Consider the following 60,948-nt stretch of genomic DNA (forward strand, 5'->3'; position numbering starts at 1 on the left):
TTACCTTTGTACGGGTAGGATTATTTATTTTTAGATAAGCAGGACAGAGGTTTCTGAATCGCTTATTGTATCTACAACGTCTTCCCCCAGGGTAGCGAGGATGGCCATTCAGCCTAAGGTCAAGGTCACACTGAAGAAAAATGAATTTTCGCCGAACAGAACAGGCATAATGGTGTGATGTTTAACAAACTAAACGGTCACCTAGAAAAAAAGTGTATCCCATACTGCATATTTTGTTTTATGCTGGCGTGCAGTGACATCATGTTCGTTCTTTCTTAATACATTTTGATTAGATACTTCTAAATGAATGATATGTTACATGTACATCTAAAAGTATTTGCGGTAACTCAAATTTGTTTCGAGAAATGAATTGTGATACTTATGTTTCAAACGTTGTTGACAATTAAACAGAATTTAACATGTCATAAACCAAACGAATTCAAGGATAAATGTATGTTGTATGTGGAAACTTTATGTAATATATACATACGACTGCATGTTGTATATAGAAACTTAATGTAATATATACATACGACTGTATGTTGTATATAGAAACGTAATGTAATACATACATACGACTGTATGTAACCACAGTGAATACCAATCAGATCACGTTTATCTTAACAAATGATTGTTTTTAACTTAATTTGCAATAATACAAATCTGCAACAATACAAAGTGTATTATCCAAAATGGCTAAAAATTTGTAAATCAAATAAAAAGTAATACAATAGAATATACCATACATTTTATGAAAATAAACATGATAGTTTCAATACAATGTTGCATTCAATGTTATTTAACATTTTTAGTAAATTTGTTTATGAGCCATCAGTTCGTATATGTGTATGGCACATATTATTTTCTGCATATCTAGAAAAATTACATTTATGACATGTGAGCCGGGTCAGATGCTAATGGATATTATGCCATATGCGGCCTGCGTAGCTCCAGACCAGCTTGCGCCTCCGCGGCAACAGGTTTCGAGCTCTCCTGACCATACTGTGCGATGGAGCGTATTGGTCTATATATATAAAATGACATTATTTTGAAAATAAATCGGTATTGTATGTGTGAATGAAACTCTACGTGATTATGTTAATTTACTTTTTATTTTCTGTTGTGTTTTTGTTTGCAGCATACTAATTTATTTTCTCGTTCGTAAAATGCATGTGTTAAATCGTTATATTTAAAAATTGGGTATTAATCCGGCATAGTTGTATAATACTTATTGCTTAAATGGTATTTTTTTATAGTTTTTTATTTGCTAAGAAAAATACATATGTATAATATGTATATTTAATCGCTTTAATCGTACAATAATTGTCAGGATTTTCGCATTTTATTATTTCCTTATTGGAAATAATCATTTTTGGTTTAAAAGGTTACACAAAGGTTTTTGCAATTAGCAACAGAACCAATGAACCTTAAGATAATTGCATTCTATCACTTCCGTATTGCATTCATTAAAGACGTTTGCGAGAGAATAGTAACGTGTTTATATTGTTATTATTTTATTTTAAGATAAGCTTATTTATCTTTCGCGGAATTGTATGAATCATAGTGATTTAATCCTGACAATCGACACTATAAATACATGTTTTGAGCCGCGTTATGCGAAAAAGTATTTGATTCGATATTCGGCAAGCGTAGCTCCTTATCAGCCCGCGTTGGAAATACTTTTCGTTTTGGCGTGGTCTTGTCTTGCAGGATTACCCGGAGGAAACCCCACCCGTCCGGTATGGTGACCACCAATTAAACTCATATACTTCCAGGAACGGGGATTGAACCCGTGTCGCCTAGGTGAGAAGCGCTTGCACTAGCCGATATCGCTACACGGACACTCTGTCAGGTCCACAGCTACACTGTCCTCATAAAAGTCACTCAAGAGTTCGTGGTCTCTTCAGCCAAAATAGTAGCTCCTCAAAATAGTAAGCGGATTCAAAGACTGGTCTGGAGCTTCGCTGGGCCATATGGCATAAGACATATTTTCGCTTGACGCGGTTCGTTTTTTTAATGCCGCGGCTCATCCATATGATGTTTTTAAAGAGGCTTTTTCACAGATTTTGTATGTTTTAAAGTTTGCCATAAAATGCTTTATTTTGATAAATGTAAACATTGGATCTAAAAAGCTACAGTAAAAAACATAAATATAATTAAAGAAAGAAAAAAAAGTAACTCTCAACTGGGCTCGAACCACTGACCCCTGGAGTACAGGGAGCAAAAGTCTATCGCTAATACCAATCGGCTATCCGTGCTCATACAATGATTTTTGTATTTTATACTTTATATCAGCAGTCCTCGTAGTATCACACAATATAACGACAACAACAAAACTCTCCAAATTATTCAATCGTTTCGCGTTGCAACGCTTTATAATTTTTAGGTTTTTAAATCGTCATGTTCAGTATTAGTGTTTCCTCGCAAATATCATAACTACAACCATAATTTGCGAATCTGAAACAACTCTTTTTAATATTGTCAATTTACCAAATCGTGAAAAGGCCCCTTTAACAGTTCTTACTTGCGGATGCAGCGATTTGATTTGTATAAATAAGATTTGCATGTTTAACATAATTCAACTGTGATTAACATTTCAAGATTTTCTAAACTGTATAAGTAATAAATAAATCATATTTTATTACCATGCCCGAATGTGTTACTTGGATACGGGAGTACGTGATATTGAAAAGTTCACAATTAAAACATTAAGAGCGATCATAAGCTGATAAATGGCTTTTTATCAAATAACTTTTTGAAATAAATTTTCACCTATAGCATGACATACAAACTAAAAGACCGCTTGTGGCAAAATGAAATTCTGCGGAAATAATTTAAAAACAAATCCTCTTATCCTTGTCAAAATTTGACGTGTTCAGAATGTATGTTGGTAGTGATTTTCGATACATATAGAGCTTCGTTACTTGAATTAAAACTAGAAAACGAAAGAAGTGTTGTATTTTATGCGTTTTAATATGTTAGTAGCATAACGATAAGCAAAGATATTAAAAGAAAACATTCCTATCTGCATGTTAACCTCCCGATCAGACCTTGTGAAAATCCCGATGATTGTATAACCAAAGTATACGAAACACGTTTTAATCTTGCTCAATCATAACAATTCGGTCTCATGATGAGTTTTATAAAACCTAAAGGATATTGTAATTTGAAAATCAGTTACAATAGTTGCTAATGAGCATCTCTATGGTGATGGACGTATTGTTACTATTGCTGTGAAATTTCTCTCACAGTATAATCACAATGCATTTCTTTTATAAAAAAATGAAGAAAAACAACAAATGTCACGTAATGCGTTATTATATACACATGAACTTAGTGAACAGTGCTGAATGTATTTAATTGTATGTATGTTGTGTTATTTTTTACGGAACTTTAACAACTGGCGTTACATGAAACACAAAGAGCAAAGTAAGGAACGACCTGTTGTTGTTTTTGGAATGATGTATGTAGATGAGAAGATTATAAACAGGTCGTCTCTGCGTCTTCACGGCAACTTTTGAAGTAGAACCTGCCCCTGTGACCTTTCAGGGGGATCTGCCCCTGTGACCTTTCAGTGGGATCCGGCCCCTGTGACCTTTCAGGGGGCCTGCCCCTTTGACCTTCAGGGGAGACCTGCCCGTGTGACCTTTCAGGGGAGATCTGCCCCTGTGACCTTTCAGGGGGGACCTGCACCTGTAACCTTTCAGGGGGGACCTGCCCCTTTGACCTTTCAGGTGGACTTGCCCATGTGACCTTTCAGGGGGGGACCTGCCCCTGTGACCTTTCAGGAGGGACCTGCCCCTGTGACCTTTCAGGGGGACCTGCCCCTGTAACCTTTCAGGGGGGACCTGTCCCTGTGACCTTACAGAGGGACTTTCCCCTGTGACCTTTCAGGGGGACCTGCCCCTGTGACCTTTCAGGGGGACCTGCCCCTGTAACCTATCAGGGAGGACCTGCCCCTGTGACCTTTCAGAGGGACTTGCCACTGTGACCTTTCAGGGAGACCTGCCCCTGTGACCTTTCAGGGGGGACCTGTCCATGTGACCTTTCAGGGGGACCTTCCCCTGTGAATTTCAGGGTGACCTGCCCCTGTGACCTTTCAGGGGGGACCTGCCCCTGTGACCTTTCAGGGGGACCTGCCTCTGTGACCTTTCAGGGGGGGGCCTGCCCCTGTGACCTTTCAGGGGGACCTGCTCCTCAGACCTTCCAGGGGGGACCTGCCCCTGTGACATTTCAGGGGGACCTGCCCCTGTGACCTTTAAGGGGGACCTGCCCCTGTGACCTTTAAGGGGGGACTTGCCCCTGTGACCTTTCAGGGGGACCTGCCCCTGTGACCTTTCTGGGGAAAGCATTTTAATTTTGAGATAAAGTAAGTAACATTTACCCCGGCTGCACAGGTATTGCTGTAAAAAAGAGCAAGGATACCGTAGCACGATGACCAATGAGATCTTAATGTGCCCAGGTAGCCATGTGCATCTGTGGCTCGTCAGATGAGTCATTTTGATGCCGAAATATAAGGGAGCCATGAGGGAATATTTAAATAATATAAGTCTTGAATAATGTATGTGTAGTAATTTAGAAGCCAAAAGTGTGATTGCTATGATGGTCAGCTGTGTTGGGTTATGTTGAGTACATTGCATGTGGTTGCTGTGTATTTATATGGAGCGGAGGTGGAGGGGTTAGTTAAACTGTTTGCGTAAGTCATTCGTGAAAGGTATTTCTTTCTTGTCTCAGTCTCAAGTGTGCAGACCCGCCGCCTCCCCACAAGCACACCCCCGCCGACCGAGCTAACCCCAGCCCTCGCCCTCACGATTCCGTACTAATATTTATGTTTTCATTTACGTATAATATGTTGTCATAGAAAAAAACTATGTTATATATGTCTAGATTTTATTATATAACAATATTAATATCTTATCCAGGATACTACGTTAAAATGAGCCAATATCCCCAAATCCGTAAACATTTTCCTCAAAGTAAAGAAGACAATGGCATTGATGGAGGACACATAATGAAAATACTGCACCTTATGTACAGATATAGCGATCATTACCACAGTTGCTGGTAATACAAGCAACTAATGTGTTTGGTTCAAAACAGAAGCACATTTTACCATTATTGAGTTGTACTCGACCCTAAATTTAGTTGTTAAGTACCTACATAACATTATGTTACTTGTAATGAAAGTTGTTTGGTCTCAATCTTTTTCGTTCGGATACAATTATGGCATCGATGGGTATTTGTCATGCATGTAAATATGTCCATATCATGATCATGCCATTTACTTCATTGGACAAAGGATTGTATGCTTGATCATACATCGATTCGTTCTGACAACGCCCGAGTGTCCCTGTGTGCATCCTTGCTTATAAACGTTCCTTTAAAACATCATCTCCTCTGATATCGGCAGGTTAGTTTTGAAGTAAACCCCTTAAAAGGAATCATTTAGTAATGTTGAGGTTGGCTCCGGTTCGCTGCACAAACTTGCAACCGATGGTATAATATAGCAATACCTTTAAATCCCATCTCCTCCTTTGTGATCATTGAACACTTAATACCAGCAATATGGGCACGCATATGCCTCTAATTCTTCAAAGCCTTGTCTCATTTATAAGAGCATATCATCTCCAATCCTTCGATTGTGATAACGACTTAAATATCGTAATCAAGTAACATTTAAATGAATGTACGGTCTACATTACAAAAAATATTTTTTAATATTATACAAATCATGTTGTTCAAAGATTGTTCCTATTTTACTATAATATGTGTTATGAAGCTCGTTAGTTGTAGCATTAAAGTGGTGTTACTGTTCTTTTGTATTTCAAACATGTATTGTAAATAAATGTTTTGTCGTGTTATTCATTTTCACTCGACTTATGCACTCTAACCTTACAAGAATGACATACATTAAAAACCCCGTCAGGCGTGAATACCCATCTGTAATATTAAGTTAATTCTGAATCTGACGAAGTGATGAAAAGATAATGACTTTCACAAAATAACATACATGCATTTGATAGATCATATTGAACGATTTCAACTATTCGATGTATTACAATTTTTATACAATGCATACGGTAATATTGTACTAAGAAAATACACAAAGTATTTGTTATAAGTTTATGTGACAGTTATTGTTTTTAGAAAAGCCATGTCTGACCCTGGTAATTCTTCATTTTCATGTGACAAAATAATAATGAATATTGCGTCTGTTGACACATGCCTCTGGGAGCACTTCAGAACGGAAAACTCTAGTTATCAATCTTTCCATTTTCATTGCATAGTGTTCGGTTTTTGTTATTTGTGTAATTATTTATGTAAGTACAAAAAAGAGTGTTAATGCTGGAATTATTTTGTTTTGATAACTATAATACAACAAAATGTTTTCCACATCCGAACGATGTTCAATTGAACGAAGTTTTTAATTTGCCGTGGCGAAGATCATTTAAATACAGAATGCATATTTTTATTTTGCGGGAGTTATATTTGCCAACAGTCAGCGTTGCCTAAATAATGATATCTTAAGGGGACCATATCGATATCTTAAGGGGACCATATTGATATCTTAAGGGGACCATATTGATATCTTAAGGGGACCATATTGATATCTTAAGGGGACCATATTGATATCTTAAGGGGACCATATTGATATCTTAAGGGGACCATATTGATATCTTAAGGGGACCATATTGATATCTTAAGGGGACCATATTGATATCTTAAGGGGACCATATTGATATCTTAAGGGGATCATATTGATATCTTAAGGGGACCATATTGATATCTTAAGGGGATATTGAAGTTTGTCATTAACAGCTTATATTGATACATGTAAACATTGGATCTAAAAAGCTCCAGTAAAAACAAACAATAATACAATTAAAGAAAGAAACAAAAGTGAACCTCAATTTTACCCGAACCACTGACACAAAGTGTTCACACGTTCACTGGCTGTAAAGTTTCAATTCATGGCTTTTAAAAGTCTTGTATAGACACTCAAAAAGGAATATTTCATGAAATAAAAAATAAGACACTTTCTATTTTGCAGCTGACATACAATAAATTAAATAAATGTATGTGTTTAAACATACAATCCATTAAATAAATGCCTGTGTTTAAACATACAATCCATTAAATAAATGCCTGTGTTTAAACATACAATCCATTAAATAAATGCTTGTGTTTAAACATACAATCCATTAAATAAATGCCTGTGTTTAAACATACAATCCATTAAATAAATGCCTGTGTTTAAACATACAATCCATTTAATAAATGCCTGTGTTTAAACATGCAATCTATTCAATAAATATATGTGTTTAAACATACAATATATTCAATAAATATATGTATTTAAACATTAAATACCAAATAAGATTAATCTACATCTTTTAATTAAAAATGTATTCTTGAATACAGTAGAGAAAACAACAACTTCTAATGAAATGTATATAGATAGTGAAATAAATGAGTTTTCGTAATATAAATAGAAATATGACTATTTTGTTAATCTAACGTTATCACAATTCAGACCTGGATAACATGTTCCCGTCGAAGATTATTTCCGCTTACCATTGAAACATGTGAAAAAATAATCACAGTGTAGGGTGCGCACATTCATGTTCTGTTAGGAGGAAATCAATATAAATGAAACTGAAGTTAACAGAAAGTTATAGAAAGCATGCAAAATGATAACTTGACTTGTTACGTGTATATAATTTTAAATTATTTCTATTTTATTTATCATTTGTTTGGAAATGCCAAAAAATGTCATGGTACCGCTACATTACAAAATCTTTTATTTTACTATTCTACCTGATAAGTTTTTAAAACTTAATCAATTATATATTAAGAAATAGGTAAAGGATTGACTGTGGTAGTTTTTATCGGGATTCCAAAGTGAACTTACAATATTTCGTTTTAACATGTGAACATGTCTTCGACTGATTTGACACTATACAATTAAAGATGTAACAAAAACAACTTCTGTTTTGACGGCTTCATTGACATAGCCTTAGTGAATTGATATTATTCCGCGCAATTTATATAAATTAATATATAAGATTAAAGCAATTATAGCATTTATTTGAACGCCATATGACAGTTTAGTGCTTTTCATTATATCATAACTGTAAAACATCTTTTTCTTTACCATTTTTCATATGAACATGGTACATAGTTAATATAATAAGATAGTTTTAATTATCGACCTTATATAATTGTGATAAATCCATTTCTTCATAAGTTTAGATTTTCACAAAGTTTCGTTGAGACCTATATTTCCTCAGTATTTACTTTTAAATACTTCAAACACTTTCGCAATTACTATATAAGGAAAAGACAAACATCAGCGGATTATTTCATCAAAGAAAGTATTAGTAAGTACTAACAAAGAAAGTATTACTAAGTACTAATAAAATAGGTTTTGAGTCGTTGCTAGTCGGTTTCAGTATACTCTATATCTTGTAGAAAAAATGCAAACAGGATCGAATAATTGGTTTGACCTTTCTTAAAACCAAGGGTAAAATAAAAATCCCTCAACTATTTTTTCAATGCATAATCCAATGTTTTACTGTAAAAAATATGTCAGTGAAAATGGAAAGTAGATAACCATCTAGACCCATTTAACCAGCGGGGTAGATTGGTTTGTTACATAGCTTTTATTCAACTAACGAATGTAAGTTTAAATTGGCGTCTGCATTGTATATAACGGAGCGAAAACTAAAAAGGGCATCAGTCTGTTTGTTTTGTTTTATTCCCGCAGTGCCGGTGGAGTTGAAGACAGCATGTAATAATCATTTTCGTTTCCTTTAATAATAAATGCTGATCTTCAGTACTAGAGACTAGCATGCAATCTCCCAACTCACCCACATTATGCGTGTACAATCAATTCCATCATATCAGAAGCAAATTGCTCATTGATTACCCAACTATCAGTGTCAGGTCAACTGTGCGCAGCATATTTCCTTATCACTTATCTGGAAATGAATCCATCCATGAATACGTCGTCAAAACTTCACATGTGGTATCTGTTTAAAATCGTGTACGAAATATGGTTTCTTAATGGCCGGCGTCGATTGTAACTGCATTGGTTTGCTCCCTTCCGACTTTGACAGACTATGATATAGCGAAGACTGCGGGGGTTGTTCGTCTTTAAACAACCTACTAACCATACAATAATAAACACCTCACCGGGAGAATCAACATCCATCGATCTCCCGACCGACAAGTTATCTTATATTACATCGGACGTTTCATTACTTAACCAGATCAGCACATACCAGACTCTTCTTTTCAGTATAATAATATTTTAATCTAAACCGGAAAAAATATAACCCCTAACACCAATGAGAAATAGACTCCGCATCTTAAATAACGATTTCCAAAGACTGAGTAAAAAGGGACAGCAGTTAGAGTTCTGATCCTTGACACTGACCCAGGACTGAAACATGGCTAGACGAACATATCCTTCTTCAATATGATTACGGCCATTATGAATAAAGAAGCGGTCGTCCCATTGACCCGTATGGTGGCGTTTTCGTATCTAAAACAAACTTCCTGTTTGCAACGACGTAGTATTTATCGGCGGTTTTATAACGTCAGAGCTGGGCAGTAATAAGTGTTGCATTATAATACTGACCACAAAACATAACAGACAACCGATATCTTGGTGAATCGACCAATAAATATCCTAAATAAGTAACAGGTAGAGGATAGACGAGCTTAGCACATGTACATACACGACATTGTCAGTTAGGTTACTCTTCGAAGTAAAAACGGGTTGGTCCTTGTTTACGAATAGGCGCACGCAGACCTTGAACAAACCTGAGAGGTTGTCACAGAAGCGACAACAAAGAAATAGCAAATACACTTAATAAGCTAGTAAGGTCGGGTTTAACAATGGAAATAAGCAATGAAAGGTCTGACATTTGCCAAGATACTATCCCAATATGCCTCCATTGGTATTCGCCATTAACCCATTTATGCCTAGTGGACTCTCCCATCTTTCTAAATTGGATCAATTTATTTCCAAAATTAGGGATGTCTAGTATATTTATTTCTATATTAAGAACATTTCTCCCAGAAAATCCTTTAAGCGAACAGCGCAGACCATGATGAGACGTCGCATCACGCGGCGTCTCATCTGGGTCAACGCTGTTTACCAAGGCCTTTTTCTAGACGCTAGGCATAAATGGGTTAATAAAACCTGAAACTTCTTAAAATCCTTCACTGTGGCAAGTCATCTAGACAATATGAAAACAAAATACTTCGATAAATCTTAACTGTAAAAAGATATCCCAAAATAAATACTTAAATATTCTGCTGCGGAACTAACACCGATTTTGACCAAGCTGTACCCGTTCTTCATAAACGCAGGAATAAAGAGAGCATCTTCTGCGATAATGTCAGAAATCAACGCACTCTATCGCTAAAACATCTAACAGATGGTGACCTCGTTCAGGCCACGACTTTTTTTTTATTGGTTTACAAAAATTATTTTGAAAATGGTCCATCGGGCGGTCGAAAAAAAAAAAAAAAAAAAACATCATTGGAAAAAAAAGTTAATACTAATAACATCAGAACAAAGACAACATATCTTTTATAACCTTAAACACAGAGACAAAAAATCAAATTATGCAATGAAACACATCTATATCTTCCAATAAAATGAGTCCTAACAGCACCTTATGTAACATCAGGCAATTTTAAACACTGCATTACATGACATGCGTTCTTCTCCCATTAAAACGAAAAACTGCGCTTCATTTCCATAATTGGATGCGCACCATTACGCAATGCGATGCCCGTTGCATAAATCTTATATAAGATAAACTACTCATACACAAATTACCCGGTATGTGTTTGCTCTTACTCGACTTATGAGATCGTACATGAAAAAAAAAATCGAGGTAGATCGATCCATGCGTCGTCGCGGTAATGTTTGTCAAAGTTGTTGTTGTCATGAAAACTCGTTGATTTACAACGCAAAACGTCTTATTTGAACTGACGCGAATTAATTTAATCATATTTGTCAACTTCGCTTTTGCTTTATTTTGATAATTTAATCCAAAGTTTAATGTTAGCAAGTGTTTTTTTTTACTGGAATTCTAAACAAGGAGTCAGTTAAAGTCTTCCGAAAATGTGCAGTCTGTGTGAATTGACAGTTTGACGTCATCAAAGGAAAGCCGCTTTCTGTCGGAAGCAATAAAGCGACAAATTTCGCGCCGAAAAATTGGCTTCCTTTGTCTAGCAATCAACATGCCGAATCAATTGTGTGTTTGGTTCTCAATTGCAATCCTCCAATTTAATAAAAGCACGTGCATAGCTCCGCCTTCGAATCTTTTGCAGAGAACGGAGGCGGAGTTTAACGGTTAATTGAGCTAGTGTTTTACACAAGTTGAGTTCCGATTTGCCGAAATTACTCGGCCCAAAGCGTTGAAACGACAAATACATTTATCAATGATTTTCCGAGATATACCGATTTGTTCCGATTTCCAAACTTTCTGTACAGTTCCTATAAACTATGGCGGACGTGTTTACAAAATTCCTAAACACATATATCGTAAATAATGGCAGTGTTTTATTGGATTATTTATACTAATTATCAAATACTATCGGGTTTGTTTAATATAATTAACATGTTAAACAATATAGTTGCGTCACAGACACGGAAATAAATTTTGATGGGGTCGACATTTGACTGACGCTGATTTTCTGATTGTCTGTAATTTTTACCCGAAATAAATTTTGAGAAGTGCCCATAAAAGGACTGGTACATAATGTGTCACATTGAAAAATATCCCGATCTCTGCAATTGAATATATGTGAACCAATCGTTGATTGTACTTACTTGATTTTATTCGCAACCGTACTCAAACCGGATCGTTTTTTTTCTCGTTTCGCTCGTTTTGCAGTGCGGTCGGGAATAAAATATTTAAAAAAAAGACGATTTTCCGATTTTATTTTTTTTCCCATTTTCCAAAAATTAGGGTCGGCGGTTTTGTAAACCAAGAAATATAAAAGTCGTGGCCTCACATTTAATTTAGACAGCTCATCTTCGTGAAACAAATTGACAATGCGACTGGAAAACTAAGGCCTGCAGACGTAATTGCAAATACAAATATTATTCACTAAATAATGTCTTTCCATAGAAAATAGTGTGTGTGTTCTTTTCTTTAATTTGGTCTGCCTTGACCCTTATGGTCGAACAGAAGATGCCAGAAGATAAAGGGTCTATTACTTGCGCAAGATTATAATTGTAGATGAAGACCATGTATTTTCGAACGCTCATAATATTGAGACCTAACAAAGCATTATTTATAACGTCAATACATTGTAAACAAAGTCACATGAAATACGTGTATAACGTGTTTAACAATTTTATGGTAATTATGCATTACTGTGTTCGCTTCATTATCCTATTAAAGACTACGTATATTTTGATCTGGACAACTCTGTTGTTCCATTAATCGCCGGTGACCCGTCTTTACAATAAACTTTCTTCACATGACTTGAAGATGATACACACAAAGGAAACGAATATTAATTGAATTTTGAGCAATATCAATTATAAATACAGGTTTAAACAGATGTTTAGAATACATTTATATTTAAAAAATGGCATTCGCCACGTTCACGCAATCTTTGAAGAGAATGGTATTAATGTATTTTTAATAATATATTGATTTTTTTCTCTTCAAAATGCATCGGGTTTCGTATCCCATTGTAGACAAACTAACTCTGAACATGAGTCAAATAGATCATACCAAACGTAGTTCATATATCAGTAATAAATAAGTGAACATAGATTCACGATGTTGAGCTATCCTGTTTGACCGTATGAATTTATAAATTTTGCAAATGTTTTTGAAATCAGAAAGTGCTTCATCAATGTAATTTTCTTAATACATTGTAATCTGTTGATTGCTGTTAAGTTGTCTTCAATCGAATGTGTTCTGATTACAATACAATATTGAAAGTTAAAATACATTTTTCAAATATAAGCGTAATGCACATCGAGATGTATTATTAGGATATTGTAAGTCTCCATTCACGACACGTGCCAAATCATCACCTTTGCGAGAGAACCATACAAATAAAACAACACTTAATACAAACACAACTTAAAATGGAGACGAATACGAATACGAATACGAATATTTATTTTGCAGTCCAATGCCACCAGCCCATAATACAGACAGTGTAATTGCATTATTATATAAAATAAACTGAGTAGTTAAATAATACAAAGTCATATGATGCAACACACACATGCACTTTTGTATAACAAAAACTGCTATACATTATAATTTCACAATTTTTAAATATCAAGATGCAAGTATAAACATATTTACAAGGTAAGCCACAGCGTATGATTCATTATCTATGCCAAACAATATAATTATGCAGTCTTTTAACCAAAACATGGTTTACATAATAATGAAATACCTATGACAAGTTAGCGTTCACAATAGTAACATACGTATAAAGTAATCTAAGAATCATTATTCATTATCAAAGATAAATAAACAATTTAATACAAGCATGCGGTATTAAAATGAAAGCTAGTTTGCATGATAATTACGTAATTATTACATATTAGCAGGCAAATAAATATATATGTGTATATTTTATGTCATGGGATTTACATTTTAAAGGATAAAGGAAAAAATGGACATCTAATGCAAACGTTATAAATGCTGTGTGCTAATGAAATGTCTTCGTACTTATTACATTCAGACAAAAATTTGGCTATCAAAAATATGTGCTTGTCATTTTCATCGGCCATTAGCATATTGAACAAACGAACAGTTTCTATTTGATTCAGCCACAGCGGAATAAACAAATCGTGTCTAAGTGTGTTATACAGTGGGCACTGCATACACATATGGTACTCATCTTCTACAATATAGACATTTCGCATTAGACAAAATTTACAATATCTATGATTATGCTGTATGTTCAAGTGTCGGCCTTTCTCAATCATGAGCTCGTGTCCGGAACATCGGAAATTTGAAAGACATCTTTTTAATGCGTAAGGCAACTCAATTGACAGATATCGTTCAACATTTAGTAATGTTGTGTATTCCCGATAATATTTCGCCTTAGGAGAACTATCCATTTGAGCTTAGAGTTTTTGCAAAGCACAATCTTTAAGCCTGTTTTTAATAAGAACATGAACATTTTAGCATTTCCGACTTCGTTTGCTAACCAAATATAGCCAAAGCCATTCTCGAAATGTACTCTTTTCACATGTGTAGCCAAATTGGTTTTGCCTGATAAATTGAGGTTTCGAAGAAGCATGTACATTTGTCTCGGGTATCTGTTTGTTGGCATCTGAAGAATCCTGACCCAGTATGCAATGAGTTTAACCGTGTATGTCACATGCAAAGGCAGCCGTCCACATTCAGACAAAGCAAAGAAATTTGACACATGTTTGTTTAAACCACAAAGTCGTTTACAGTAGTTGGTGTGCACACGTTCAATACATTCTGCGTAGTGGAAGACCCATATTTCGGCAGAGTAGCACAGAATCGGCGTGATAATAGCGTCAAAAAGTTTGAACGCTTGTTTTGGGCTAAAATATCCAAAATGTTTCTGGCACCTATAAATGCTTCCTGAAGCTTTCATGGCTTGTTTTGCTAGCGTCTCCTTCGTCATTGCCCATGATAACTTCGGTGTAAAGTACGCACCTAAATACTTATAAAAAGACACGACTTCTACATTTGCTCCTTTGTATGTCCAGTGTTCATATCGGCGTAGAGGACCACCATTTCTAAAAACCATGATCTTGGACTTGTCCAGATTCACTTTCATTTTAACTTTATCACAGAAAACTTCGATATTGTTGATAAGTCGCTGCAATTGCACATCTGTATCTGCTAGTCCCGAAACATCATCAGCATACATTAATACAAATTATCTATCGATTTCAGGAGAGACATATATTCCATCGCCTTCTTTTGATCTCAAAAAGTTAACCAGATCATTCATGAACATGGCAAAAATATTCGGCGACGACAAACAGCCTTGTTTGTACTTATTTTACAGTCAAAGAAGTCTGTCAAGCCATTTTTAACTTTTACACATGCTTTCATTTGACTAAACATAGATTTTAACATACTTAAAAAACGACCATTACATCGCTTTGGAACGTTAAATGCAAATTTAAAATCGCGGTCGTCGCATAGGGCCAGTCAATTAAAAGCATCAGGAATTTAAAGCTGGGATCATCGCCAATAGACCGATCCATAGAAAGCATCTGGGGTGAAGAGCTTGTGTTTGTCGCCTTGTGCCAGTTTTTTAAAATCATCAGGGGGTTAAAGCTGAGGTTAGCGACTCAGACATGTCCATGGTAAGCATTAGGGGTTTAAAAGCTGGAGTCATCGCCTTTGACCTGTCAATAGAAAACACCCGGGATTTGTGGCTGGGGCCATCGCCTTGGAACAGTCAATGAACTTTATTAGGGGTTTAAAGAAACGGCAATCACCTTGGACCAGTCCATACAAAGTATCGGGGATAAAGGTCTGGGGCCATCGCATTTGGTTACTCATTTAAAATCCCCAGGGGTTTAAAGCTGGAGTCATTGCATTGGACCAGTCAATGTAAAGCATCAGAGGTTTAAAGATGCGGCAATCGCCTTGGACGAGTCAATATTAAGCAGAAGATGTTTAAAGATGCGGCCATCGCCTTGGACCAGTCAATATTACGCATCAGGGATTTAAAGATGTGGCTATCGCATTTGACCATTCAAAATAAAGCAGCAGAGATTTAAATATGCGACAATCGCCTAAGATCAGTCAATATTAAGCATCAGGAGTTTAAAGCCAGGGTTAACGCTTCGGACCAGTAAATATTAAGCATCAGGGGTTTAAAGCTATGGTTAACGCTTTGGGCCGGTCAGTATTAAGCATCAGGGGTTTAATGTCAGGGTTGTCGCTTTGGACCAGTCAATATTAAGCATCAGAGGTTTAAAGATGCGGCCATCGCTTTGGACCAGTCGATATTAAGCATCAGAGGTTTAAAGATGCGGTCATCGCTTTGGACCAGTACATATTAAGCATCAGGGGCTTAAAGCAAGGGTTATCGCTTTGGACCGGTCAATTAAAACATCAGTTGCTTAGAGACTGTGTCATTTACATTTAATCACTCCATGGAATAGTATAAAACTATTATGTTTTTAACATGGCAAATTATTTAGCATGTTAACTCGTATTGAAAGCATTAGATGAGTTAAACAGAAACTAAAGCTGGTCAATATAAAGTAACAAGCTTCAAATGACTAACATTGACTTCGTTTGTCATACAACAGCACTTGTACAGCTCATTCAAAAATCACGATATCATTATTTTTTAAAGTCATATTGATTTTAGTTGGATGCTGACAAGTGCTTGTGCCCGACGAATTGGGGATTTAACAATAACTCCATGTCAGAGTTAAGTGATACACCGTCAGAGACAGGTTATTTCCTTACATAATGCATCCAATGACAATTCTTCACAGTCATTGAATTAATTGTTCCAACTAAATGTATGTACTTCGGTCGAATTCCAAGAAAATATTTCCATTTTCATGGTGTGATTGTATTTCAATAATATAACTTTGATTTAAGCAAAACAGTCTGATATCAATTAAGTTGATAACAAAAGACATATAAGCAAAACGAATAAATTGCGATAGGGATGTAACATGTTAGTAACTAGTTTATCTTGTTTATAACTTTATTACAGTTTCCCTGTAATTAACTGGTTAAGACATCGAAATGCTTAATTCATATTTCAAAACTCTTTAATAATGAAAGGGAATTTTTGAGCGCTCCGGTCATATCTTGTTTTAATGTTTTATTTAAAATGAAAACAGCATGGCGTTCGTGCCTGTCGATTCGCATTCGAGTATAGTACGGAGGAGCAGAGTTAATTACTTTCAACATGAAAGGGGCCAATTGTATTTTTCACTAGGTTAAATTAAAGAATTGGACGGGGAACAATATACATGTCTCACTGGATGTACAATATTCATTAATCGTGATATTTGTTTCAATAATTTCTCGAACAAGTTTGAAACTGGGTCAATTGAGTTAAAGAACAACGTCAAATTGTCTTCACGAAGGTATTGGAAGTAGAAGCCCTTCTGTGTGCAACGCGAGTACATAAGGCCCATCCGTGTCTGAGCATACAATCTATGAGAACTCTTAGTATACCAGCAATCCTACCTAATTAACTAACTTGGAAAATCGTGCCACAGTTTGAATTATAACAGCGATAGCCGGATAGTTTTTGTGAACGAATTTTCATTTTGATGTACTTTGTTTTCTATGGGAGATGAACTGCTGCATACCTGCAAAACACTTTAAAGATAATGAGGCATATAGAGTACAGCTAATGTGAACTGTCTTGCAAGGAATGCGGAAAAGAAGCCTAAGTGTCTAGAGTTCTTAGTAATTATTAACCTTTTTATCAAGAAAGATTTACGAAAAATCAACTTCTCTGACATTTTTCACTATCAAGAATATATATTGTATTATGTAAACAATAACGCTGTATTCATTGTATACCGAAGGGCAAGATTTGTCAAGCATTGGTCAGTAAATAAATCAATAAACACGAAATTACTTACAATGCACCGTAGCCCCTGTATACCATGATTGAAACAAACAAAAACTCGTCCTCTGTCCATATTTTCAAGATTCCAAATATCAAAGTGGCATCAAAAGAATGTTAAAATGGTGAATTGACCAATCTAGCGTTAGAATTCGTGAGTACGCTTTAGTATATATTTTTTTCGTACCCGGAGTAGATTTAAGTACATTTATACTCACAGGGTAAATTCCGGTACATTCAAACCTGTACGAAATGTTCCGCCCGGAATCGGCACGGAATCGCAAACTAAATTCCGGGCGTAAAAAATATTTCCGGGCGTATTTTTCTATATATGATTTTAAAAAGAGGGGCGGATTCCGGGCGGATTCCGGGCGTAATCCGGGCGGAAAACAGGGGCGAAATATGTAAATGAGGTGGGACGGAATTTTAAATTACGGCCGGAAAGCAGTTTACGGGCGGAATTCAGATTACAGGCGGAATGTTAAAATTACGGGCGTAACTTAGGTTACGGGCGTAACTAAGATACCGGGCGGAAATCGGATTACATGCATATTGTAAATATACCCATATAAGAACAGGCCATTTGAAAAAAACAAAAGGCGATCGCAAAAGCTCACCATGAGCACTTTGTGCTCAGGTTAGCTAAAAACTAGTCAAAATTATGACAAGACACATTTAACATAGTATCTATATATTTATTTTAAGATAATACATTTTAAAAACATGGATCACCATTTTATACTTTATACTTCTGCAAATGCGGAACAAATGCTGAAAATCTCCGCATTTTTTCCGCAGTCACAAAAAATGTGGAACTTATGCGGAAAATGTACGCATTTTCGTTCCGCATTTTGATGATACTTTTAAGATACAATGTAGCTTTTAAAGACATACAACAGAAATATTCAATATTCAATAATACAAAATAATTTGATAGACATGCACTTTTTAAAAAACAAACTGTTCTTATACACGGCCAAAATAAAAAAGTTCACTCTTTCACATTGAATGCGTTTTTAAACTGCTTTATTGAGTAGGAATTCCTCTCTATCACAGTATTGTTCAGGTCCACGATTCTCCCCCATCCTATATCATAGTCTGAAATGCAATTTGATATTTAGTACAACTGCAGTTCACCTATTGCAAATACTGTTAACAACTTATGTAGAATTAATTGCTTTTTCATACGTTTATCTAATCCAGGGCCCCAGCTAGGATTTGAAAAAGACAGGGTCCAAATTTGGCAAATTAGTACACTTTTGAACGTGCTTGGATATTTATCCCTGTGGAATATTTTCAAATAACATGTGCTATATATGCATATTATTTAATATTACATGCATTTTCATTTAAAAAAAATATTTTTTTAATTGATAAAACTAGTTTCACTGTTAAAATAAAATAAGTTTATTGAAAATTCATTGAATATTCTGTAAAATAATGTGATTAGAACCAATTAAAAACATGTTGGGGGTCAAAGGGGGCAGGTTTGGATCTTAGTGCGGCAAGGTACTGAGACCCCCTATTATTCAGGCCTAGCCCTGAGGATCACTAATCGTATTATTTGAATTAATCTTTATTTTGAACTTAACTATTTCAAACTAATAATACCATAACTTGTATAGTAAAATTGTGATTTACCTATCAACAAATACAGCTTTCCTTTGTCAAGGTCACCGCTTTGTGCTCATCGTCCGGGCGCGGCACACAGAGCAAATATAAAAAAGTTCATTTTTTCACAACATGTTTTTTTCAACACTGTGCTTTCTTGCAAACAAATTCTTCAATTTGTGATGTGGCTTTTGGGAAATGTTTTGCCACCAGCAACCTTAATCTCCCTAATCATATGACATAATCTGAAAATGAAATGTTAATTTAAGTACTTACTATATATTTTAAAGAAATTTGTGTACATGTGTATTTCATTTTAGTTTCAAACTGTGTTGTTTTTCCTTCAGATGCCCGTCTACTTTTCATCATCCTTTTATTTTCCCACTGGGACAGTACACAAATACAATTACAATTATATCAGTTAATAATCTAAATAAAAGAGGAATGAAGGAGTAAAAATACAAACCTTTTATGCTGTTCTGCAGTATTCCAAAAACACAGGAATTTGGTGGGACCAAATCACAGTTAAACCAGCCAATTTCACCTCTTTTGCAACAAACTTATCGTTCATTTCCACATTATATGTATTAAATACAAATTGTTTTTGACACAGTACTCCCTGCAAGACATTTTTTCACTATAGTTTAGTCCTCATTTTGCTTAAGCATGATACTGACAATTTAGTTCAGAGTCAGTAATTTGCTTAACCGCTCTAATGTCTTCAAACAGCAACTTCTACCACTCACTTCCTGTACCACTAACCAATCCACTGAAGCCTGATAATCACAGATCGTTTATAAACATGTACAGATGTGACTCAGCGCTCAGTGTACTAATATGTCCTCCGCGAGGGACGTTAAACGGAGGTGCAGTGTATCGGTGCTATACACCGGGCACTTAAAAGAACCAGGGGCGCCTCTAGAATCGGGGCGTTTCCTGTATCCTGCTCGAACCCCCACTAACACCTCTCCTGGGGCGGAGAGCATAACAACCACACATGGGTAAATGAAAGCTAAAATACAGGCCATAAAATATAATACTATGAGTTTTACAACATAATATCAAACATAAATAAAGCATAAAACATATGATATAACAACGGCATTCTTAGATCATTTATTTACTTTACCTATCCAATTATAATAGCAAATATAACGTAACTACAAAATAAATACATCCCAGCTTGATACATGGTCTGGATGTTTGGCAGGCGGGTGGGAAAGAACGATAGCGACTCCGGGTGGGGCTTTGGGGGGCTCCATGGTCGGTTCTTGGCTGATCTGCAGCGAGATGGTGGATGAGGGTGCTTGTCTCGAGGGGCTTCGGCGGTTGGGGGTCGGGCCGGGGCCGTATGCGGGCGCGGGGGGGGGGGGGGGGCTCGGGCTCGCTCGGCGTGGGTGCGCTCGTGCGGGGGCGGCGTGTTCTGCGATCTGAGAACTGCAACGAAATACAGCCCTTCACGACTGACCGAAGACCGTGAATAACCGACAGACACCTCCTCTTCCGCTCCAGACAAATGCACAACAATCACATACCACACACTATACACAACCATATACAGATCACCATCACAGGACCCGGAACACACGGGCGTGGCACTCTCATGCACATCACTCGTTATGAGTGGGGGGTGTGAGAGTGTTATGTGTGTGTGTGTTCCGGGCCTTACTCTCCGGGTGGTGATGGGGTGTGGGTCGTGTTGAGAGTCTTGTACATTAGTAGTGTGCGGAACGCTCCGCGGGATCCGCACCTCATCATCACCATACGGTAGAGAGCACATTTAGGTCTCATTGGCCAACGTGCACTGAACTCTCTTAAAAATAAAAATCATTTGGCGAACACCCGGGCAGACGGGGTAAATTTGACCTACTCTGGCTCAAAATTAACCTTTATCCCCTGATAGATCACATGGGCAGGTCGGGCTATAAAGACCTTGTGAAGAGGCTAGTAGGACCTGTAAATAAACTCTGATACAAAGAAAAAACTCAGCGCTCAGTGAGTATTGAATGGGCAGCACAATACCAGATCAACTCAGCTGGTTGTCAGTGTTTATCTGAGATTAAATTAACATTGGTTTATTTATGTACATGTTTATGGTCGTTTCAGACTGGGGAAATCTATCTAACTTCTATTTAAAAAAAATATATTATAGAGTAACATGCAGAGAAACTGCATTCATATTGATGATATAAACAAATAATATTAAACTAGACTGTTGTGTGTTTAATGTTAAAGGAAACCTTAAAATGAAGAAAACATTACCAAGTCTTGTTCTTTATTAAACTTTACAGTCATTATTGTAATTATGAAATAATTATTAAAGAGGAGCAAAATTTTCAAAAAAGATGAAGAATTAAAGGAGTGAATTAAAAAAAATAAGTGCAAATAGATTTTTAATGCATGGTCATCCCTCAGACTTAAAATTATAAGTGGAAACTGTAAAGGTCAGCAATAGATAAAATATATTTAAAGTTAAAATGTGTTATTGTTATCTCCTAAAAAAAATCCAGCAATGCCAATAATAATGCAAAATCTAAGAGTATAATTCATGATCACAAGTTCACAAGTCTGTCTCCTTTTCAGCTTCTCACAAATTAAGTATAAAAATACTACAAAATATGTTTTAGAATCTGAACATGAAAATCATAAATTAGATCAAAGCTTTATTCTGAATGAATTATACTGTGACTGAAATAGCTGGGTCTTGAATGTTATTGATTGTACAAATGTATAAATAAAATTAAATATTATTATTTAAAAACGTTTATTAAGTTATCAGGTGCTGGTAATATTTTGTTCAGTACTTTGGTTAAAATTAAATTTATTAAGTTATTGTTCAGCTTCATAGAAATTTGCTAAGTCCAATTTTACTCCATGTTAAAATTCAAAATTCCGTCATGTGGCTTCACAAATATTTTATAAGTATGAAATTCTGCCCCGCGAACGAAACAAAGTGCAAAATTCTGTCCACAAATCTCCATCATACAAATTCTAAGTATAAAAATACACCCGTATTTGTTTTACGCAAGGAAAAAAACAGTTGAATTACGCCCAGAAATGATTTTAGTTCCGGGCGTAAAACTCATTCCGCCAGTTGTACGGGCGTAATTCCTACATTACGTGCCAATTCCGCCCCGATTACGCCCGGATTCCGCCCCATTATTTCGTACAGGAGTATGCTTAAGAGTACCCGGGATACATTTAAGTGGTACCCGAGCCGACATTACCAATCGAGCCCTATTGAGTGTTTTAAGGCCGCGATATCGACAAAAGACGGACATTGGCCTAGCTATTATATTAACTTTATGCGCACTCACGGTTAAATAGAAGCCAAACTTGGTTACTTCAACGTATCATTCAGATTCAGATTCAGCGATTCAGACATTACGGAATTAGAGGGCAAGTACATAACTGGATTGAGAGCTTCCTTAGTGGACGATGCAAACGGGTCTTAGTTGAAGGGCAGTTCTCAAACTCAGCCGACGTAACATCAGGCGTCCCTCGGGGCTATGTCCTTCATTGGCCCTCTTCTCTTTCTGGGATACATAAACGATCTTATAGGCAAAGTTTCTTCTAAGTTTCTTCTAAAACCCGGCTCTTAGACAGCGACAGTTTCTTTACAGAAAGATCAAAACAGCTCAGTGTACAACAACACTTCAAAACGATCTGAATGTACTACAGAAATGGAAAAAAAAGACTGGCAGATGTCATTAAAACCGTCAAAGTGAGAAGTCTTGCACATCTCTAAAAAGCGCAACCCCAAAAAAACAGGGTATGCTATCCATTGCAAGAAGCTTCCACGAGAGAATGAATATACCTTAAAGCGACAGCATGTTTTGGAAATCGCATGTAGCCACAGTCAGCCGGAAGGTAAGCAACACCCTAGGCTTCCTGAGACGCAACCTGTTCAGCTGCCCACATAGCCTCAAAGCTCGATAAAACACTACTTTAGTGCTATGCTACCAACATTAATGTATGCTGCAACTGCATGGAACCCTCAAACACAGACTTGCATTGACCAGCTTGAAGCCGTCCGGGGACGCGAAGCTCACTATGTAAAATACGACTAGAGAACCACAAGCAGCAACTTACAGATGATAGCTGACATTGGATGGCAATCCCTAAAGGAGAAACGTCAAGCTGCAAAGGTCACTGTGATGTACCGGATCATAAACCACCTGATTGACATTCCGTCTGATCCCTACCTCAGCCTTATTATATCATCCACAAGAGGTAGCATTATCAGGTACATCTTTCCACACGGCAGATAAGACAACCTCAAACACTCTTTATCCCGTCAGCAACGCTCATTGGGTCATTGTCGACCTGAAATGGCCAACAAGTCACCCGGGGGTGACTAGAGGCCGATTATTATCACCCAAGGGCGACTTCAAGCCGATTCATGTCACCCTGGGGTGACTTCAAGCCGACCGTGTGACTAGAATCGGCTTGAAACGTCCCAGGGTGACATGAATCGGCTTCTTGTCACGCCCAGGTGACTTAAAGCCAGTTCAGGTCGACAATAACCCAATTAGCGTCAGCATCAAGACTCTGGAACCAACTGCATGACATCCTTAGAACTGCTGCCCGGGAACTGCTCCCAGCCTTGACGCTTTGAAGGAAGGAGTGGCATCAAGATGCATGTAGCCACATACCCGTAGCCATGGGGGTGCGTTGGATGCGTTCGCACCCAATATTTTTCGACAAGTAAGAACAATTGAACTATAAGTTGCACCCAACTTTATTTGACGCAATAACAATAATTTATCTTTTTCCGGAATCCAATAAGTCTTCGTGTTTAAGCGTTACAATAATGTTGAATTCAATAGGCAACCGACAGGTCACCTTATAGTTAATTTCTCGATGAAGTCATTTCCAATATAGCGCGTGATTTTATTTACAAGTTAACACACTGAGGCGTCTGCACCACTATCAGCGTGCGTCTATGACACATAGTCTCCTGTCTTCATTGGCACTTGTAAACATCCACTATGGATTCCAGCACACCTTGCCCGACATCATATCGCGATATTCCCACTTACATCCCCGCAAAATGGAATTGGAATCTTTTTTATAAATACATATTTGTTTTCTGTATAATGAAAAATTATTAACCTGGCACTCTTATCCGTATAAAATCGAAATATAATTATAGATATTTATACTAAATGTTTTGTAACCTTTGTCATCGTTATAAATGTCTGATAAAGCTATAACTGTAATATATATCACATCGTAATGATGAAGCCAGCTTAATGTGGGTTGAAATCCCAGTCCAATAACCTTTTAGGAGGTCCGTAGCGACCAGCTAATGTTGTTACTCAAAATTTCAAGTCGGTTCGGCTTATCTACGGAGAGCCTTCTACCTGCCACATCCGCGCGAGAAGAGTTGTATAATTTATGCAACAGGTTTGAGTTCTCCAACTATATTCATTCACAAATAGAAACATTATATGAATATCGTGTTAAATGTATTAGGAGCTTATATAGAAAAGAATCAATAAACAATGATTGTATTATACATGTCGCGGAAGAGATTGTTTATGAATGATAAAGATTGTTTATGAATGATTAAAATAGTCCACTTTCTGTTGCGTCTTCATGACGTAGTATTTTTGCTCAGCTCATTCATAATATGAGGCTTTTAATAGATGCGGCTGCTGATAAACAAGGGAGAGTCCAATTGCACGGGGGATAACAACGCAATAGTATCAGGTTACGCTTGTTTATCTGAGGCTATTAATAGATTCGGGAAAACGCAATTGCATAAGGTTACGCTTGTTTATATTCTCAATTTATAAAACGTTGAACATGAGTTCAACAATAACATCAGAGATACTATAGACAACAACAAAAATGTTTCATAATCGCTTAAACCGAATATAACAAACAATTAAATATAACACGAATGATCTGTTTCGTAACCTTATTCATGCTTCTACAGTGGGGATTTCTGGGAAACGTTCTTTTGTTCTCAACAGATAGATCGATTTTTGTATAACAACGCAATAGTAGAAGGTTAAGCTTGTTTATATTCACAGTTTTCAATTTATAAAATGTTGGACATGAGTTCACCAATTACATGTACTAAAGGTATACTATAGTAACCCTAAAAAATGCTCTATAATCGCTAAAACCGAAAACGACTAAATAGAACAAGAAATATCTTTTTAAAATGTAGTCGGCGTAAACGCTGACTTTGACATAAAGTTTGAAATTTACTTTTCTAAATAAATAAATAAAATGAAAACAAAAGTTTAACTATTGTGTTTTTTTTCACTAATAAGTTGCATATTCACCGCATGAAATGTGTGTTGTCAGTGTCAAACCACACATTAGTGTAAGAAGATAAAAAATATACTACGGGAGTGCACATCATATGTGTCTTCACATGCCTTATTATGAGTATATTTCTTCACTATCGAAATATATCGTACGTTAATGTTTGATTTAAATGCAGTTTTTCTTTCGACACATTTAAATCACACTTTCATAGCCGCGTCATGCGAAAAGGGGTCTTATGCGTTTCGACCAGCGTTTCTTAAACTCAACATGTTCATTTGCGCAGCCTGGTCAGAGGCTATGGTGTTCGCTATTAAATTACTCAATATGTTATGGTCTCATTATGTATCTCCTGGCCAGACTGAGAGAAGAGTAGGCTGAGTGGGCTATATATATATATATATATATATATATATATATATATATATATATATATATATATATATATATATATATATATATATATATATATATGGTGGGCGCATATGGAATAAGACCCACTTTCGCATGAGGAGGGTCATTAAAAATCTTATTGCGCATTGTAAATGGCACATTTTAGCACAATGCTTGTCGATACAAAATTGATTTCAATATAGCAAACTTTTAAATAAGGGCAGCCTATCCAGGCGTTCAGGAACGATTTCCAGACGTGCTGAAGGAGTACGGCAAACATTGTGGATGGATAATTAAACGATTTTCTTCTTATCGTGACACTATACTATTTTGGTAATGATTGTTTTCTCGTCTTGAAAGCAAAACTGAAATTCTGCGAAACAGATTTTAACGCGTAATTGTAATTGGCCACAATTTGTGTCGTTTGAACATTCAGAGAGTAGTCCGGAATTCCTTACACTGAACAGTGCAACATCCTTTGCGCTGAGCACAGACACAGTGATGTAGCCAAAGTTCAGAGGTTTTATCTCGAAACAGCCTATGAAATATTCGAAAATATTCATGCGTGTCTGCTGGTGTTATGTAAAAGTCATTAAGATGAAAAGCTGAGTAAAACAACTACGCCGAAAAAGCGCATGAGTGCTCTATACCTATGTTAAGGTAAGAGTTGTTGACACCGTGTGAACTGCTAGGGTTACAAGTAATGCATAAAAAACAATGTACGGGTCAATAGCGCTGCCTTGATGACTACGTAATTCGCGAATCAAAAGTTTTGTAAAGTGAATTTGCATCATGAAATTATATTCTTGGTGAGATAGGTATTCGATATTCCAACAATATTTATTTAATATGATGGTGAATGCAAATTGTCTTTATATTCAGTTCTCACTGCCATTTTCATCATACTTTCTATGCTTTCAGAACGTCCAAAAAGGCCATCTTTTTATGTTGTCTAAGTTATCTCTATGAGATAATAGGATGATAAAACTTGCACACAAAGCTCGACCCGTGCGTAATGTCACACTCTTCATTAATGTGAATGACGTGTGTTCATTTCAAACGTGTGATTAATTTTGAAAAATGCATTGCGTCTTAAATTATGCAATAGCGAACAACTTCAGTGCCTTCAGCGCTTTGATTCGACAATCCAACAGAATACCTTTTCTGGGAGTGTAAACATATTCAACCTTTATGGAATCAATTGACAACATTTCTAGAGAAACAACAATTAAATGATAATTTATCTCTCTTAGGCATCAGTTTGGGGGTAAATACCTTCAAAATACAAGAGGTTAATAACGCTGTGAATTACATAATTATATAAATGAAATATTTTATATTCAGCATGAAATACAGAAAACAAGCACCAACAATGAACTGCTTTATCAATTATCTAAAACTGAAGATTCAAATTGAAAAAGGAATAGCCCTAAACAATGATACATTAATGGAAACACATTAAACTTTCATAAACAAGTCCAGTATGCTTTCTACCCACTTTATGCAACTCATCCGTATTCATAACTACTCTCTTGTTTTTCGGTGTTTTTCTTTTTTTAAACACCTTTCACAAACAACTAAAGAAAAAATACATTTTTTTAATCAAAAGGAAACCACAAGCTAGGTCAAAAAAGTATATATTAGCTTATCTTGTATAACATGTTTGAACATTATTGCTGCTACATGGTATCAATTTGTTTTATGATCATATACATTCATACATTGTATGACTTATATTGAATAAAAAAAAAAACTTTTTCGACAATCATCTAATTGGCTGGATAACAATATGATTAACTTGAATAAATAATCTTTTAAAAATGAAAGTACCTTTTAGATGATTATTAACGGAATGTTATGGCAGCTTCAAAAAATGACTGAGATCATAAGGACACTCTGTCAGCTATTGCGGGAGACAAATGAGTCACTGGTTAATAATTTTTCATTATATCACAATTTATAACAATTACACATTGTGTACAGCATTTTGACATACTGCGTTGTCTTTTTGTTATATCCCCGTACAACCATTTTCAAATCAACTACATGGTTGTCCAGCAAAGAAAAATGTTAAAAACAGGATAAAGGTTTTGTTGTATGGCAAGAAAACAAATTATTTTTACAAATAAATGTAGCGTTTTTGTAGTTTGCCAACACTTAATGGCATCTGTTATGCTCTACATACAGAACATTCCACAATGTTTTCATTATGTCAAACTTAACACTAGGAGACATGCCCTACTCTTAAACTGTTGTTATATTTTGTTTAAAACGTTATAACATATCATCAGGTGGACGTGAACGTTTAATGTTCATTAACTGTGACGAATCTTGAGCATGATGGGCAAATACGTCCATCTTTTTCTTCAACATCCTGGTATACATAGTTAAGGACTTTGAGACCATGGGGCCAGTAGTTTGTGGTATATGGTCTTATACCTTAGCCTTAATTGTTATATGTTTCTGAAATTCGTTTTAAAAAAGATAACTAATTTGTTAAAAGTAGTTTAGCAACAAAATAAAAGTAACTATGTAACTTAAGTCTCTAAATACAGATAAAACGTCACCAGAATCCAGAATTTAATTTTTTTTTCTCAATTTTTACTATGGGGAAGACCTCCAAACTCCCCGATTGCAGATGGGAGACATCCCCTCCCGCACCTACCCCCTTCGCAACTTCGTCGCTCAATAACAATCGTTGATGGAAAAATTCGCACCCCCCCCCCCCCCATCCTTTTCAAAACCCTGGCTACGGGCCTAAGCCACAGGACTTCTTATTTTGTTTAGTTTTTTGTGATTTATGTATGTATTTTTAAGTGATTTCCTTATATATTGCTGTACATAGTTTCTTGCACGACAAAGGATATTGCACAGTATAATAAAGACAAGGGCTATTGCACAGTATAATAAAGAAGAAGATTCGCAAACAGATTTAACCAGAATATCCGAATATCCGATGGATGACGATATTTTCATTCGTTAAAATTGACCTGGTTTCGTCGTCATGGCAGACTGTAAATGATCACGGACTAGTCAATAAGTCGAAAATGTACTCAGTAGCAGTTTTGGACAGATACAAATGTTTTAAAGAGTGAACAAATCTTCTCAGTCGTCGGAAAGGTACATAATTTTCGCTACATTCATTTATTAAGCATTGCTTTATCATCTTTAGCTAACGTTTTATCTATTAATCACCTGTTCGGATAGGTATTTATAAAATTAAAATTCGGATAATTTAAGAGTTTGGGGAAACATGGACCGGTTCATAATATTGTAGACATTTGGGCTATCGTTGATAAGATTATGTATTATAACTCATTTTCGCATCTTTTTGTTTTAAATTTAAGTTCAGGATTTATGCTAGGACTAAAAAAACTTTTTACTCTGGAGGTCACCGGGACCCCAAGAGTCTTTGATAATTTTTCCTATGATAGCTGTGGGGTAATTTCCCGTGTAAATCCTTTGAGTTATCGAGCTGTACGTATGTACTCATAAAAGCTCAGAGCATTCAAGAAGAACTACTTTAATGGGTATACGTCTCAGCACTTCCGTTAATGGTCTTACGGCCAAAAACTGCAGTCGTTTTACAAACAGGGTCACTTGGACATCCGATAATCCGCATGTATACTGTTCTAATACACGGGACATACAAATCACAAAAGTAAATCTGGTCATTCACTCCGTTAACTCAGCGCTTAATCGCCATAAAAGCGACATGGGGTAATAGATTGTGGAGGTGTCGGCCTAGCGATCGGGAGTTTGTGGGTTCTATTCCTACTCAGGAGCCTTCTCATAATCTCCTTCATAGACACCAAGTACTGGTTCTTCCCAGGAAACGGACTCAACAGTGTCCATATCTGCCAGTAATACCCTCGAGGGGAGTTTGGCAGTATTGAAAGATAGATAGGTAGATAGATAGATCATCCACTGAAAAGAGATATCAGAGTAGTCAGGCTTTTTCCGCCCTATGCCACGGGTCCGAAATTCGGCCCCATTCCAAATGCAAATCTGGTTGTTTTTTTCCCAATTGAAAAAAAAAATTCCCAATTCCAAAAAAAAAAAAAAAAAAAAAAAATTTTTTTTTTTTTTTTTTTTACCCTTTAAATATATAAGTTGACCTGATCTGGTGTGGAAAATAGAAAGTATTGCATAATTAAATTATCTGTTGCCTTGAATTTGTTTTAAGAACTGTAAAATATGTTAATGATTATTTAAGACTTAACTTTTTTTCCTCAAAATCCGGCGCTTCCCGCGATTTTTTTCACCTCAAAAAGGCCAAGCCTTTTCCCCAAATTCAGATTAAAAAACCTGCACTAATCACACATGTTCATAATATTTTGTAAAATTTTAATAATAAGTTATCAAAATAGTCGTTATTTACCAGTTAACGGCTTCTTTGAAATATAAGAAACACTGTTTTAAATAATTTACATGCGATAATTTTTCCCAATTGAGCCAATTTTGCGATTAATTTTTTTCCCAAAATGGGGGTTTTCACGACGCGAAATTCCCAAAATTCCAGTGTGGCGTTTTCCCAAAATGGAGCGGAAAAAGCCTGGTAGTGAATAATTAAGTCACATTACACAACCATGTATGCTGACATAGATGCACCACGAAAAATTCTCTGGTACTTTCCAGTCGCCAAACTGTGCTGTTCAGCGTCCAATTGGTGACAAAAGTGCCTAAAGGGCGGGTTAATTGGCGATCATTATTTTTTATTGACAAAAGTGTTGAAGTAAGTTTTTATTGCAAATTGATTTACAAGGAATCACAGTTTTTAAATTTATGTAATATCTAACGGTAATTAAACAGTACACGAAAGATGGTATCGGGCATCATCATCAAGCCTTTTAACCGTAAACAATTACTTAAAATTTAGTTAAATAATAATTGTTACTTATGAGAAGTTAAATGCAAATGGTTGGCAAATTAATTATTTATGGTGAGTAAGTTGTGAAAACAATACCCGTTACAAATTTTATGCGGTAACAATTTAATTTCAGTACAAGTATATTTCATCATGTCCATTTATAGAACTGAACTACACATTTTGTCTACAGACATGTGATTTTATTATAAAGTCCCTATGTATGCATATGCATGGTGCACCATTCACTATGCCATGTAAAATTCGTGTTTTAATAAGAGCGCAAAATTGTTGCTGAGTGACAGAGTCAAGTTCCACACATGGAAATCTGACATGAGTGTTAAATCAGGCCATTGGCCATAACTAAATAGAGACGCGCAACTCAGTACTTGAAGTATTTTGGAATTAAAAAAAAATACATCGGAATACATCGGAATCAATGCACACGATGAGAAAGTATTGACCCATTAAAACTATAGAAGAAATACGTAAGTTTATGAATAATCAATTAAATCACGGAGTGTATATTGATAGGAAATGAATCGAGTATTTGACCCTTACTGTAGTAAATTCAATCTTATGCAAAAGCTATTCATCCGATTTTATTAACCAGGTTTTCCGAAGGAAAAAACTGGTTATTAGATTGGCGAATGCGGGCGGGCTGGCGGGCTGGCTGGCGGGCGGGCGGAACAAGCTTGTCCGGGCCATAACTATGTCGTTCATTGTCAGATTTTAAAATCATTTGGCACATTTGTTCACCATCATTGGACAGTGTGTCGCGCAAAATAATTACGTCGATATCTCCAAGGTCAAGGTCACACTTTGAGTTCAAAGGTCAAAAATGGCCATAAATGAGCTTGTCCTGGCCATAACTATGTCATTCATTGTGATATTTTAAAATCATTTGGCACATTTGTTCACCATCATGGGACGGTGTGTCGCGCGAAATAATTACGTCGATATCTCCAAGGTCAAGGTCACACTTTGAGTTCAAAGGTCAAAAATGGCCATAAATGAGCTTGTCCTGGCCATAACTATGTCATTCATTGTGAGATTTTAAAATCATTTGGCACATTTGTTCACCATCATGGGACGGTGTGTCGCACGAAAGAATCACGTCAATATCTCCAATGTCAAGGTCGCCACGACTAAAAATAGATTTTTTTTTAAAACAAACTTACAAAGGGGGTTAATTTTGTTTGTTCATTTCAAAAGTTCAGTTTGAGTTTTCTCCCTTTATCAGATTTTTTTTCACAATGAAAACCTGGTTTTGTGACAATTTTGTCCCTTGTTGGTTTATACGTTATCTTGTTGCTTATTAATTCCTCTTTCAAAAAATATAACTTTAAGTATATTCCCGTTGTTATTAATGGATTTATAGCGGTTTAAACACAAGAAATACACATTTTATGTTTAACCACCGCGCGTTTTACGGTGTTGTGGCTATCGATCTTTTACAATTAGCGTACAGCGAAGCGCCGAGGTTATACATTTTGATGTACCCACTCACGTCTTTTGTTAAATTATAGTTTCATTTCTCGGCCGATTTTGACAAATTATATATCATTAGAAAGCTTACGTTACCTAGTAAACAGATATATAAATATATATTAAGTTTTTCTTCTGATTTCGACAGCCCGGCGAGTTATAACTTTAACTTTTGCAAATATCATACCGTTTTGGAGTTATAGAATCTAGATTTACGGTTGACATGTTCGTACTAAATACCAATTTGTAGCGTTTATATTTGGAGTTCAGTTTTAAAAATTACAGCTTGCTTAGGAGAATAGAATTCTGTATACGATAGAAAAAAATGTTTAAAAACAAAAGTTATGAAGGAATGAAGGCGGAAAAAAGTAGCGCACGTTCCTAACGCACTGAACTGATGCTACGGTCTTGGCGATTATGCTTTTGTTTAGAAACCGGCCATTGAATTTCCTTTGCCATATTATTATATTTTTTATGGAAAATATTGTAGTATTTTGTTCACGAAACATATCAATAAAGCTTATTATAAATGAATCTTAATAAATTAACGATTTAAGCTCTTGTTTATAACACAGAAAGGGTGTTAAATTTATGATGAAACAGCGTATATAGCGGACCCTCTCGATATTATTCAGCTTTGCATGCATACTTGAAATAAAATGGGTGTCAAAAACATTCATCGTTTGCTGTTTATTATCAATGAGGTAATTATGTATAATTATATGAAATGTTATTTACCTTAAATTATCAATTTATTAAAGATTCTTGAAAATCACGGTTGGTGTTACGGGGGTCATTTCGTATTTTGACATCAGGGCATCATGTCCAACTATTCAAAATCAGATTTTTTTTCACTGGGACGATGACGGCTTAGATTTAGACAGGCAGACATATAGTTTATTCAGACTTATACAACAGTACATCGTCTTCAACTCAAATATATAAATTATTTTTAGACGAATTGTTAGGTGATTACACATATAGCAGTGATGATTCTGAGAATGTTGCCATGTTTCTTATCCGTGTAATCTAGAGTCCGTGGTTTGAGCATTTTTATCGCGGTGTTCAATAAAAGATATCTCAATAATCTTGTTTATTGAAGATATCTCAATAATCTTGTTTATTGATAGATCTGTGGTTTTATTGCCCCTGTGTTCAGCACAAACCAATTATCTCGTTATGATCAGATACTGTGCCGACCAATACTAAATAACACTATGGTGTCATACGCCACAGCAGGGACCTATACTTGTATATTGGTCCCTAACCACAGGTGGCAATGTCTGGTCAGTTTACACTTTTTATGATACCTCCATGTCTTCTCGTGGTATTTGTGGTCATTTCTTGGAGTAACGTAACGCCAAATACTCAATTTTGCGTTTATAATATATGTAGCTTATTGAAAACATTTATAGTCATCTGCCCATACAGATTGCCATAAACTAAATACTGTATAGATGTCAGCCAGCTTAATCATAATAATTATAAGTGCTTAATACCTATACATGTACATTTTAAACATTTAAAAAATCTAATACTTAACATTTAACGTATTTAGCGGGGACCGGTAAAAACTCCGTCATTTCGTAGTCCTATAAAGAGTGTATGGTAGTATACGGAACAACATGATTAAATACAGCATTCTCATTTGACCACAACGGGGTTAAATAATCTTTCCAAAAAATACAAATAATACAGAGTTATAATTTAGAATTCTATATATTTATAACTCTGATAACCTATAAAGATATTTCAATATACATGCATAGACAGTTGACTGTGATTTTCAAAAATCTTTAAATAATTTAATTAATTGATAATTTATGGTTAATAACCTTTCATATAATTTTACATAATTACCTTTTTGATAATAAACAACAAACGATGAATGTTTTGACACCCATTATATTTGAAGTATGCAAAGCCAAAAAATATCAAGAGGGTCCGCTATTTACGCTGTTTCATCATAAAATTAACACCCATTCTGTGTTATAATCAAGAGCTGAAATCGTTAATTTATTAAGCTTCATTAATACTTAGCTTTATTGATATGTCTCTAGAACAAAATATTTCAATATATTCCATAAAAAATATAATAATCATGGCAAAGGAAATGCAATGGCCGGTATCTAAATAAAAGCATAATCGCCAAGACCTTAGCATCAGTTCGGTTCGTTAGGACGGCGCGCTACTTTCTTCCGCTTTCATTCCTTACTTGCTTTCATTTTTAAACCATTTTTTTTCTATCAAATACAGAATTCTATTCTACTAAGCAAGATGTTATTTTTAAATCTGAACTCCAAATATAAACGCTACAAATCGGTATAAAGTACGAACATGTCAACCTTAAATCTAGATTCTAAAACTCCAAAACGGTATGATATTTGCAAAAGTTAAAGTTATAACTCGCCGGGCTGCCAAAATCAGAAGAAAAACTTAATATATATTTATATATCTGAAAACTACGTTACGTAAGCTTTCTAATGATATATAATTTGTCAAAATCGACCTAGAAATGAAACTATAATTTAACAAAATACGTGAGTGGGTACATCAAATGTATAACCTTGGCGCTTCGATAAAAGATCAATAGTTACAACACGGTCACGTGACTTAGACACAACAAGATATTTGGCGTAACGGTCCCGTTTCTTATCCGTGTAATCTTGTGTCTGTGATTAAATTGAAGTCACTCAATTATTGGTCATTATAACTAAATATGAACAATGCTTGATGCTCGCACATAGTGTAACTTGATTTATGCATGTCCCATGGGTATTATCCCATCCAAAATTTCACTTTGCATATATGTGCTTGCTTAAAATGGCTGACAATCCTTCAAATGGCTGACAATCCTTCAATCCTTTTAATTTCAATCCTTTTCAATCAGCGTTTACTTGGCATTCGAATACTAACCCCCCCACCCCCCCCCCCCCCCCCCCCTCCGCAATATTTTCCCCACTGACTACTTTCTAATATCATCTACTAGTATATGATCTTGCCTTAAAAGTAACACACTCAAAATTGCTCTATAAAAACTGGTTTCAAGTCAGGCCATTCCATTGTTATCCTAGACATACATTTTGATTTGAATGAAAGAAGTCCAGGTTACTTTTAACTTAAAGGGGCCTTTTCGCAGATTTTGGCATGTTTGGAGTTTGTCATATAATGCTTTATATTGATAAATGCTAACATTTGATATAAAAAGCTCCAGTAAAAAATCAAGAATAAAATTTAAAAAAGAAAAAAAGGTAACTCTTAGCATTGGCTCGAACCACTGACCCCTGGAGTCCCGGAGTAAAAAGTCTCCAACTTGGATCTGAAACAACTTTTTTCAATTTTGTCAATTCACCCAAACATGAAAAGACCCTTAATAACTGGTTATTGTTTGACACAGAATATAAATCGAAGATAAAAAATGCAATTACATAAGTTGTCCATTTCAACAGTGGTGCAAATCCATATATTTTATGGGAACTTATTAAAGTCAGTGTCAAAGATCAAGAATTACATTTGCAGCAAACAAACAGAAAAACAATATCAAAATTGAAAAAGAACTCGAAAATAACTTTAAAAATATTGAAGAAAAACTGGAAAAAAATCACAAATGATTCATTACTTATGCAAAACTACAAATTAACAAAAGATGCATACAATGCATTAAACGAAGAAAAATAAAAGGTTTTCTCATTCAATCTAAATCTGAATGTTACTGTTAAATCTCATACATACAAAATGCACTTCTTGCTGATTTTAAACAGTTTTGTAATACTTTCTCCATAATTATTGTATTTCTACATTGAATATGATGCCACTGTTGGCAATTGTCACAAGCGACCGATCTTTGGTGGAGTAAATTCTCCTTAAGCTGAGGGGTAGGCATTTTTCCAATATGGCTAGACCATATCCGTACCAGATATTTATATTGTCATCAATAATAACGACTGTCACACTTTACCTTTAATGAGTATTTAAAGATGTGTTGACTTTATAAGTGTATATTTTCAATATCAATTAATGTAATTATTAACATCAATCTGTATGTATCATTGTATTCACAGCATATTAAGTATTGTAGTGTTTCCTGTAATAATATATTCTACATGACGTAAAAACATGTTGTCTGTATGGTCCGCAAATCTGGGCTTCTATGGACTGCAACTCTGGGCCGTATGGTCCATTGTCCGTATGGTTCATATACCGTGATGGCCTTGTCAAGTATTTCGTAAAATAAAGTTAACACCTTAACAATCAGTGTTCCTTATAGTAATAGCCACAATTTCAAAGCTAGATGTGGTATGATTACATAGATTTGTGTAGATACAAAATGCTCGTTTTTATTTATTGGTGACACAGTTAATGCCATTTTAATTTCCCGCAAATATATTGATTCATACAACAAACAAACACTAAAATGGTACCATGTTAGTGTTTATGTGTCCTATGAATAGATATTGTTGCTGGAAATTTAAATGGAATTAAATATGCAAAACAATATTAAAAACGAGCATTTTGTATCTACAAACATCTATTTTACCAGACCACATCTGGCGTTGAAATTTCGGCATAAGGAACACTGATTTTTAATAGTTTAACTTTATTTTACAAAACATATTGTACGAAATTTTCGTTGATTTTGAGTAGTAATGGGGCTTTTAAGACTATGCAGTAGATTAACTGAACCTTTAAACGGTGCAAATTAAACAAGAAATATCTTTAAAAAAGATATACGGCGTTGATTGTGGTCGATGTTTATGAACGATCAAAAGTTATCTCTATGAGATAAAAAGAAGCGGATGCCTTTTTTTCTGCGCAGTTGTTAGCTACATCATAAGCAAATCAATTACGGGGTGTTGCGCCAGATTTCGTGGCTTATTTTGCTTTATGTGATATTATTACTCAGATATCTATATTTACAGAATAGAAAAACACAAGAAACATGAAAATGAACGAGTGCATATAGGTCAGCCGGCAATACTCGAATCTTATTTAATTGCATAATTATAGTATAGCGAATTATTGTGGTCATGCTTAATAAACTGGTCTAAATGGATAAATATTTCTAATTAATTTTATCAAAATTGGTCCTTATCATGCAAATTTTGAAACCATATTAAAAATCGATGATTGACATACCACAATAATATCGCCGAATATTTTTATTTAGTATCTTTCTGATCAAAACAGACTTCAAGTGCACAAAGTTTACGAGACGGCGTTTATATAAAGATTTCTGCAACTGACCGCAAACTGACCTTGATACCTTGCGGATTGGAATGCAATGCATTACAGTCACTACGTTATTGTCAGTAAGACACAATGATCGCAACCCCTTTTGCGAACTCCGGTGATGAACTGTATATAAACTCTGACTTTCACAAAATGACCGCGTATTGACCCGAAACCTCGCGATTTGAAATGCAATGCAAGTAAGTACTAAATATGACAACATAGCCTTTAGTTAAACGCTTTTGCGCTGGTAATTCTCTGAAAATAAAAGGTGAACGCACAAACTGTATTTATGTCGAAAATTGATTGTAAAACTGTTCTATCTATTGGGCCTTTTCATTAGAGATAAAATTGTTTCATGCAGTAAAACAGTGTTACAAAGACGCGGATATGTTTCCAATGTTCTGGTGTTATACTCAAATCAGCCAATGGAATAAATGAAGTGTATTCATTCGTACCTAGCCGCGGGAAATTTTATTTGAGTATTATTGGACACTTACAAAGGTCAAGTCAGGGTGAAAAGCTGGCTTATTCAGCTTACGCCGAAAAAATAATCACTTTATAAACGTTATTGCTTCTTATAGACATGATATTTTTGTTCTTATTACAATGTCATTATACACAACCTGGTATATTACTACTGTACATGATGCCTACATACCGGTTGACTGGTTTTATATAAGACTGTCAACTGGTTGCAAATACAATGCTATAATGTTTAAATTTATTAATGCATTCAGATAGGCATTTGATGAAATACAACTGTCCTATAAAATTTCCAAAAATGTAGAGCCAGTATATATGGGTAAAACTTTGGCAGTCTAAAAAGGAAAGTCACCAATAATATTATTTTGGCTTAAAATGAGGGTGTTAAAAATCATAAAGTTTATGAAAACTTAACAGAATTACAGTATTCCAGTCATGTAGTCCAGGGCCCTCAATCTTATCAAATCCCCCACCTGAAAAGTATACTTTTTTCCTCTTTTGGAGGGGAAAAATTCCCCCTGATTTAAGAAAAAAACAAAAAAAAAATATTTTTTTTAAGATGTGTTTCATGATTATTATATCTCAATTCTATCTCAAATAAGTCTTGTCAAACATACTTAAATATGAAAAAAGAAATGAATATAGTGCAAACATGTACAACTGTAATAATGAGAGAGTAAGTAAAAAAATCCCCCAAGTCCCTTCAAAGTTACATTTATAGTTCACTCTTCGTGAAACTTTGTCAACATTTTTTCTAATGATATCTTGAAATGCACAGAACAGGACAGTTCCTTTGTATCTTAACTGAGCAGGTTTGGGCCCTTAAGGCCCTCTTGTTGGCATTTTGCATTGTTATATTGAGCATTACCTTGGAATAAACATAAATCTGTGCACTGCATTGATGACATCATTTCAATCACTTGTTCATTTGACCTTATATGTGGCTGTTTTTTGATTCAATGACACAAACCAGGGCCTTGCTATCAGGACCAGTGCTTTTCATAAAGCTGACTGCCATTTTTCTTGTTCTCCCTTTTTGTGACTAAGTTCTTTCCATGACATACTCCCTCCCTCTTATATGTCCTTGATTTACGGATTATGGATGTTTATCTTATTATGCACAGGCCTTATTAGAGCATACCAGGGCAAATTCATGACCCCATGTTGGAACACAGCACCGAGTGATATAATTGTACAGCCAGTCATTTATTATGTCCCTTACCATATAAAGGGCATGGCACTTTAACATCTGAGCTTTATACCAAGTGACTGATTCTTACCCAGCAAACGTCATTAAATGTTGTGCATGATTGCAGGGAGGACAGAAATGGACATACCAAAGGACCTGTCAGCAGAGAATGTCAGCTTCCCAAAGGAGAAGAACATTCTCAATGACATAGCCCAGGAGACAAAGGATGCCCCTGGCTATGGGTCCCTTTCAGAGGATGAGCTTATGGAGAAAGTGGAGGGTATCCTGATGGAGAAGATCAAGGAAGGGGAGAAGCGAGCTTACTTCCAGCTTGGATTGTTCTACTATGAGCAAGTGAGGACATCTTTTGGGATCCCTCATTTCATTATGGCATTTGATGCTGCTGGAACTTTGTCATTTAATGGGAATGTCTGTGCTCAATACCACTGTATACAGTCCTGACTTAATGCAGTCAGTATTGTTTGGTGTAAGGCTCTATTTCTTGATTATGGTAGGTGCTGCATGAACTTTGGTCACCTTTTTGAGAGCAAATGACTTTGTGTTGAAAAGTCAGCCCTCACTTCAAGCAGTTAGTATTTATTTCTAAACTGACTATTGTTATAGTTCATAAACCATAACCAATAAATGATGCAATCAAGATCGTCTTTGGGGACTGAAATTTGAATTTGCAAAATTAGTTATTTGCATATGCAGCTATTGCAGACTCCACTCTTGCAATTTCACAAAACGTTGCTTCATTGATGCTTTTGAGTGTGATAATTGTTTTGTTAAGTGTGTTTTTATGCCCCCATTTGAAGAAAAGGGGGCATATAGTGATTGGACTGTCCGTCTGTCTGTCTGTCTGTCTGTCCGTCTGTACGTCTTTCCGTCACACTTAGCGTTTAGGTTTCGAAAAATGCTCATAACTTCTATGTCCCTTGAGATATAACCTTCATATTTGGTATGCATGTGTATATGGACAAGGCCTTTCCATACGCACAAACTTTTTAACCCCTGTGACCTTGACCTTGAACTTAGGGTCCGCGTTTAGGTTTCGAAATCTGCGTTTAGGTTTCTAAAAATGCTCATAACTTCTATGTCCCTTGAGATATAACCTTCATATTTGGTATGCATGTGTATATGGACAAGGCCTTTCCATACGCACAATTTTTTTTACCCCTGTTATCTTTACCTTGAAGTTAGGGTCCGCGTTTAGGTTTCAAAATCTGCGTTTAGGTTTCGAAAAATGCTCATAACTTCTATGTCTCTTGAGATATAACCTTCATATTTGGTATGCATGTTTATATGGACAAGGCCTTTCCATACGCACAAAAGCTTTGACCCCTGTGACCTTGACCTTGAACGTAGGGTCCGCGTTTAGGTTTCGAAATCTGCTTTTAGGTTTCGAAAAATGCTATAACTTCTATCAAAGGGTTTATAGGGGGCATATGTCATCCTATGGTGACAGCTCTTGTTTTCATTATTCTTTAACTTTAGAAACAAATATATTTATAATGTGCTGCATTTTTTTTGTCTTCTTCTTCAGTGCCTAATGTCAATGTTTTTTAAAAAGAAAAATTTTCATTGTAGGGTGTAATGGAGAAGGCCATCATCTACTTTGAGCGCTCCAAAGAATTTGACTACCAGTCTTTGTACATGCTCAGCATCATGTTGTATGATGGGATTGGCTGCAAGTCAGACACTGTAAGTATAGATCTAGCCACTCTAACACAGACAATCGATCACCAGGGTCATTTTCCTAAGAATATAAAAAAATGAATATGTGGCAAGTTATCTACATAACTTCATTAGAAATAATTCTTCCTGGTATGATGTGTAACTTTTATTTAGAATACCATTTTCTTATAGGTATTTAATGATAGAAAAAGGTCTATGTTTTTTGTTGTTTTCTTATAGAAATTAGGTTGAAATGTGTACAGGATATTAACAAGAAAATCACTTTAAAGTGGTGTCAGTAATGCATGAACAAATAAACTAAGCAGCATATGAATCAAGTTAAAAAGTGGATGTGCCTATATTATTAAAATTGATAAAAAAAAATCAGATTGACTGCATATTCAATTCCTGGTGATCCTTGAGTTTCTTCAGTAAAGTGCATGTACATGTAGTCTTATTATTTGCAATCTCATTGCCTTGCATTTAATTGTATTTTAGTTTTTTGTGTAAATGCATGTTACAGCTAGTTTAGATTGACTTTTTCATGTTTTACAGTAATGAACTCGAAGACAAAACCAAATCCGTCAAAATAGGATATCTTTTTTTTTCAAATTTAATATATTATGTGTCATATGGATATGTCTTTGTTATCAATTAAGTGCAAAAACAGGGAAAAAAGAGAGGACAAAAGTATATAAATAGAAATTGATATCTACGTAGGCACAGATTTGAAATGTGAATGTGCTTGTCTATGTTATTCTCACGCCTAAGTTACTCATTCCCATGACTAACAGTGACTTGGCTACACAAATTGGCTATTCAACAATAAAAAAATAGTAAAGATTGATAGAAGAATGTATGCATTATATTAAGAAACACAATCTAACACTCTTTACTAACATTTTTTAAGATTATGTAAAGTCACAAAAAGTGAGATAGAAAAAATCTGTTAAAAGGTTTTCACCAATTATTTTGTAAATATGTATAAATATAACATGAAGCGATAAATATACCACCTTATTTTAAAAGCTTAAGTGGTGCAGTGGTAGCAAGTAAGTTTTTCTTAAAAGACCAGCATATGATCTGTGGTAGCTGGCAAGCTTTTTTATTGAGCTATTTTCTTGCTAGTATTAGTATCCAAAACTAATATAATTACTTAAGTTTTCTGAGGGAAGCCATTTTATTGCATTTCTTGTAATACAAAAATATGTGAAGAAGTCAATTTAATAAGTTGTGGTATTTATTAAGGTCATTAACTCATGGGAACACCAATGAAAAAAATTAATTTTGTGAACAAGATAACTATCTCCTAGTAATTATATAATCAACCAATTAAATTTCATGCTGATTGAAAGCATTTAAAAATGCAATTGTTGATATAACAGGGCTTTTTTTCCTTCTTTGGGACCCGCCGAAAAACCGCCCTTTCCCCTCGGATTTTTTTTCCCTCAGCAGGTAAATTTTCCCCCAGACTTCATTTTTTGCCCCTAAAAAAAAAAATAATTTTTTTTTTACTTTAAATACATAAGTTAACCTAATCAAGTGTAGAAAATATAACACATTGCATAATTAAATTATCTGTTGCCTTGAATTTGTTTTAAAAACAGCAAAATATGTTAAATTGATTATTTGAGACTTTCCTTATTTTCCCCAAAATCTGGCGTTTCGCATGATTTTTTCCCCCAAAATCCAGCATTTCGCGTGATTTTTTTCCCCTCAAAAAAGGCCAGGCCCTTTCCCCAAAATCAGATAAAAACCCCTGTATAAGAAATTATGATTTTCCTGAATTATAAACATGCTCAGAGCATTGCTTTACTAAGTGGAAGGACCGAGATACAAGACCCTGGTATTGTTTTTTAAAAAGCATCCATATACCACATCAGTGCCTTTGTAGATATCCTATGTAGTAATGTGCATTAATTTTTGCTGTTTTTTAGTCAGTTTTAAAATAATTTCATTTTTTCCTTATTTTGAAAAAAGTGTAATAATATATATATAAATATCTGATGCTAGCATGAGTCTGTGGCTTATATTGTAAATTTGTTATTCTTACATCTTATACTTATGTAATAATTGTGTGTATTCATGTTTCCCCATCGACCGAAATATTGCAGAAGGCTCCCAGGGCTATTTCACGGCATTGGGGAGTATTAGATTTAAGCATGATATTAGGAAGAATAGTGTCCAATCCCCCGAAATTGTGGAAAAATATCGATGTGCCATGAAAAATATCACACCATTATAGATACACTACATGGTACATGTAGGACATTAACCCTTTGCATGCTGGGAAATTTGTCGTCTGCTAAAATGTCGTCTGCTGAATTTCTAAAATTAGCATTTTCTTCGACTTTTTTCAGAGAATACTATCAGAATAGCAAACAGTTTGGATCCTGATGAGACGCCACGTTCTGTGGCGTCTCATCTGGATCCAAACTGTTTGCAAAGGACTTTAAAATTCGGTTCCCGCACTGAAAGGGTTAACAGGAATGTTCTGAACAAAGAAGATAAGTAAAACTTGTTTCATTGGGTTACAACTTCAAATCTTTATTTCTATCCTGAATACTAATAGGTTCACCATTATTTTTCATATCTATAAGACCAATCATCAGTAGAGACATGACTTTTTGGTACTTAAATATGCTGGAAAACGCTTAGAAATAGCCCTGTCTCCCATGTAACTGAATAGGTGCTGCATTGTGAATGTTATTTGTAGGTTAGAAAGACTGAAGCCAGGAAGGTACAGCTAGTGTACTTTTTGTAGACTTGATGTATTCCTATTTATGCATTTTATTTTATTATGCCCCCCCTTCGAAGAAGAGGGGGTATATTGCTTTGCTCATGTCGGTCGGTCGGTCTGTCGGTCGGTCTGTCGGTCGGTCAGTCTGTCCGTCCACCAGGTGGTTGTCAGACGATAACTCAAGAACGCTTGGGCCTAGGATCATGAAACTTCATAGGTACATTGATAATGACTCGCAGATGACCCCTATTGATTTTGAGGTCACTAGGTCAAAGGTCAAGGTCACGGTGACCCGAAATAGTAAAATGGTTTTTGAATGATAACTCAAGAAAACATACGCCTAGAATCATGAAACTTCATGGGAAGATTGATCATGACTCGAAGATGACCCCTATTGATTTTGAGGTCACTAGGTCAAAGGTCAAGGTCACGGTGACCCGAAATAGTAAAATGGTTTCCGGATGATAACTCAAGAATGCATACGCCTAGGATCATGAAACTTAATTGGTAGATTGATCATGACTCGCAGATGACCCCTATTGATTTTGAGGTCACTAGGTCAAAGGTCAAGGTCACGGTGACCCGAAATAGTAAATGGTTTTCGGATGATAACTCAAGAACGCATATGCCAAAGATCATGAAACTTGATAGGTAGATTGATCATGACTCGCAGATGACCCCTATTGATTTTGAGGTCACAAGGTCAAAGGTCAAGGTCACGGTGACCCAAAATAGTAAAATGGTGTCCGGATGATAACTCAAGAATGCTTATGGCTAGGAGCATGAAACTTCATAGGTACATTGATCATGACTGGCAGATGACCCCTATTGATTTTCAGGTCACCAGGTCAAAGGTCAAGGTCACAGTGACAAAAACATATTCACACAATGGGGGGCATGCATGTTTTACAAACAGCCCTTGTTTAGTTTGCTTTTAGTATATGAAACAGTGTAGCGTTTATTCAAAAATATTTTCTGCTACTTTAACATTCTTTCCTTCCAAGTGACTGAACATGAAAAGAAAAACTATTTTGTTATTAGTAGTTTTTTATCCTTCGCCAAAGGCGGAGGGATGTACAGAATTGGCTTCGTCCATCTGTTTGTCAGAACCATAACCCTACACTTTCTTTAATAAGAGTTATTGACCTTTATTGTTGTTTTAGTATGATGTATCTTTTCTCAGATACCATGCAAGACTTCAACATGAAACTTCATGGGTGTATAGATATTCATCAGGAGAAGTGCCATGCTTAAGAACCATAACTCTTCACTGTTTTAATTTAGAGTTATTGCCCTTTATTGTTTTTGTATTCTGGAACTTTAAAGGGCTATATCTCACATATGATACAACATTTCACTGTGAAACGTCATGAGTGTGTAGAAATAACTGGGAAGAAGTGCCATGCACAAGAACCATAACCCTTTACTGTTTTATCCTAGAGTTATTTCCTATTGTTGTTTTTAGCTCCACTGGTCAAAGGCCAGCGGGGCTTATGTCATGGTCCTGTGTCCATCGTGAGTGCGTCTGTGCGTTAACTTTTCCTTAAAACATCTTCTTCTCCTAAACTACTGGTCCAATTCTGATGAAATTACTCAGGAATGTTCCTGGGGTGAACCTCTTTCAAATTTGTTCAAATTATGCCCCTGGGGTCAAATTTGACCCTGCCCCAGGGGTCACAAAAAATGAAAATCTGCTTATATAAGGCCTATTTTGTGAAAAGTTTCAAAATCTTCTTGTCCATAACCATTGGGCCTAGGGCTATCAAATTTGGTATGTAGAGACATCTAATAGTCCTCTACCAAATTTCTTCAAATTATGCCCCTGGGGTCAAATTTGACCCTGCCCAGGGGGTCACAAAATTTAACATATGCCTATATAAGGCCTATTTTGTGAATTTTTTCAAATCTTTCGTCCATTACCATTGGGCGTAGGGCTATCAAATTTGGTATGTAGAGACATCTAATAGTCCTCTACCAAATTTCTTTAAATTATGCCCCTGGGGTCACATTTGACCCTGCCCAGGGGGTCACAAAATTGAACATATGCTTATATAAGGCCTATTTTGTGAAAACTTTAACAATCTTTCTGTCCATAACTGTATGGCATAGCAGGGCTCAACATTAACAGTTGTCCTATTGCCCCTGGCAAGTAAAAGTTAGGTCCAGGCAAGTTATTTTATAATCAAGTTGTCCTCCCGGGCAAGTGCAAAAAAGTGCATAGGGCTACCAAATTTGGTATGTAGTGACATGTAATAGTTCTCTTCTTAGTTTGTTCAAATTATGCCCTGGGGTCAAATTTGAAACTGCCCCAGGGGTCACAAAAATGAACATATGCTTATATAAAGCCTATTTTGTGCAAACTTTAAAAAGCTTCTTGTCCATAACCTTAGGGCCTAGGGCTACCAAATTTGGTATGTAGTGACATCTAATAGTTCTGTACTTAGTTTATTCAAACTATGCCCCTGGGGTCAAATTTGACCCTGCCCTGGGGGTCACAAAAATGAACATACGCTTAAATAAGGCCTATTTTGTGCAAACTTTAAAAATCTACTTGTCCATAACCGTATGGCATAGGGCTACCAAATTTGGTATGTAGTGACATCTAATAGTCCTCTACCAAGTTTGTTCAAATTAAGCCCCTGGGATCAAATTTGACCATTCCCCAGGGGTCACAAAAATGAACCTATACTTAAATTGGGCCTATTTAGTTCAAACTTTAAAAATCTTCTGTCCATAACCATTGGGCCTATTTCTACCAAATTTGGTATGTATTAAAATCTTAAAGTTCTCTAACAAGTTTTTTCAAATTATGCCCCTGGGGTCAAATTTGACCCTGTCCCGGGGGTCACAAAGATGAACATATGCTTAAATAAGGCCTATTTTGTGCAAACTTTAAAAATCTTCTTGTTCATGATTATAGAGCTTAGGGCTACTAAATTTGGTATGTAGTGACATCTAATAGTCCTCTACCAAATTTGTTCAAATTATTCCCCTGGGCTCAAATTTGACTCTGCCTCAGGGGTCACAAAACTGAACATATGCTTATATAAAGCCTCTTTAGTGCAAACTTTAAAAATCTTCCTGTCCATAACCAATAGGCCTAGGGCTACCAAATTTGGTATGTAGTGACATCTTATAGTTCTCTACCAAGTTTGTTCAAATTATGCCCCTGTGGCCAAATTTATATATAAAAATGCTCACCCTTCCAACTTTAATCGCCCAGTTGGACGAGGGATAGAAAGAGAAAGTCATATGCTTGAGTACATTTCAACCCATGCACATTGCACGCTTTTTTCGCATAAAAACAGTGGAGCGATACAGGGCCATCATGGCCCTCTTGTTTTGTATGATATAACTTTTCAATGCTATCTCAAATATGCTACAAGATTTCAACATGGAACTTCATGGGTTTATAAATATGATTGAGAAGCATTGCCATTCATAAAAACAATGACGATTCTTTTTATTATGTTTTATGACATACCATATATCAAGGGATTTGCACTCATCCATTTACAAAATTTATTTGGCAGGGGATATCAATTTAAACTGATTTGCTTGGTTTTTTAGCTCGGCTGTTTTTGGAGAAAACCCGAGGTATTGTCATAGCCAGCTCGCCGTCAGCCGTCCGCAGGCGTCGTGCTAAAACCTTTACATTTGCTCTAAAATCAAAGTGCTTCCACCTACAACTTTGAAACTTCATATGTAGATGCACCTTGATGAGTTCTACATGCCACACCCATTTTTGGGTCACTAGGTCAAAGGTCAAGGTCACTGTGACCTCTAAAAAAAATATTAAAAAATTCTGACAAGCTTTCATTTATTCAAAACTGCACTCGCAGTAGAGCGTGGCACCCGTTATGCGGTGCTCTTGTTTTAAATACTCTGTGCTATTATCAAAGCAACAAATAACCTACTAGTATATGCTTTGGTTTTTAAGGTGTTCATCATAAATCTAAACCTGGATGCCATTACATACATCTTATCCAATACTTAACTTATTTCTTCAACTACAGGATCACGGGTTATACTTGAGACTTGAATTTGTGTTTGCTTTATATCCCCATCCCTGTCATCTGCATGGTTCTTAATTGATAAGATTAATAAATAATCTGATTTATAAAGATTACAAACTTACAATGATATTTGTAAACTGTGTCAAGAGTTGTCTGCCCAATTGATGGCCATGTGATGATTCTTTCAGAACACAAAGTATAAATTACTTTAGTAATGCAAAAATGGGTCTTATAAAACATTTTGATGTCATGTATCCAGCCAAGCCAATTGTCCAGTCTGGTTAGGAGCTCTTCTGTTGGCTATTAAGTCACACTATTGCATAGGCGTGTCTTTTTTGTTCCCTACCGGTGAAACCGGAGGGGACTAATGGTTTGCGCTCTGTGTGTCAGTCAGTCAGTCACACTTTTCTGGATCCTGCGATAACTTTAAAAGTTCTTCATATTTTTTCATGAAACTTGAAACATGGATAGATGGCAATATGGAGATTATGCACGTCATTTCATTTTGTTTCTTCATCAAGAATTCTGGTTGCTATGGCAACAAATATAAAAAAATAAAAAACATAAAAAATTCTGACAATGGTGGAGTTTCACCGGTAGGGGACCATATTGCTTGGCAATCACTTGTTTTATTGGTCATGTTGAGTCCTTAGATTTCATGCTGGATGCTTAAACATTAAGAATTAAATATTTTATATCCTCATGATATAAAAATATCCAAAAATTCCAAATAATTTCAAGTTTAATTTGTTATTTCAGTCATGTAAGTTTCCACTAAATTATCATATAATCTCGAACCAGACATTTAATGATGACTGTGAATTAAGGTATTGTAATTGTCATTTTACCCAACAAAATGTATGGGCAAATGTGACTGCATATATCCCTTTTCAGTGAAAACTGCAATTAACTCTTGATTTATTACACCAGTCATATAATATCTAACCAGTGGCCACAAATGAACTATGAAGACCTTATGTGTGCCAATAATGTACACAAGTTTTAATGAACTATGAATACCATATGTGTGCCAATAATGTAAACAAGTTTTAATGAACTATGAAGACCGTATGTGTGCCAATAGTGTACACAAGTTTTAATGAACTATGAATACCTTATGTGTGCCAATAATGTACACAAGTTTTAATGAACTATGAATACCTTATGTGTGCCAATAATGTACAAAAGTTTTAATGAACTATGAATACCTTATGTGTGCCAATAATGTATACAAGTTTTAATGAACTATGAATACCTTATGTGTGCTAATAATGTACCTTATGTGTGCCAATCATGTACCTTATGTGTGCCAATAATGTACCTTATGTGTGCCAATAATGTACACAAGTTTTAATGAACTATGAATACCTTATGTGTGCCAATAATGTACCTTATGTGTGCGAATAATGTACCTTATGTGTGCCAATAATGTACACAAGTTTTAATGTTTCATGCTTCTGTGTGCATTTGTTAAAAGGCTTTTATTTAGTTGGTATGTAAATGCAAAGGCAAATAAGTTACAATTATATGTTTACGAACATAGCTGGTTTGTAAAATATATTTTACTTTTTTGGGCTGCCTTGATAAGAACAATATAATCATATTTGGAGAGCCACATCAACATTTTAACTTTTAGTAGATCTTTAATATGATTGCTCTCACATTTGAACAAAGTCAATTGAATATCACTCAATGTTTTATCTACCTGAGGTTATTTGCAATGTTCTCTATTGATATTGATTTACACAATTTGCTTCTTGCCAAATTCAATACAATATTATTTGTCTGTAGTGCTTATAGCTGTATTCTGATCTTTCTTATCTCTGTTGACATGTATGTATAAATAAAATATTGTGCCATTAAACACTGTGTCATTTAAAGTCCACAAATATCAGTGATTTGCACAGAAATGACTCTGTGTAAATGAAGAATACATTCAGATTTTCACTGAAATCAACTTAGTGCGTATTTATTGTCTGTCTTGCATTTGCACTCTTAACTTTGTATAGCTAACAATTCCAATCAATGCACTAGTAAATTTATTGTCCAGGGACATATGATGCCCAATGTTTAGGGACACTGCATTGTGGACAATACTTAAGTGATATTTTTGTTTGCAGATATATTGGGATTCTATGCATTAACTCAGTTTTATTATCAACTGTTGCAAGATAATGGCACAAAAGGTGTTTATTTCTCCGAATTTCTGCCAGATTCTCCGCAATCACTTTTTTGTATAGCACATAATTGTTTTTGGATCTTGTATTTTCTGTCAAATGGCCCAATTAATGATAACACATTGATATTAATGTCCTTCCTTGTTTTTCTGGAAATGTTCCATCTTTTTGCTGTCTTTCTCTTGTTTTACACAAGACATATTTTCAATAATCTCAATAAACATTTGCCAATTGATCTTTAATTCAAGTAGTAAAAGACAAGGTAATGACGTGTTTAAAACAGTATTAATACTTTTTATTGATTTGTTTGTTTTGATGTTTTAAAACTGTGTTTCTTCCATGTTTCTGAATCTCATATATAAAACCAAAGTTTCATTTAAATATAACTACACAAACAACAACAAACAAACGAAACTATTGGGTAAAAGTGAAAGATAAACTCAGATGATGTTTGATACTTTTTGCAGAAAACTGCTGTAAGCTACATTCGCAAGATAGCCCACTCTGAAGACAAGCGTTCCAAGCACTTGGTCAATGCAGCTCAATTCAACCTGGGCCGGGCATACTTCCAGGGATATGGAGTTGACAGGCAATCAGATACTGAAGCTGAGAAGTAAGTGCCGTGGTGGTATAATGGGGGCACTTGCATGACAGATGCAGTGCCAGGATGGTCGGTCTACTGGAGTAACTGTATCAGTCATTTAGTCTCCCTCAAATGTTATCAGTTTGTGCGGTAGACTGCTTCTACATTTTGCATGGAATTAAATTGAAAGTTTAAATATGTCATCACTCATTTTTTAATTTGCAAGACCCCTTTTAACTGCCATTGATCCACACATTCTTGAGTTATTTGCCCTTGAACATAGCTATAAAGTGTTGTGGGGGTATGAGTAACTTTTGTGACCAAGCTCTACTTTAGAAAGTCTGAACTTAGAAATTTCTAGTCAAATATTAAAACAATAGAGCAGTCATGGCCCAAAAGGCCCACCTGAGTTTTGACTGAGCAGAAAGTCACCTTGAGATGGGCTTTTAACAAGATGTATGTCACCACCTCCTTCAATAATATGTCCAGCTTAGAAACATGAAATTATCGGGATAAGTGTTATCTAAATGTGTTGCAATACACCAAAAGGAAACAAATTCAAGTGTAAAAATAGATTGATTACACCATAAATATAATGCAGAAAATAAAACATGATTTATTAGTTGATGGTTGACAAATGGTTAAATTCTGCATTTACTTGATTTCAAACAGATGAGAGCTGTATGTCTTTAAGCAAGGCTTTGCAAACACTGGAAAGGTCAATTAAACATGGTTAATGTAAATGAAAAGGTCAAGTCAAACTTTGGAAAGTTGAATTCAAACACTGGAAAGGTCAATGCAAGCACTGGAAAGATGAATTCAAAGACTGGAAAGGTCAATTCAAAGACTGGAAAGGTAAATTCAAAGACCAGAAGGTCCATGCAAACACTGCAAAATTGAATTTAAACACTGGAAAGGTGATTTCAGTCTCCACCTCTACCTCACAGGTTCTGGTTGCTGGCAGCAGATGATGGCAATCCCAAGGCCAGTGTAAAGGCCCAGTCCACATTGGGCATGTTCTACTCACGTGAGGAGAGCCTGGACCTTAAACAGGCCTTCTTCTGGCACTCTGAGGCCTGCGGAAATGGATCCTTGGAGTCGCAAGGTAAAATAAACATCTTGCAGCGAATGCTCAAATATATGTCTCAGTTGGATTGAGAGATTTTTATGTTAGTGAAAAATCTCTTTCCTTATGAATAAAGACTCTTGTTTCTTATAAGTGATAATTAAAATCAATATGTATACAGCTTCTTGTAATTATCTAATGACGCTTATAATAATTATTTTTTTACATGGTCTGTTTTTGATGTTGTTGTTGTTTTAAACATAGTGTTTTTTGTCTCAATAATGCTTATTCCATCAGACCAAACATGATCTACAATTATCAAGGTCTGCTTAAGAATGCAGACTCTGCCAAAATGTGTTGAAAATCACATTACCTGTACTGTATGCATTCACTTGTTTAATTATATAACATTTTCCTCTGTAACCAGGGGCCCTAGGTGTCATGTACGAGTATGGCGTTGGTGCACGTAGGGACACCGACTCTGCCTACGTATGTCTCAAGGGTGCTGCAGACCGGGGCAATGTGTACGCCATGGGCAACCTCGTGGCTCACTACTACCGGCGTAAGCTCTACACCAAGGCTGCAGATCTGGCGTCCAGGTTGGATTATCTGGAGTTGTGATTAACTTGATTTAAAGTATTTGTTAACAATGTCATATTTCGGATATGAAAGGTTAATTGATGTTTTAGATATCAACAAGAAATATTTAGCCAATGTTTGTAGAAATGCCCATGATTGTGAAAGAGTCTTTTCAAACTCTTTTTATATTTATATTTTTATTATCTTATCCCTCTTAAATTATTTTTTAAATAATCAAAATGTTTAATTTCAGTCAGTTTCAACATTGCATCAGTTTTGTTTTTAAGGAAGAGCCTAAGAGATTATTTTGTCTTACATTTTTAGGGTGTCTGGCCTTTCGGATATTGATCTGATTGCCCAGCAGACTGACTGCCTGCATTCGTACATACGGAAGGGTATCGCACTGTCATGTTTCTACTATGCAAGGTGCCTTCACGAGGGACTCGGGACAAAGAAGGATGAGGGCGAGGCCAAGAAATACTACTCTAGGGTAGGAGTCTGATAATTATCAGTTGAGTGAAATAATTGGACAATAATTTCCACCTTTTTAGCTCACCTGATTGCTCAGGTGAGCTTTTGTGACCGGTCTTTGTCCGTCATCCGTCCATCCGTTAACATTTGTTCGTAAACACTCTAGAGGCCACATTTATTGTCCGATCTTCATGAAACTTGGTCAGAAGCTTCGTCCCAATGAAATCTCGGTCGAGTTCGAAACTGGGTTGTGCTGGGTCAAAAACTAGGTCACTAAAACAAAAAAAAGAAAAAACTTGTAAACACTGTAGAAGTCACATTTCATGCCCAATCTTCATGTAACTTTGTCAAAATGTTTGTCTTAATGATATGTTGGTTGAGTTCAAAAGTGTTTCCGGTCCGTTGAAAAACATGGCCGCCAGTGGGTGGGGCAGTTTTCCTTATTTGGCTATAGAGAAACCTTGTAAACACTCTGGAAGTCACAATTTTTGCCAAATCATCATGAAAGTTGGTCAAAACATTGGTTTTATTGATTTCTCGGACGAGTTTGAAAATGGTCCAGATCGGTGAAAAAACATGGCCGCCAGTGGGCGGGGCATTTTTCTCAATATGTATATAATGAAAACATGTCAACACTCTAGAAGTCACATTTTTGGCCTAATTTTCATGAAATTTTGTCAGAACTTTTGTTTTCTAGATACTTGAGTTAAGTTTGAAAATGGTTCTGGTCTGTTGAAAAACATGGTTGCCAGGGGGACGTGGCAGTTTTTCTTATTTTTATATGGTAAAAAGGCTTGCAAACAATCATGAATTAAGGTCATGTAACATGTGAGACAACTCTTCTAAATATTGCATTTAAGAATACAATAGTTACTCCCCTTTGATTATTAATGTTTTTATAATAATACAGTTATGTTGTGTTTCATTTATGTGTTAATTGTTATTTGAGGTTGGAAGTTTTTATGCCCCCTTTCGAAGAAAAGGGGGCATATAGTGATCGGACTGTCCATCCGTCCGTCTGTCTGTCTGTCCGTCTTTCCATCACACTTTGCATTTAGGTTTCCAAAAATGCTCATATGTCCCTTGAGATATAACCTTCATATTTGGTATGCATGTGTATATGGACAAGGCCTTTCCATACGCACACAATTTTTTAACCCCTGTGACCTTGACCTTGAACTTCGGGTCCGCGTTTAGGTTTAAAAATCTGCGTTTAGGTTTCGAAAAATGCTCATAACTTCAATGTCCCTTTAGATATAACCTTCATATTTGGTATGCATGTGTATATGGACAAGGCCTTTCCATCTAAATCTGCGTAAAGGTTTCGAAAAATGCTCATAACTTCTATGTCCCTTGAGATATAACCTTCATATTTGGTATGCATGTGTATATGGACAAGGCCTTTCCATACGCACAAAAAAATTCTACCCCTGTGACCTTGACCTTGAAATAGGGTCCGCGTTTAAGTTTCAAAATCTGCGTTTATGTTTAGAAAAATGCTCATAACTTCTATGTCCCTTGAGATATAACCTTCATATTTGATATGCATGTGTATATGGACAAGGCCTTTCCATACGCAATTTTTTTTTTCCCCTGTGACCTTGACCTTGAACTTAGGGTCCACGTTTAGGTTTCAAAATATGCGGTTAGGTTTTGAAAAATGCTCATAACTTCTATGTCCCTTGAGATATAACCTTCATATTTGGTATGCATGTGTATATGGACAAGGCCTTTCCATATGCACAAAAAAATTTACCCCTGTGACCTTGACCTTGAACTTAGGGTCTGCATTTAGGTTTCGAAATCTGTGTTTAGGTTTCTAAAAATGCTCTTAACTTCTATGTCCCTTGAGATATAACCTTCATATTTGGTATGCATGTGTATATGGACAAGGCCTTTCCTTACACACACAATTTTTTACCCCTGTGACCTTGACCTTGAACTTAGGGTCCGCGTGTAAGTTTTGAAATCTGAGTTTAGGTTTCGAAAAATGCTCATAACTTCTATGTCCCTTGAGATATAACCTTCAAATTTGGTATGCATGTGTATATGGACACGGCCTTTCCATACGCACACACATTTTGACCCCTGTGACCTTGAACTTAGGGTCGGCATTTAGGTTTCGAAATCTGCGTTTAGGTTTCAAAAAATGCTATAACTTCTATCAAAGCGTTTATAGGGGGCATATGTCATACTATGGTGACAGCTCTTGTTTTTAGCTCACCTGATTGCTCAGGTGAGCTTTTGGGACTGGTCTTTGTCTGTCGTCCGTCCGTCCACATTTGTTTGTAAACACTCTAGAGGCCACATTTATTGTCCGATCTTCATGAAACTTGGTCAGAAGATTTGTCCCAATTAAATCTCAATCGAGTTTGAAACTGGGTCATGTTGGGTCAAAAACTAGGTCACTAGGTCAAAAAAAAAAAAAAGCTTGTAAACACTGTAGAAGTCACATTTAATGCCCAATCTTCATGTCACTTTGTCTATATGTCTGTGTTAATGATATGTTGGTTGAGTTCAAAAGTGGTTCCGGTCCATTGAAAAACATGGCCGCCAGTGGGCGGGGCAGTTTTCCTTATATGGCTTTAGAGAAACCTTGTAAACACTCTAGAAGTCACAATTTTTGCCCAATCATCATGAAAGTTAATCAAAACATTGGTTTAATTGATATGTCGGACGAGTTCGAAAATGGTCCAGATTGGTGAAAAAACATGGCCGCAAGTGGGCGGAGCATTTTTCTCTATATGTATATAGTGAAAACATGTGAACACTCTAGAAGTCACATTTTTGCCCAATTTTCATGAAATTTGGTCAGAACATTTGTTTCAATGATACGAGAGTCGAGTTGGAAAATGGTTCCGGTCAGTTGAATAACGTGGCTGCCGGGGGGGGGCAGTTTTCTTATATTTATATAGTAAAAAAAAGCTTGTGAACACTCTAGAAGTCACATTTTTTGCCCAATCATCATGAAACTTGGTGAATAGATTTGATTTATATAAATCTCAGGTGAGTGTGCAAATGGTCCTGATGGGTCAATAAACATGGCTGCCAGGGGGGTGGGCAGTTTTCCTTATGTGACTATTATAGAGAGAAACCTTGTGATCTTACACTATAGAAGTCACATTTTTTGCCTAATCATCGTAAAACTTAGTCAGTACATTGGTTTTATTGATTTATTGGACAAGTTGGAAAATGGCTCAGACTGGTGAAACGCTTTTTAGCTCACCTGATTGCTCAGGTGAGGTTTTAGGATTGGTCTTTGTCCGCTGTCCGTCCGTCCACATTTGGTTTGTAAACACTCTAGCATTCACATTTCTCAAGCATTTTTTATCAAAGTTGCTGAAAGATCTCAGTCAAGTTTGATGATGAGCAAAATCACATAATTAATGCAATAATTATTGCCCTTAGATTTTCCAAATTTTCATTATATTATACAAAATCCTTGTAAGCAAAGTTTGATGTTTGGGGGGTCATCTCAAAATATAGGTCACCATTTCAAATCTTACAAAAACAAAAACACTCCCTACGCCAGAGTTTCGGTTCAATAATGATGAAACTTGACCAGGATGTTTGTCTGGTCAATATCTAGGTCATGTTTGACATTAGGTAAAGATTGAATGAACCGACTCCTCTCAGGTGAGCGAACTAGGGCCATCTTGGCCCTCTTGTTTTGGTTATGGCTTATCCGGTTTTTTTAACCTACACAAGGTTAACCAAAAACAACATTTTGTTTAACATCAATATTTCATCTTCCATGGTTAGATACATGCATGGATGGTGTCTTTGAACACTATCATCATATTACCTGACCTTATTCTGACCTTCACATAAGACTTATTAAGAAGGTGAAAATTCTTGGTGTTTCAACTTACATCAATTATGCTACCTACAAAGCTTTGATACTTGCACACCCACATCACCTGACCAGACTCATTAAGAAGATCAATATTTTGGGGTAACCCAAAACCATGCATTTCATCTGACATCAATAATGCTATTTTAAAAGCTTTGATACTTGCATGGATTGTGTCTTTAATTACTATCAACACACACACATCACCTAATCTCATTTTAACCATGACATGTACTTACTTGTGGACTTATATGGATGTTTTCCAAGAAGACTTTCAACACCTCCACATCATCTGACATCATTTTGACCTTGAATCTTTTTTTAATTGGACTGATGCAAATTGGCCCATTTGTAAATACTGACAAGGAGTTCAATGGGGGCATATGCTGGAATATTTTGGTTAATTATCCTTATTTTACCTGCAAACAAATATATAGGTAGCTCAACCATACAGTTACCTATAGATGAACATATTTGCCCTAGGTTTTATTTCCAAGGATTCAAAGTTAATAGATTTTTAGCTCGACTATTATATATGAAAAATAGCTATTCTACTCACGTTGGCGTTGGCGTTTCCGTTGGCGTTTCCATGAGCGTGCAAATGTTAAAGTTTGCGTACTACCCCAAATATTTTTAATGTCCCTTGACATATTGCTTTCATATTTTGCATACTTGTTTACCATCATGACCCCAACCTATAAACAAGAGCAGACAACTGTATCAAGCATTTTGACAGAATGATGGCCCCTTTTATACTTAGAATATGCATATTATTGATAAATCTATGTTAAACTTTGACAAAACAACACTTACCTGACATACCACAATGCACTCCACCCAAACCATCCCCCGCGCCCCCCCAGAAAAAAAAAATAAAAAAATTCTTATTTTTGAAAGATCATCTATTAAAAGATCACACACCCACATTATTCTCCCCCCACTCACCCCCAACCCCCCCCCCCCAAAAAAAAATTGTTTTTTTATTTTGAAAGATCATCTATTAAATGATCACACACCCACATTATACCCCCCCCCCCTCTCCATGATGGCTTACGTTATACTGTCAAGCACTTGAATAGTCAAGCGGGCTGGGGTGAGAGCTCTTGTGATTATGCTAATATGAAAGTATTGCTAGATCAGTCAACTCAATTCTCGCTTGAGTATCTATGGGTCAGTTCTCTATAATTTTTATCTCTGAATCAGGGATATGTTCTATATCCCATCACATTGGAGTTTGGTTGCTGGTCACTTTAGCTTTGATTATTTTTGTACCATTCAATTGTCATAATTGTGAAGGAGTTTAATCTAGTAAACAACGCAGGTCCTCTTTTAACACATGCACATATTCTTGTTTCAGTGTTACCACTTTGACCCGGAAGTATGCGCCAGTCTCCAGACTAAGACTCAGCACGGGCTCATGTAGGAAGACAAATGTCAGGGGTATGGGGCAACTCAATCGCTTCGTATTTGTCTATATTTATTTTTATGAAAAGAACAAACTAACTTGTTGTGTAAAGCTGCCAATAAATACAGGCATCTCTGCTGATTTTATTCCATGATTTTGTTATTGGTTTTTATACGCCCGTCTATGACGGGACGTATTATGGTATACCCCGCGTCCGTCTGTCCGTCCGTCCGTCTGTCCGTCCGTATGTCTGTTAATGTCGTACGCTACGTCAAATATCCTTTGACAGATTTTCTTCAAATTTTAACACAATCTTAATATTGATAAACCCTGATCCCCTTTCGTTTTTGACGGAATTCTGAATTGTCGTTCCAGAGTTATGGGACTTTGTTCGTCAAAATTTCGTGATTTCATTGAATGTCCTACTGTAGCTATATAAAAATGTTAAAGTTGTTATAACTTTGGTATGCTTGGACCTAGAGTCTTGAAACTTGACATGAAGGTTGGCCAGAACTAGTAAGTAACCACTGGACATTTCAAGGTCATTCATTTGAAGGTCAAGGTCACTGTGACCTTGAATGTAAAAATGTTAAAGTTGTTATAACTTTGGTATGCTTGGACCTAGAGTCTTGAAACTTGACATGAAGGTTGGCCAGAACTAGTAAGTAACCCCTGGACATTTCAAGGTCATTCATTTGAAGGTCAAGGTCACTGTGACCTTGAATGTAAAAATGTTAAAGTTCTTATTTCATGTTATAACTTTGGTATGCTTGTACCTAGAGTCTTCAAACTTGAAATAAAGATTGGCCAGTACTAGAAGATGACCACTGGTCATTTCAATGTCATTCATTTGAAGGTCAAGGTCACTGTGACCTTAAATGTTAAAATGTTAAAATTGTTATAACTTTGGTATGCTTGGACATAGAGTCTTCAAACTTGACATGAAGGTTTGCAAGCACACTTAGATGACCACTGGTCATTATAAGGTCATTCATTCTAAGGTCAAGGTCACACAAGGTCACTGTGACCTTAAATGTTAAAATGTTAAAATTGTTATAACTTTGGTATGCTTGGACATAGAGTCTTCAAACTTGACATGAAGGTTTGCAAGCACACTTAGATGACCACTGGTCATTTCAAGGTCATTCATTCTAAGGTCAAGGTCACTGTGACCTTAAATGTTATTGTTGTTCATGTATCCTACCGTAGCTCAAATATCCCCCGATGGATTTTTTATACGCCCGTCTATGACGGGACGTATTATGGTATACCCCGCGTCCGTCTGTCCGTCCGTCCGTCCGTCCGTCCGTCTGTTAATGTCGTACACTACGTCAAATATCCTTTGACAGATTTTCTTCAAATTTTAACACAATCTTAATATTGATAAACCCTGATCCCCTTTCGTTTTTGACGGAATTCTGAATTGTCGTTCCAGAGTTATGGGACTTTGTTCGTCAAAATTTCGTGATTTCATTGAATGTCCTACTGTAGCTCAAATATCCTTCGATGGATTTTTTTCAAATTTCAACGCCCGTCTATGACGGGACGTATTATGGTATACCCCGCGTCCGTCTGTCCGTCCGTCCGTCCGTCCGTCCGTCTGTTAATGTCGTACACTACGTCAAATATCCTTTGACAGATTTTCTTCAAATTTTAACACAATCTTAATATTGATAAACCCTGATCCCCTTTCGTTTTTGACGGAATTCTGAATTGTCGTTCCAGAGTTATGGGACTTTGTTCGTCAAAATTTCGTGATTTCATTGAATGTCCTACTGTAGCTCAAATATCCTTCGATGGATTTTTTTCAAATTTCAACACAATCTTAATATTGATAAACCCTGATCCCCTTTCGTTTTTGACGGAATTCTGAATTGTCGTTCCAGAGTTATGGGACTTTGTTCGTCAAAATTTCGTGATTTCCATGCTCATGTACTTATAAAATAAACCATGTATTCAAATACAAATAAACTGAAGTAAAAAAATTATTCAAAGGGTTATTTATTACCTTACTACTTCATTGGCGAACGACGGGCGTATCATGCGCTCATGGCGCAGCTTTTATTGATAATGCTTCACATCAAGCTTATATATGAACTTGTGTGAAATTATTGTCAGTGTGTTTTGTTATTAATTGAAATTAAGACTGCGTGTTATTTTACAGTGGTCTGTTTCATGTTGATCATTTACAGATAGAACATTGTTTCCTTGTTGAATAAAACACAAAAATATAAAAATGTAGAAAAAAAGGCATCCGTTTATTTGAGCACATTATGATTACATATTTTGATTTATTGCTAATACATGTGTAGAGAATGTGAGTGGAAGAATGGAGTTAATTTGAGAGGTTGCAATTTTTTGAATTGCTGTATTCAAATTTTCAAGTATTGATAAAAGAACTAGTCAAGGGGGGGGGGGGGGTATATAGTTAATTATTTTCAAATGTGTGATTCAGTTCATTATTTACAACTGCTCCCCAGAAATTGCACATCTTACAAATTATAACACCTTGTAAACAGTTGTTGATAATATTTTCTTAAATAATATTTAAAATTACGGTATTATTAACAACAGTTTGAAATTACATATACAGTTACAGAAGAATGGAGTTAATTTGAGAGGTTGCAATTTTTTGAATTGCTGTATTCAAATTTTCAAGTATTGATAAAAGAACTAGTCAAGGGGGGGGGGGGGGGGGGTATATAGTTAATTATTTTCAAATGTGTGATTCAGTTCATTATTTACAACTGCTCCCCAGAAATTGCACATCTTACAAATTATAACACCTTGTAAACAGTTGTTGATAATATTTTCTTAAATAATATTTAAAATTACGGTATTATTAACAACAGTTTGAAATTACATATACAGTTTGCATAATACCAACATTTACTTAATGTAAATGTTTAGTTGACTTGGATGGATTTTGTTTACTATAAAATGTGTGTATTTACAGAATAAATCACTTGACAGTTAGCCAATTAATAAATAATAAATTATTGTCCAAGAAAAATAAGAAAAGACAATTTGGCATTTCATGACTTGTTTATTTTCAACTACAGTTTTTTTGAAATAATATTGAATAAAGCTTAGGATGTGTCTGAATAATGTTATACATTTGGGTTTTTTTATAATTAGGACAAGGTGCATGTTTCTTTTAATGTTTTGTTTATATCATTTCTGTTATCTTTTCTGCAAATTAAAGCCTAATAAATTGTTGAAAAGTGTTTTT

At 35.7% G+C, this 60,948-nt stretch overlaps 2 protein-coding genes across 3 annotated transcripts in view; both read left to right on the forward strand.

Annotated features, from left to right (window-relative positions):
* Positions 1-3,174, forward strand: part of LOC127841917 (prolactin-releasing peptide receptor-like) — a 5,068-nt gene extending 1,894 nt beyond the window's left edge. The window contains exon 2 of the mRNA XM_052371053.1: positions 35-3,174. Within this exon, the coding sequence (XP_052227013.1) occupies positions 35-178 (144 nt within the window). The 3' untranslated portion in view covers positions 179-3,174. The remainder of the gene's footprint in view (positions 1-34) is intronic.
* Positions 3,175-28,854: 25,680 nt separating this feature from the next.
* LOC127841919 (LRP2-binding protein-like) lies at positions 28,855-59,704 on the forward strand. 2 transcript variants are annotated; one of them, XM_052371058.1, is made up of 9 exons: positions 28,855-29,010; positions 39,277-39,503; positions 40,740-40,853; positions 43,543-43,566; positions 50,227-50,372; positions 51,290-51,447; positions 51,836-52,007; positions 52,312-52,477; positions 57,669-59,704. In XM_052371058.1, the coding sequence occupies exons 2-9, from the start codon at positions 39,288-39,290 to the stop codon at positions 57,732-57,734; spliced, it is 1,062 nt and encodes a 353-aa protein (XP_052227018.1). In that variant the 5' UTR covers positions 28,855-29,010; positions 39,277-39,287; the 3' UTR covers positions 57,735-59,704. The 2 variants fall into 2 exon arrangements, with proteins under 2 accessions (XP_052227018.1, XP_052227019.1); XM_052371059.1 differs by lacking the exon at positions 43,543-43,566.
* The last annotated feature ends 1,244 nt before the right edge of the window (positions 59,705-60,948 follow it).

This window comes from Dreissena polymorpha, chromosome 8 (genome assembly GCF_020536995.1).
Source record: "Dreissena polymorpha isolate Duluth1 chromosome 8, UMN_Dpol_1.0, whole genome shotgun sequence".
NCBI classification, from domain to species: domain Eukaryota; kingdom Metazoa; phylum Mollusca; class Bivalvia; order Myida; family Dreissenidae; genus Dreissena; species Dreissena polymorpha.

Excerpts from the sequence above, each read along its gene's own strand:
- LOC127841919 (XM_052371058.1), top strand. The coding sequence starts at position 39,288 with ATGGACATACCAAAGGACCTGTCAGCAGAGAATGTCAGCTTCCCAAAG. Across the intron at positions 52,008-52,311 it reads GCTGCAGATCTGGCGTCCAG|GGTGTCTGGCCTTTCGGATA; the intron begins GTTGGATTATCT and ends TTACATTTTTAG. Across the intron at positions 52,478-57,668 it reads CCAAGAAATACTACTCTAGG|TGTTACCACTTTGACCCGGA; the intron begins GTAGGAGTCTGA and ends TTCTTGTTTCAG.